Source organism: Pleurodeles waltl, chromosome 4_2 (genome assembly GCF_031143425.1).
Source record: "Pleurodeles waltl isolate 20211129_DDA chromosome 4_2, aPleWal1.hap1.20221129, whole genome shotgun sequence".
In the NCBI taxonomy this organism is placed as follows: domain Eukaryota; kingdom Metazoa; phylum Chordata; class Amphibia; order Caudata; family Salamandridae; genus Pleurodeles; species Pleurodeles waltl.
The window spans coordinates 732,931,846-733,003,934 of NC_090443.1; the positions used below are offsets into that span (position 1 = coordinate 732,931,846).

The 72,089-nt window shown below is 48.0% G+C and overlaps 1 protein-coding gene across 1 annotated transcript; it reads left to right on the top strand.

Moving 5' to 3' along the window:
* The first annotated feature begins 6,135 nt into the window (after positions 1-6,135).
* On the top strand, positions 6,136-47,789 carry LOC138293938 (t-SNARE domain-containing protein 1-like). Its single transcript, XM_069233213.1, has 3 exons — positions 6,136-6,553; positions 6,776-7,032; positions 47,622-47,789. The coding sequence occupies exons 1-3, from the start codon at positions 6,136-6,138 to the stop codon at positions 47,787-47,789; spliced, it is 843 nt and encodes a 280-aa protein (XP_069089314.1).
* Positions 47,790-72,089: the final 24,300 nt, after the last annotated feature.

Here is a 72,089-nt window from a genome sequence, read left to right on the forward strand (position 1 = left end):
ACCGGTGTGTTTAGAACCAGCCAATGAAGCGTGCAGGTAGCAGGCTTTGTAGTGCATAAGAGGGGTGCATGCAGCACCCCATACACTGCGACAACTAATGTTGAGGTGCTGCTGCCAGAGAAGAGGAGTCACTGCCTTCCTTGTCCTTCATTTTCAATGTTGAGGAACTGCTGCCAGAGAGAGGACTCACCACCTTCCTTGTCCTTCATTTTCACACTGGGAGCATTTTGGTACCCCTCCCACCCACTGGGGGTCTGCTGCAGACATCGCCTCTGTCCCCCTCTGGAATACAAAAGAGCTGCTGCTGCCCCATCTCGGGTGTCAGGGGTCTGGGAGAGTTGGCAGCCCCCCCCCCCCTCAAGCACAGAGAGTGTAGTGGCAGGAGCTTGCTTAAAAGGGCAATTATCTCTGTCCCCGCCAGTCCCCACAGCATTCGAAAGAGCACCAGCGCCTTAAAGGGGCTAGGCCACACCAGTGTAGCACCCTTAAAAGGGCAGCACCACTCAACCGAGGAACCTTCAGGAGCATCCTAATAAGACAACTGAGCCTGAGTGCTTACTGCTGCTGCTGTCTTGGTGCTGGCTGGTTTTGCAGGCAAAGGAGCACGGAGACCCTGGAATGGAGCAAGGAAGGTGAAAGTCAGCCACAGGGCATGAGGAAGCCCACTGCCCAGTGCAAAGAGGAGTATGAACAAATAATGAAGCCATGAGCGCAAAGCAGGGAAAAACCTGAACTGGGCGGCGCACTGAGCCTGAACTGAACGAAGACATTGAGGTGGTGCTCAACAAGGCAAGGAGCTGCTTGTCAAACAATGCCGGGATGGCACCAACAAGAGGAATGTGAGGCCTATGGACCAGGACCTGCCTAGGAAGTGGGGGATGGACCAAGGCAGCACAGGAAACACGCAGTCCGGCAGGGAGAGCAGTCCCCCACACATGGGCTCAACATACAGGGTGGCTGCAGACAGAACGGCGCCCCCATGAAGTGCACAGCTAACCAAGCCCACAAAAGGGGCCATTGCAGGAGGGCGGAAGCACCTCCCCATCAGGTACTTGGGAAGGACTCCGGTCAAGGGAGCCACCCACTCCTCAAGACAGAGACGGATTGAGTAACCAGGAAAGTGAGGACGACCAGGAAGGGGTGAAGAGCTGGGCGTCTAGTGCCAGTATGGTGGTGACCTCCGGACCGGCTCAGGACACTTGGAGAGCACAACAGGGTGAGCAACCTGCACAGCATGAGTGACTTACACAGGACAGCGTGGGGGTGGCCAGCGGAAGCAAAACTAATTTTAGCACGCAAGTTGGGGTAGTGAACAACACCCAGCAATGCCCACCTGGGTGCCAGGATAGCTTCAATCAGGGTTACCAGCTACTAGCAGTCCCTTGGCTGGTTAGCATAACCTCATGACCCCAACAACAGTATCTCATGTGACACCCCCCCTACCCCGGTAGCAAATAGTGGGCATAGCCGGCCCCTAGGCCGGCCATGCCACCTGACCTTCCACCCTTTTTCTGGCCAGGTATGGTTCCCTGGCAAGGGCAAGCTGCCGGGGGTGACACTGGCGAGCAACTCTCAGAGGTGAACTAATGCACCGAGGCAGAGTCAGGAGTGGCAGCTACTAAGGATATCCCGACCTGGGCCTTGGGGTACTAGCAGGGTACTGAGCAGCCTAATAGTGTGAAAGATGGTCAGCAGGTCACAGGGGATCATCCCCCAAGGGAACTGCCCCCATAAAGGCATGGCTATAGGCAGCGAGCCAGGGGCTAAGCACAGGGAAACCAGCAATAGAGTACATTCGGCCATCCTCAGGAAACCCACCTATAATGGCAAGGGAAACGGGCCTTGCTAGCCTGATCTCGATAGCAGTAAAAGAAAGGATTTGTAGGAGAGAATTTATTGATATTTTACCCCTCCTTCAGGTGTGGCAGGTGTGTTTGCACCTGACCACCCACAACAGAAAAGACGAGGAGACAAAAGAAGGGCATCAACTGAGGGTAGAGAGGTCTATTGAAAATTGTCTCGAGACCACTGTGGGGCTCTTCCTTCATGAACAAAAGGTGCATGCGGCTCAGTTAAAATACCAGGGTGGGGAAAGGCTGAGATACGACAAGGGGTTTTGGGAAAAGGTGCAAACCTGGCACAGCATTGTGTGGGATCAGCAGGATGCAGAAGGTTTCACTAATCACATGGTGGCAACCAGAGAAGGCATAGGCATAAGGGAGCATACTTTTCGCCCCTCCTTTGGGGGAAAGGGCAAGCATAATGGGTACACCTAGGGCTGCAGGACAAGACACCAGTCAGGGGTGGGGGGTAAACCAGGCAAGCCCTGCTCTACAACCTGCTGGAAATACGAGAAAAAGTAATGTAAATGGGGACAAGCCTGCAAGTTTACGCATAACTGAAGAATTTGCGGAGGGTTCCAACCAGTGGCCGAATATAGGAAAGGTAGAGAACCTGGAGTGGACCTGGAGAGCAGCAGCCGGTAGTAGGTCATGTGGAGGTGGGGTGGGAATGGCCCAAGAGGCCACTGAACCTCTTCCCACTCCCATACAGATATCTGGTTGCTGCACCTACTCAGTGACTACCCAGGAAGGAAAAAAATAGCAGCTGCTGGTGGAAGGGTTCACTTCTGGTTTTCCCATCCCTTACAAGGGCCCTCAGTGCCACTACATGTCCATAAACCTGAAATCAGTTGAGGAAAACCTGGAGGTAGCAAGGCAGAAGGTACCAAAGGAAGTATCCCTGGGAAGAATAGCAAGCCTGTTTACAGCTTTACAGCTTCACTTCACATTGAGTAAGAGGGCATAGTATGTGAAGCATACGTTGGGAGATCTTTATAGATTAGGAAGGAGTTGACAGATATGCCTGAGAAGACATGCCACAGGGTATTATCAAACCAAATGATTTATTGCTTTAGTTGTCTCTGATTGTTGAGGCGTGCAAAACAAAACAAGAATTGCATTTATACACTGATCTTTGCCTCCTCTGTAATGCAGTTTAGATAGATGGTCACTCCCTGCCAGAGACAGATGAACTGTCACAGTTAACTGGCATAATTAGATGTCTAAACTTGAAGTAGTGTTAGGATAACAGTAGAGACATCTTGCAGGGTTTGTCACCCCGTGTGGCATTTTTTAATTCAAAGGGATGCCATTCAGGGTCAACATCCACTTCTTCTCAGCATTTAATGCACTCCATGCTTAGAGGTTGTGGGCTAATTAGCCTTCCAAGGATGTGTTAGTCTTTCAGAGGGATTGGAAAGAGCATCATAAATCGAATGGGAAAGTGCTTGATATTCTGAAAGAAGGGTTGTCACTGCCAGTGGTATCAATCCAAGTCAAAGGTTGCTGCATAGGATTGAACAGGCACCCATGCCTGGTAAAAAGGAACAGCCTCTTTCTTTTCTCAGTTTGTTCATGTTTTACATAAAACTTGTTCCAAGGCTTTCAACTATAGCTGAACTACTGACACACCAATTAAAAACAAGGTAATTGAGTGGGGAGAGGATCAGAGTTAATCTGCTGAAAAAATGAAGTTAATGTTGAATGAGATGTTGCTACAACCATCAGACCCATAATCGGCCCGTCAGTATATTGATGAATGTCAGTTGATATGGGATAGTGACTGTTCTTGTACTTAAGAACAAACAAGAAGAAAGGGATGTTGCTTTGCCATTTTGCATCATCGGGCAAGCAGAAAAGTCTTACTCAGCTAATAAGGAAATGTTTAAATGTACAAGTGGGCTGTGCAAAAGATTAAGATTTACAATCATGTTAATATATATTCACTTTGATGTTAGATAATAAACCATTATTTTACATCTTTAGTGGATAATATGTATACCAGTGAGGTCTTCAATAAGTTTAGCTCGATGGGAGAACACTGATAGAATATGATTTTCTTTATTTAAGTTTTAAAAGCTTTATTGAGGCCTATAATAAGTATAAGATAGTAATTTAAATAAACAATTGGAACCATCAACAATTGTAGAAATAAGTATGGACTATGCAGTTATCCACACAAGGTTATAAATGCATGGATTCATAAGAAAAAGATGCAAACAATGTGGAATAGAAGATAGAGGAAAATCTAATTTTGATTATCTTTTCTTTTGGGGTAGGGTGGGGGGATAATTATGAATAGGTGATAGAAAATGTGATATATCTGGTCAGCCAAAATTACACTAAAAGGAGAATGCAAAAAGGAGTACAAACAATAAAGTATGAATAAGTCAAGGAAAGAAAAAATAATGTAGTGATGGGTGCTAGGTAGGATATGTGGAAATTTAAGTAGGTTTAAAAGTAGCAGGATTGGAAGTAGGATTGATAGCAGACAAGGCGCTAACTGTGTTTAAATATGTAGTGAGAGAGTGCCAAACAAGGTCTCTATTGTGAGTACCGAGGGTGGACATTTTGTATGCTTTATCTAGCCAATAGTGGTAGCAAACATTGTATCACCATGCTTTAGTAGCAATTTCAGATGTCTTTATTTGGAGGTAATTTGTTGTTATACGATAACAAGCAAAAGATCGAGCAATTTTTTTCCATACTGAGAAAGATGACAGGAATCATCTAAGAAACCTAGAAAAACTGATATGATGTTAAATGGGATTGAGGTATGGAAAATACAGTTGATTCATCTCCAACAATGAAGGGTGATAGGGCAGAAGAACAACATTTGTTTAATATCACTATGTAAGATGTAACATGACCAAAATGGGCATTGGGTTGGAAAAGAATCTGGAGTCAGAAAGTGGGGTGAAGTGAAGTCTATTATTAATTAAATATGTAATTTGAGTAAGAGTAGCAGTTCTAAATGTTTGCTGGAGCTTAAGCCATAATTTTTTCCAGATGGAGAGGGGCCATGAGTATCATAAATCAGCTTCCCATAGAAGTTCTCTACAGGATTTGGTTTGAGAGGTAGATAAAGCCATCAAGCTTTTATGAATAAGTAATAGTTTTGGTAAAGTAGAAACAAATCTTGAGTATTGGAGGATGTGTCAAAAACAGCAGAAGTGTTTTCAGGTAAAGTGATGAAAATATCTAACGAATTATTAACGAGAAGGGAGAATTTGAGATGGAAGGAGGTGACATTTTTGTTACAATTGAGGAAAAGAAAGTGGATTATTATGTATGAATAGATCACCAACCAAAATTATGCCTTTAATCCTCCATGCTCTACGATAGGTCTATTACGAAATGTAATATTATCATAGCAAAGGTACATATGAAAACATTACTACTACGAGTAAGTATAGGTGCAGAAAGAGGAGGAGGCAGTAAATGGGATAGATGTTTGAAAACTGGAGTGGATGGACATGGAGGTGTAGAGGAATGAGAAGGATATTCTTGAAATGAGAAAGGAGAAATACAATACTTCTCTAAATTTAACCAAAGAGGTTGTGATTTTAATACCCAAAAGGCAGCTTGTCAAAGACCAACAGCTTTATGATATTGTTGAAAATAAGGAAGATTAACACTCCCTTCAGTTTTGAAGCTTCTGAGATGGGATAAGGATATATAGGGTTTTGTCTTGTTCTACAAACATTTTGTTCAAAGGGCATCAATTCTCTTGAAGCAGAATTAGGGGTATACTAACAAGAATCATGGATAAAGTATAAAGAACTAAAAGAGAAATCACCTTCTTAATGGAATCTACATGACCCACCAAGAAAGAGAAAGAGGTGAACAACAAGTGAGTAATTATTCAATTTTGAGAAGATCTTTAAAATTGAGGGGAGCTGAGGTAGTAATAGAATTAGAGAACTATGGGCCACATGTACGAAGCTAAAAAATTGCGAGTCAGAAATAGCGACTCAAGGCGAATCGCTATTTCCGACTCGCAAAACGGGATGTAATAAAAAAATCGCACTACCATTTTGCAATTCGGTGCCGAGTGGCATTGCAATTTGCAAAATTGCAAATTGCGATTTCCTAAATTGCACATGGGTGTGTCACAGAATCGCAAATTGCGAATGTGTCGCAATTAGCGAATGGGTGCAAAAGAAAAGAGAAAACACACTTCCTGGTGCTGGATGATGACCTCAGAACCAGGAAGTACCCCCCATGGGAGTGAGAGGAGTCTAGCCAGCACATATAGCAGAGGCACACCCAGCTGAAAGGAGCAACTGCAGCCATGGCAAGTCGAACTAAGGAGGCAACCACTGCAGCGAAGAAGAGAAAGCTGAAATTCTCCGACAAAGAGTTAGAGGTCCTAACTGAGAAGTACTGCCTACACCATGAGGTCCTGTTTGGCAAGGCAGCAATGAGTGTCCCTGACACACACAAAAATAAGTTTTGGCTGGACATACAGACTAATGCCATAGGAGTCAGCCATCGCACCATTGAGGAGGTGCGCAAACAATGGTATGACCTCAGGTCCAGAACCAAGGAAAGGGTGGCAGAGCAGTTGAAGGAGGCACATGGAACAGGTGGAGGACCATCCACAGTACCACCACCCACTGCTATAGAGAGCATGGTGGAGACCACTCTGGAGCCAGAGGCTGTCGTAGGAATTGGGGGCCTGAGCAGTTCAGCACTACGAACCTCCAAAAGTAAGTAGCAAATCTCACTTATTTACACTATTCAAGGCACCATGCACACAACCACAGTCCACAAAAGCATGCATCATCCAAATTTGTCCCATGCCTATATGCCAACCTCAAGGACAGTGCATTATGGGTAATGTGGTACAGTAGTCCAACTGTTTAGGAATATTTATTTTGATATGCCACCCATCTGAGAGGCACTGACAGTGTATCTCCTGTCTTCCACAGGTCTCCCTCCAGTATTTACCGATTACCCTAGTGTGGAGAGAGACGACAATGCCACCATGACAGCAGACGAGGCAGTCAGCATTTCTGCAGGGGAGTGCAGTACCACACCGATTGTACACCATGCACGTGAGACCACAGAAGAGACAGATGTGGACAATGAGGCAGGAAACCTGACACCAGGGCCACAGATGGGTGGGAGTCAGCCTTGCGAACAGCTGGGTCTTGGCGCGGAAGGCATCGTCGAACACATGATGCAGGTGAGGAGGATGTCACAACAGAACAATTCCTTGGACTGGAGGCATCCCTAATGAGCAGTCACTGCCTGCAAAACAAACAAATGCGGATGATGAACCAGAACCTTCACAGAATGCAACAGACCCTCACACAGGGATTTGGAAATGTTGAGAACCAATTATCCACCGTGAACACCAACATGGTAAACCTCACCACTGCCATCAATGGCCTGTGTAGGGAAATGGTTGTGGATCGGGCCCATGCAAGACGCTGAGAGCGAAACACAGCTGCACGTTTGGACTGGCTCAGTCTGTCTATTGGCCGTTTAGCCACCACAACTACCTGCCTGTCAAGGCGCACTGTCACACTCCAGGTGGTACTAGGCCATTTTGCCGGAGATGTGGCAAGGGGACTAGGGCACATTACTGCTGCAGTTGACCTCATACATACCTCCCAGGCAGCAAGAGCTATTGGTGACACCCCTCAGGACAGTGAGGACATTTCAAGCGTGAGCAGCGTTTCTGCCTCAGATGCCCGCATCCTGCGTAGTAGCAGTGCCCACCAGACATCAGGGGACCAACCAGGCACAGGCCATGGTAGATGTAGCCGTAGGAAGGTGTGATGTTCTCTCCCTGGGTTTAGCCAGGGACTCATGATATTAATGTGTCAGACTTTGCAACATTTTACTTCTTTATTGCTAGGTAAATGCCAACATTTCCATTATACACTCCTGACATTAAAGGAAAGTTTTGTTTTGCACAACCTGGCTATGTGTGTCTTACATTTGTGAGTGCTGTAACGGTTGCCACATACCTGCCAAAGTAGTCAGTTGCTATGTGGTCCCGTCTCCATCTGCCCTCCATTGCGATGCTACCATCCCTAGGCAGTCATTGTGGTGGCTCCTGCTCCTCATCCTCCAAACCTGTGTCATCTAGGGTGAGACATAGCCCACGTCTGGTTGCTATGCTGTGTAGGATGGCAAATGTCACCACAATCTTGCATGCAGTCTCTGTGGCATACTGGAGTCCACCTCCACTTTTGTGCAGGCATCTAAAACGTGACTTTAACATGCCAAAGGTCCTCTCAATGACTGATGGTTCTGGTTCGCCAATGTCCAATGTTGCAGCGCCTCTCATTCTGATTGGCAGTTGTTAGTTATGGGGTGAGTATCCATTGCCTCAGAGCATATGCATAGTGACCTGAACAGAACAGCAGACATGAGCATGGCTGCACATGATTATACATTGAAATGTATTTCTGACATTGGTGTGTAGTACACAGTACCTAATAAATATCTGGCGCCCAGAGTGCTTCATCCTGTTAAGGATTGAGGTAGTGGATGCTGTTCTTCACTGGTTCTGGAGGGGGACTGGTGCCCAGAGTGCTTCATCCTGTTAAGGATTGAGGTAGTGGATGCAGTTCTCCACTGGTTCTGGAGGGGGACTGGTGCCCAGAGTGCATCACTCTCCCCGTGACGGTCCCAGTTCCGTCACTGCCCCTGCCGCACATGGGCTAGCGGTGCTTGAGTTGGCGGTGCTTGCCCTGTTCAGCGGTGCTTGCCCTGTTCAGCTTTGCTTGCCCTGGTCAGCAGTGCTTGCCATGGCAGTCTTTGCCCTGTTCAGCAGTGCTTGAGTGTGCAGTTTCTGACCTGTTCAGCAGTGCTTGGCCTGTTCAGCGGTGCTTGCCATGGCGGTCTTTGCCCTGTTCAGCGGTGCTTGAGTGTGCAGTTTCTGACCTGTTCAGCAGTGCTTGGCCTGTTCAGCGATGCTTGCCCTGTTCAGCGGTGCTTGCCATGGCGGTCTTTGCCCTGTTCAGCGGTGCTTGAGTGTGCAGTTTCTGACCTGTTCAGCAGTGCTTGGCCTGTTCAGAGGTGCTTGCCATGGCGGTCTTTGCCCTGTTCAGTGGTGCTTGCCCTGTTCAGCGGTGCTTGCCGTGGCGGTCTTTGCCCTGTTCAGCGGTGCTTGCCCTGTTCAGTGGTGCTTGCCATGGCGGTTTTTACCCTGTTTAGCGGTGCCTGCCATGTTCAGCGGTGCTTGACTTTGCTGTCTCTGACCTGTGCAGTGGTGTTTGCCATAGCGGTCCCTCATTGCCCAGCGGGGCTGTGGCTGCTGCGGCTCTCCTGGGCACTGACTCTGGCGGTGGTCTCCTGACCAGTGACGATGGGACTGCCCTCCTGGGCACTGACTCTGGCGGTGGTCTCCTGACCAGTGACGACAGGACTGCCCTCCTGGGCACTGACTCTGGCGGTGGTCTCCTGACCAGTGACGATCGGGCTGGCGGTGGCCTCCTGGGCAGCGGGGATGATGGCGGCCTTCTCCGCCATGCTGCTCTTCCCAGACTTTGGCACTTTCTTCTGCCCCTTCCCCACCTTCGGAGGAGTCACAGCTGACTCAACACTCCCCCCGGGACCCTTGTGAGCGGCTTTGCCGGCTGGAGTCTTCCCCCATCCCGTCGGGCACTGTCCAACTTCTGGTGCTTCACAGGGGGGGGACTGGCTCTGCTTTTACTCCGTATCACACTGGCTGCCCTGGTGCCCGGTGCACTCCACATACCTATAACAGGCACCACTGGTACCGGAGATTTTTTGGCTGAGGTGCTAGTACGGGACCTATGAATTGGAGGGGGGAGTGGTGGGAAAGAGGTCAACATTGCTCAGGAAAAGTTTCTGAAGAACACTGGGACGGGTAGCTGGAGGGGGTCTGGGAGTGGAGGAAGAGGAGGTGGTTGTAGGAGGTGTAACTTTTGATGATTTGGGTGCAGGTGCATGTTCTGGAGGCTGTCGTGAGGTGGATGGATGTTGGGTGTGTGTGTGCCCGCATTTGTGTACTTTGGGAGGGGGCGTCACAGACACACAGGGAGAGGACATAGGGGACGTGTAAATGGGAGTGGGGGTGGTGAGTGCAGGTGAGCGGGGTGTGCTGGTGGGTGTGCTGGTGCGGGTCCTAGTGGCTGTAGTGGAAATGCATGCAGGTGAGAGTGTAGACGACACTGGGAGGGAGGAGGGAGACGACGAGGAGGGGGACACAGTGGAGGCAGTGGATGTTGCTGTATCTGTATGTGGGTGATGCTTGTGTGAGTGCCTGTGGGATGTGTGGTGCCTATGTTTGCCTGAGCTTCCCTTGTGTGTTGAGGTGTGTGCAGGCTGGTCTGATGGTGTGCTTGGGATAGGCTAGGGTACATGGGATTGGGTCTGGGTGGAGGAAGTTGGAGGGGGGAGGCTAGACACAGGGACAATGGCTGCCATCAGTGCTGAGGCCAGAGATTGCAGAGTTCGATGATGGGCAGCCTGACCAGAATGAATGCCCTCCAGGAATGCATTAGTGTGTTGCAACTCCCTTTCTACACCCTGGATGGCATTCACAATGGTAGACTGCCCAACAGTGAGTGACCTGAGGAGGTCAATGGCCTCCTCACTGAGGGCAGCAGAGGTGACAGGGGCAGGGGCTGAGGTGCTTGGGGCGAAGGTGATGCCCACCCTCCTGGGTGAGCGGGCACGGGGCGAAGGCTGAGGGGCTGCTGGGAGGGTGTGCTGGTAGGGGGGGTGGCGGCTGTACCTGTAGAAGTGGGGGGCCAGATTTTGCCGCCACCACAAGGGAGCTCCCATCGGAGGACGAGTCCGTGTCGCTGTTTGCTGATCCGGTGACCGCCGTGAAGCTCCCCTCGCCCTCCGTCCCACTGGTGTATTCAGAGTCCGTGGTGTGGCCCTCCATGGCCATGTGAGATGCAGCTCCCTCGTGCTCCGGTGCCACTGTACCTCCGCCTGATGATGCTGATGCACAAAAGAACAGGGAGAGCAAAAAAAGGGGGGGAACGACAGAAGAAAGACAGGTTGAGTGCATGGCTTACCGCTACCGTTGGCGGACAATACAGACACAGCAGCCCCCTGCACTACGCCGCGCTGTTGGGCTCTACTGATGCAGTTCCTGGGATATGGCCTACATGGCTATGGTGGACATCAGCACACATAGATGACACAGGGGCATGTATACCTGTACTTGCCACTCTACAGAGGTGGGGTGGAGTGCTACATGGCCTGCATTACGGAGGGGCCTAGCCTACAGAGCTCGCCTTGGCCTAGGGAAACCCACAGCCCTCCTCCCCCACCCAGACACCTTCACTGCACGCAAAGTCCGCAGAATGATGTTGTACACACCCCTTGTGTCTGATGTGATGCCCTCAAGCGCCCATCCAACTCAGGGTAGGCCACCGCCAGGATCCGGAACATCAGGGGGGTCATGGTGCGACGGGCACCCCTCCCACGTTGGGAGGCCATCTCCAGCTGAGCCTCCGCCGTCTTCTTGCTCCAGCGGCGAATGTCCTCCCATCTTTTACGGCAGTGGGTGCTCCGTCTCTGGTGGACCCCCAGAGTCCGGACGTCCTTGGCGATGGCACGCCAAATAGCCTTCTTCTGGTGGGCGCTGACCTACATGACATGTACAGGGGAAGAATAGAAGTCATTACCAACTGCACCGTCGAAGTGAGTGGCCCACATCCCTGCCCTTGCCATGTGGCACATGCATTCACAGTCCTTCATGCTCGCAGAACTCTGCCCCCTTCCTTCTTACAACCAGCCCTCTCCACCCAGGCATAGCCCATACAACTTGCACCCTATGTACTCACCAGTTGGTCTGGAGGACCGTAGAGTAGCGTGTACTGGGGGACCCCGTCCACGAGCTTCTCCAACTCCTGTGCAGTGAAGGCAGGGGCCCTTTCCCCAGACGCACGAGCCATTGTCTCTTCCAGACCGAGGTCACAGCAGCACTTGCAGTATAGGTCCTCTCCTGTCGAAGATCAGGTATCGAGTGATTGAACAGAAAATGGCGGTGACGTCCGCGGCGGTGCGTATCATCACCGCCGGCGCACTTCGTCATTGGCTCCTGGGACCCATAGGGTCCAATGTTAACCAATGCAGCATCGCGCAGCGGTCTTCGACCGCCTACCGCGACGGTATACAACGCCAGCGCAGTTACCTCACATCCCATTGTCCCAGTTTAGAGGTCAGGGAGCCGCCATTCCAGGGGCCCACATGGCTTCATTTTCAACTGCGTCACACATACCTAGGCCTGGACTCAACACACATACAGACAACTTTTTGGATTATGTTTCGTGTTCTGTGTAGCTGTGGGTACATACCTCTGAGTAGCTTGACTCTGTGGTCGCTGTTGTCATTCCTAGGCACCGTCAGCTGGGACATGTGAGGAGATGGCAGAACCCTCCGGTGTACCGACCGCTGGTGGACCTGTTGACAATGGAGGAGCAACATTTAATCATCACCTACAGGTTTGACCCTGCCACAATCCAGGAACTGTGTACCCAGTTGGAGCCTGACCTGATGTCAGCAATCCGCCATCCCACAGTAATCCCCCCTCAAGTGCAGGTGCTGTCAGTGCTCCATTTCCTTGCAAGTGGGTCTTTTCAAACAACAGTGGCCATGGCATCAGGGATGTCCCAGCCTATGTTTTCCAACGTGTTGTCTGCCCTGCTGAAACACATGAGGAGCTACATTGTTTTCCCTCAGGTGGAGGATTTGGCTACTGTTAAAGGTGACTTCTATGCCCTTGGACATATCCCCAACATCATAGGTGCCATTGATGGGACCCATGTAGCTCTGGTCCCCCCCCCACAGAAGTAAACAGGTGTACAGGAACCAGAAGAGTTATCATTCTATGAATGTACAGATGGTATGTTTGGCAGACCATTACATCTCCCAGGTAAATGCTATGTTTCCTGGCTCAGTGCATGACGCCTACATCCTGTGGAATAGCAGCATCCCTTATGTGATGGGTCAACTCCAGAGGCACCGGGTGTGGCTATTAGGGGACCCTTGACCCAAGGGTAGGTCGCTCCCCCTGCCGCTGCAGCTCCTCCAAGTTCCCGAGTTCCTGTGTTCCTGAGACCCACCTAACTGTAAGTACCCCCCTCCTCCCAGCCCCTCGCCCTGCCCCGCGCCACTCACCTTCTCTCCTGCTCCTGCTTCTTTTCCTCCTCTCTGTCTCTTCCTCCTCGCTCCCCCTCTGCAATCTTCTTCTGTGTTCTTCTGTTCTTCTCTTCTGTTCTTCTGTTCTTCCCTTCTGTTCTTCTGTGTTCTTCCGGTCTTCTGTGTTCTTCTTCTCGGTGCTTCTGTGTTCTTCTTCTCGGTTCTTCTGTGTTCCTCTGTGTTCTTCTCTGTTCTTCTCTGTTCTTCTCTGTTCTTCTGCTCTTCCGATCTTCTGTGCTTCTGTCTTCTGTTCTTCTGTCTTCTGTTCTTCTGTTCTTCTGTCTTCTGTTCTTCTGTCTTCTGTTCTTCTGTCTTCTGTTCTCCTGTCTTCGGCTCTTCTACCTCCTCCGTCTTCTTCCCCCGAGCCTGCCCTCCTGCTCCTTCCTCATCCCCCTCCCTCACTCGCCTCCCCCTCTCTCACCCCTAGCTAACCCGTTCGCTATCTACCTCCCTCACTCCTCCTATCTTCCTATCTCTCTAGCTCCCTATCTCACTATCTAACTCCCCCACTCTCCACCTCCTCCTACCTACCTATCTGTCTATCTATCTATTTCCCTATCTATCGACTTCTCTATCTATTTTCTCTATCTATTTCTCTATCTCTCCCCCCCTCCCGCCACCCCCTCTACTACCTATCTCCCTATCCTCTCACTCTACCTCTCTCCCTCACCCACCTCTACAACCCCCCCTCCCCTATCTTCACAACCCTACTCCTATCTCTCTCCCTAATCTCCAAACCTCCTAACACTCACCCTCCTCCACCCTAAACCCCCTCCCCCAGCTCCTCTCACTCTACCTGTCCCCCCCCCTCCCTCGCGCTTTCCCGCCGCGACCTCCTGCACGCCCCCGCCCCCCAGCTCCCATTCGCCCCCAGCTGACCCCTCCCCCCCCTCCTACCTCTTATGGCGGCCGCTGCGCGACAGTGGTAGCGACCCTTGACCCAAGGGTAGGTCGCTCCCCCTGCCGCTGCAGCTCCTCCAAGTTCCCGAGTTCCTGTGTTCCTGAGACCCACCTAACTGTAAGTACCCCCCTCCTCCCAGCCCCTCGCCCTGCCCCGCGCCACTCACCTTCTCTCCTGCTCCTGCTTCTTTTCCTCCTCTCTGTCTCTTCCTCCTCGCTCCCCCTCTGCAATCTTCTTCTGTGTTCTTCTGTTCTTCTCTTCTGTTCTTCTGTTCTTCCCTTCTGTTCTTCTGTGTTCTTCCGGTCTTCTGTGTTCTTCTTCTCGGTGCTTCTGTGTTCTTCTTCTCGGTTCTTCTGTGTTCCTCTGTGTTCTTCTCTGTTCTTCTCTGTTCTTCTCTGTTCTTCTGCTCTTCCGATCTTCTGTGCTTCTGTCTTCTGTTCTTCTGTCTTCTGTTCTTCTGTTCTTCTGTCTTCTGTTCTTCTGTCTTCTGTTCTTCTGTCTTCTGTTCTCCTGTCTTCGGCTCTTCTACCTCCTCCGTCTTCTTCCCCCGAGCCTGCCCTCCTGCTCCTTCCTCATCCCCCTCCCTCACTCGCCTCCCCCTCTCTCACCCCTAGCTAACCCGTTCGCTATCTACCTCCCTCACTCCTCCTATCTTCCTATCTCTCTAGCTCCCTATCTCACTATCTAACTCCCCCACTCTCCACCTCCTCCTACCTACCTATCTGTCTATCTATCTATTTCCCTATCTATCGACTTCTCTATCTATTTTCTCTATCTATTTCTCTATCTCTCCCCCCCTCCCGCCACCCCCTCTACTACCTATCTCCCTATCCTCTCACTCTACCTCTCTCCCTCACCCACCTCTACAACCCCCCCTCCCCTATCTTCACAACCCTACTCCTATCTCTCTCCCTAATCTCCAAACCTCCTAACACTCACCCTCCTCCACCCTAAACCCCCTCCCCCAGCTCCTCTCACTCTACCTGTCCCCCCCCCTCCCTCGCGCTTTCCCGCCGCGACCTCCTGCACGCCCCCGCCCCCCAGCTCCCATTCGCCCCCAGCTGACCCCTCCCCCCCCTCCTACCTCTTATGGCGGCCGCTGCGCGACAGTGGTAGCGACCCTTGACCCAAGGGTAGGTCGCTCCCCCTGCCGCTGCAGCTCCTCCAAGTTCCCGAGTTCCTGTGTTCCTGAGACCCACCTAACTGTAAGTACCCCCCTCCTCCCAGCCCCTCGCCCTGCCCCGCGCCACTCACCTTCTCTCCTGCTCCTGCTTCTTTTCCTCCTCTCTGTCTCTTCCTCCTCGCTCCCCCTCTGCAATCTTCTTCTGTGTTCTTCTGTTCTTCTCTTCTGTTCTTCTGTTCTTCCCTTCTGTTCTTCTGTGTTCTTCCGGTCTTCTGTGTTCTTCTTCTCGGTGCTTCTGTGTTCTTCTTCTCGGTTCTTCTGTGTTCCTCTGTGTTCTTCTCTGTTCTTCTCTGTTCTTCTCTGTTCTTCTGCTCTTCCGATCTTCTGTGCTTCTGTCTTCTGTTCTTCTGTCTTCTGTTCTTCTGTTCTTCTGTCTTCTGTTCTTCTGTCTTCTGTTCTTCTGTCTTCTGTTCTCCTGTCTTCGGCTCTTCTACCTCCTCCGTCTTCTTCCCCCGAGCCTGCCCTCCTGCTCCTTCCTCATCCCCCTCCCTCACTCGCCTCCCCCTCTCTCACCCCTAGCTAACCCGTTCGCTATCTACCTCCCTCACTCCTCCTATCTTCCTATCTCTCTAGCTCCCTATCTCACTATCTAACTCCCCCACTCTCCACCTCCTCCTACCTACCTATCTGTCTATCTATCTATTTCCCTATCTATCGACTTCTCTATCTATTTTCTCTATCTATTTCTCTATCTCTCCCCCCCTCCCGCCACCCCCTCTACTACCTATCTCCCTATCCTCTCACTCTACCTCTCTCCCTCACCCACCTCTACAACCCCCCCTCCCCTATCTTCACAACCCTACTCCTATCTCTCTCCCTAATCTCCAAACCTCCTAACACTCACCCTCCTCCACCCTAAACCCCCTCCCCCAGCTCCTCTCACTCTACCTGTCCCCCCCCCTCCCTCGCGCTTTCCCGCCGCGACCTCCTGCACGCCCCCGCCCCCCAGCTCCCATTCGCCCCCAGCTGACCCCTCCCCCCCCTCCTACCTCTTATGGCGGCCGCTGCGCGACTGCGCAGCGGGCGCGCGCAGCGGGCACGCCGCTGGCGCGCCGGAGGCACGCCAGAGGCAAGCCCGTCTGCGCCCGTCCGCGCCTGGCCCGCGCCCAGCGCCACGACCCCTGGTCCCCAGCTCCCCCAAGCCCCGCTGATCCGCTACGACCCCACCACCCTCCACGCCCTCAACCCAGGGCGCTCCAAAACCTGCTTCCTAGCTCACCCCAAACGCACCCATGGACCCTTCGCCTGCAACTCCTGCAAACGCATCTTCCACCACGCAGCTACCACGACCACAAGCCCACGCGCCATCAACCACCTCAAGTGCATCCTGATCAACGCTCGTTCCGTCCACAAGCACGCCGTTGAACTTTGGGACCTCCTGGACTCCACAGCCCCGGACGTCGCCTTCATCACGGAGACATGGATGAACGCCTCCTCTGCTCCAGACATCGCTACCCGCCATCCCCGAAGGCTACAAGATCTCCAGAAAAGACCGCACCAACCAAGTAGGAGGAGGTGTCGCCATCATCTTCAAAGACTCCATCAGCGTCACCACCTCCACCGAAGACCCCCCCCTCGCCGCTGAACACCTGCATTTTCAGATTCGCACCGACCCAAGGACCACCCTCAGAGGATCCCTCGTCTACCGTCCTCCCGGACCTCGCGCCTCTTTCAGCGACGCCATCGCCGACTTCATCTCCCCGCACGCCCTCGCCTCACCGGACTACATCCTCCTAGGCGACCTCAACTTCCATCTGGAACAAAACAACGACCCCAACACCACCACCCTGCTCGACAACCTCGCCAACCTCGGCCTCAAACAACTGGTGAACACCGCCACCCACATCGCCGGACACACGCTCGACCCTATCTTCTCCGCCAGCAAACACGTCTTCTTCAGCCACACCTCTGCCCTACACTGGACCGACCACAGCTGCGTCCACTTCACATTCCGACGCGAGACCTCCCACCTCCGCACTCAACCCATCCCTCGTCGACAGTGGAACAAGATCCCTGAAGAGCAACTCTTCTCCGCTCTCGCCGCCAACCAACCCACCCTCACCACCGACCCCAACGACGCAGCTCTCAACCTCACAAACTGGATCTCCAACTGCGCTGACAACCTTGCTCCCCTCAAACGCACGCATCGACAGACCAACACCAAAAAACCTCTCTGGTTCTCTGACACCCTCAAAGAATCAAAGAAAACTTGTCGTGCCCTTGAGAAGGCCTGGCGCAAGGACCACACCGCTGACAACATGACCGCCCTCAAGAACGCTACACGCGAACACCACCACCTGATCCGCACTGCCAAAAGGAACTTTTTCACCGACAGACTAGACAAAAACAGCCACAACAGCAGAGAACTCTTTAGCATCGTCAAAGAGTTCTCCAACCCCAGCGCCAGCGCCAACGCCGTCACGCCCTCACAGGATTTGTGCGAATCCCTCGCCACTTTCTTCCATCGCAAGATCAGCGACCTCCACGACAGCTTCGGACACCAGACCCAACCATACACCACTGAACCCGCTTCCCCGGACATCACCCTCAACAACTGGACCCACATCAACACGGAAGAAACCAAATCCATCATGAACTCTATCCACTCCGGCGCCCCTTCGGACCCCTGCCCGCACTTCATCTTTAACAAAGCCGACGACATCATCGCCCCGCACCTCCAGACCGTCATCAACTCTTCTTTTTCTTCTGCTACCTTCCCCGAATGCTGGAAGCACGCTGAAGTCAACGCCCTACTAAAGAAACCTACGGCTGACCCAAGCGACCTGAAAAACTTCCGCCCCATCTCTCTTCTACCTTTCCCAGCCAAGGTAATAGAAAAGACCGTCAACAAACAGCTGACCACCTTCCTGGAAGACAACAACCTGCTCGACCCTTCACAAACCGGATTCCGAACCAACCACAGCACGGAAACCGCCCTCATCTCAGTCACAGACGACATCAGAACCCTGATGGACAACGGTGAAACAGTCGCCCTCATTCTCCTCGACCTCTCGGCTGCCTTTGACACCGTCTGTCACCGCACCCTAATCACCCGCCTACGCTCCACCGGGATCCAAGGCCAGGCCCTGGACTGGATCGCCTCCTTCCTCGCTAACCGCTCCCAAAGAGTTTACCTCCCTCCGTTTCGCTCAGAACCCACCAAGATCATCTGCGGCGTACCTCAAGGCTCATCGCTCAGCCCGACACTCTTCAATGTCTACATGAGCCCCCTCGCCGACATCGTATGCAAGCACAACATCATCATCACCTCCTACGCCGACGACACCCAACTTGTACTCTCCCTCACCAAGGACCCCGCCAGCGCCAAGACCAACCTACAAGAGGGTATGAAGGACGTCGCAGATTGGATGAGGCTCAGCCGCCTAAAGCTGAACTCTGAAAAAACGGAAGTCCTCATCCTCGGCAACACCCCGTCCGCCTGGGACGACTCCTGGTGGCCCACGGCCCTCGGCACCGCACCGACCCCCGCAGACCACGCCCGCAACCTCGGCTTCATCTTGGACCCTCTTCTCACCATGACCAAGCAAGTCAACGCCGTGTCCTCCGCCTGCTTCCTCACTCTCCGCATGCTCCGCAAGATCTTCCGCTGGATCCCCGCCGACACCAGAAAAACCGTGACCCACGCCCTTGTCACGAGTCGCCTGGACTACGGCAACACCCTCTACGCCGGGACCACCGCCAAACTCCAAAACCGCCTGCAACGCATCCAAAACGCCTCGGCCCGCCTCATCCTCGACGTACCCCGCAACAGCCACATCTCCGCACACCTGAGACACCTGCATTGGCTCCCAGTCAGCAAAAGGATCACCTTCCGTCTTCTCACCCACGCACACAAAGCCCTCCACAACAAGGGACCGGAATACCTCAACAGACGCCTCAGCTTCTACGTCCCCACCCGTCCCCTCCGCTCCGCTGGCCTCGCACTTGCTGCCGTCCCTCGCACCCGCCGCTCCACGACGGGTGGGAGATCTTTCTCCTTCCTGGCGGCCAAGACCTGGAACTCCCTCCCCACCAACCTCAGGACCACCCAGGACCACTCCGCTTTCCGGAGACTCCTAAAGACTTGGCTGTTCGAGCAGCGATAACCCCCCCTTTCCCCCCTAGCGCCTTGAGACCCGCACGGGTGAGTAGCGCGCTTTATAAATGTTAATGATTTGATTTGATTTGATTTGACTCTTGTTACCCCAACCTGTCATGGTTACTGACCCCAGTGAGGAATCCCAGGACCAGGGCAGAGGAACGCTACAATGAGGCCCATGGGCGGACTAGGAGGGTGATCGAACGCACCTTCGGCCTCCTGAAGGCCAGGTTCAGGTGCCTCCATATGACAGGTGGTTCCCTATTCTACTCACCAAGGAAGGTGTGCCAGATCATCATCGCCTGCTGTATGCTTCACAATCTTGCTTTGCGACACCAGATGCCTTTTCTGCAGGAGGATGGTCCAGATGACGGTGTTGTGGCAGCTGTGGAGCCTGTGGACAGTGATGAGTAGGAAGCAGAGGAAGAAGACATTGACAACAGGGACTCAGTCATCCAGCAATATTTCCAGTGACACACAGGTGAGAACACATTCTTGCCTACTACAAGTACTTTCACACTTCTACCTTTATCCTGTCTGTCTATTTCAAGCAGTATTTGGTAACTGAGTTGTACATATCCATTACGGTTTCACAGGTGTGGTTACCAACGTGTGTCATCTGCTTGCATCCTTCATGGGCTTGTGATGTGTGACATAGGTATGTTGACATTACATTTGAAAATGCATTTTGTCACTGTCATTGCTAATAAACATTTTCAAAATCACAGACTGACTCCAGATTGTTTTGTGATTCAAGGGTGTTTATTGAAGTGTTAATTATTGGAGGGAGTGGTAAAATGGTGATGGGTGATGGTGGAGGAATGTCCATGGCAGAGTCCAGTCTGTTAGTCTCACAGGTGCACTGCTCATATGGGCATAGGAAGTGAAGCTGGGGCAGTTCCAATATGGACAGGGTTACAAAGTGGGACAGTTGGATGACAATCAGGGTGGTCTCATTTCTTGGCGGGGGTCTTGGCATCGTGCTCTGTCCTGTTCCTGGATCTCAGGGACCGCTTGCGGGGTGGTTCTCCGTCTGCAGGGGGTGGGGTGCTGGTCCTGTGGTGGGGCGTCCTGTCCACTAGCGCTGGCGGAGGTGGTGGGCAGTTCTTTGTCCATGCTAGTGTCAGGGGCCCCTTGGAGTGCCACGTGTCCCTCATGGTGTTCTGTATGTCCTTCAGCACCCCTACGATGGTGCCCAGGTCGGAGCTGATGGTTCTGAGTTCCTCCCTGAACCCCAAATACTGTTCCTCCTGCAGGCACTGGGTCTCCTGAAACTTGGCCAGGACCGTAGCCATCGTCTCCTGGGAGTGGTGGTATGCTCCCATGATGGAGGAGAGGGCCTCGTGGAGAGTGGGTTCCCTTGGCCTGTCCGCCCCCTGTCACACAGCAGCCCTCCCAGTTCCCCTGTGTTCCTGGGCCTCCGTCCCCTGGACCGTGTGCCCACTACCACTGCCCCCAGGTCCCTGTTGTTGTTGGGGTGGTGGGTTATCCTGGGTTCCCTGTAGTGCTGGACACATAGCTGATTGACGTCTCCTGGGGACGGAGGTATGGGCCCGCTGGGTGGGTGCTGTGCTGGTGTTTCCAGAGGGTGGAAGGTCAGTGTTGGGCTGTGCGAGGGGAACTGACTGTCCCGAGGCCCACGATGGTCCAGGCTGGTCATCTGGATCCAGTTGGCTAGAGCTGCTGTCATCACTGTGGGCCTCTTCTGTGGGTGGGGTAGAGATGTCTGGACCCTCCTGTCTGGTGACGTTGGGTAGTGGTCCTACAGGGGTATAAAAGCATGATTATTGCATCTGTGTGTGTCATGGTGTGCAATGGGTGGGTAAGCGTGTACCCCAGTGCTAGCATTCCTGTGTGGGGGCTTGTGTGATGATGGTTTGGGGGGTGTTATGGGTATGTGCTGTGGGTATGCTTTAGTGAGGGGTGACCATGCTTGTGGTGTCATGCAGGGCTTGTTGTTGGGATGGGTGGTTTGTGTTATTAGTACATTAGTGAGGAGTTGGAGTGATAGGGGAGGGGGTGAGGGTGGGGGTCTGTGATAGCATGCAGGTAGGGTGGGGGATATGATAGTTAAGATTTGACTTACCAGTGTCCATTCCTCCACCGACTCCTCCGAGGCCCTCAGGCTGCATGATGGTCAAGACCTGCTCCTCCCATGTTGTTAATTGTGCGGGAGGAGGTGGAGGTCCACCGCCATTCCGCTGTACTGCGAGGTTGTGCCTGGAGACCACGGAACGCACCTTCCCCCGTAGGTCGTTCCACCTCTTCCTGATGTCCTCCCGATTTCTTGGGTGCTGTCCCACTGCGGTGACCCTGTCCACGATTCTTCGCCATAGCTCCATCTTCCTAGCTATGGAGGTGTGCTGCACCTGTGATCCAAATAGCTGTGGCTCTACCCGTACGATTTCCTCCACCATGACCCTGAGCTCCTCCTCGGAGAACCTGGGGTGTCTTTGCCGTGCCATGGGGTGGTGTAAGTGATGTGTGGGGTGGTGTATGTGGTGATGAGTGTGGTGATGTGTAGTGGTGTATGGTGTTTTGTGCGTGGATGTTATGTGGGTGATGGTGTTGTGTGCCTCTGTGTGGTGTGGTTGTCTCTGCTGTGCTGTCTCTCTGGCCTTCGTCTAAATTTTTGGTCGTAAGGGTTTGTGGGTGATGTGGGTGTGTGTTTTATATAGTATTGATTGTGTGGGAGTGGTGTGTGTATGTGTATCAGGTGTGTGTATTTCGAATTGTCCAATGTGGCGGTGTTTTGTAGATGTGTGTGTATTTTGAGCACGGCGGTGTGTACCGCCAATGGAATACCGCAGTTGAAAGACCGCTGCGTGGATTCATGGATCGTGATAGCATGGGCGTGTTTCTGTTGGCGTGACGGTGGAGGTTTTGTTTTCGCCAGTTTAACACTGACCTTTCGTGTGGCGGACTTGTGTGGGTGTCTGAATTTCGGCGGATTCCGAGATGTGGGTCATAATAGCTGTGGCGGATTTCCGCAGCCCCGGCGGTGTATTGGCAGTCCTCTGCATGGCGGTAAGTGGCTTTTACCGCCAATGTTGTAATGACCCCTAGATCAGTTATGACATTATGGGCATCCCATACCACCTGGATTTTGAGTGAGCGAGTTCATTTCCTATTGCGGAATACATATCCCAGATTTGCAGGTGGACATATGGGTATATGTGTCCCGTCCACACACCTTATTACATGGGGAAAGTTTGCAATTCTGTAGAAGTCCAATTTGGTGTTGTGTGTTTCCTCCTCATTCCTGGGTAGGTATATGCATCTGGACATGTGTGTGAGTATGGCATCTAAGAACTGTCTAAAAAATCGTGACAGAGCACTTTGGGACACACCACTAGCAACTGCAATCACCCGCTGGTAGCTACCCGAGGCCAAGAGGTGCAGTGAGCACAGCACTTGCACATGTGTGGGGATGGAGCAACTGTGCAAGGTTTGGCGTTCTAGCTGAGGTTTCAGCAGTTCAATAATCTCTAAAGTAACTGTGCTGCTCAGTCTGTATTTGTCACCTATTTCCTCCTCAGTTTGTTGAAATATGGTCTGCCTGGTTCTGCATATCCTTTCCGATCTCCGCCTCCTCCTCCTCCTCTGCCGGGCAGCCTGGACTCGCCTCCTCCATGCAATCACATAGAGTGCAGCCATTTTGAAAAACCCTGATGCCTTCTGGGTCTGCTTTTGTACTTTGGTTCTGGTTACCACCTATTTGTAATCAATGCTAATCTGGGTGTGCAAAACGTACTTTTTGCGACTATTTGCAATTTGCAACAGCCTTGTACATTCGGTTTGTGACTCGCAAATTGCGATTTCTTAATTGCAAGTCGCAAACTTGAGTCGCAAATTTTTGCGATTCGGTAATTGGTCCCATCACTATTTGGGACTCCGAAATGGCATTGGAACATACCATTTCGCGTTTTGCACGGTCGCAAATAGAGCTGCGAGTCGCAAAACTTTCGTACATGTAGGCCCTTATTATAAGTCCAAGTAGAACCAGAAGAAGAGAAGGCGTAATTAGTACAGATTTTATTAAACTGTAGGATTTCAGTCTTATCAAAGTTAATTTTATAACCAGAAATGTAGGAGAAAGTGAGACTCTCGTGAGAAAGGGCTGGTAATGAAGTTTCGGGGTTGGAGATAAAGAGAAGATTATCGTTAGCATAAGCCACAGTCTTTAATTGATTTGTATCATATGAGAAACTAGAGATTGATGTATTTAGTTTGATCTTAGTAAGAAAGGGCTCTAGAGGAAGAATTAATATTAATGGGGATAAAAGGTAACCTTGCAGTACACCCCTATGAAGAGAAAGATATTGTGAAGATTTACCATTTACCAATACCGAAGACATCAGGGAATTCTAAAGAAGAGAAATCAAAGATAGAATTGTTGGACTACAACCATGCCCTTGTAAGACTTTAAACAGAAAGGGCTAATTAAGTCTGTCAAACCCCTTTTCAGCATCAATAGTAATAGCTGCAAAAGGCTAATCTAAATTAGGTGCTTTACATAAAATATCAAAAAAATTATCTGGTATTGTCTGAGCCCATGCAACCTTTGATGAAGCGAACTTGTTCTGGCCCAGTTAACTGCGGTATGAAAGATTTAATATGTAAAGCAAGAAGTTTGGCGAAAATGTTATAATCAACATTGACCAACAGAATGGATTTGTAATTTTTGCAAAAGGTGTGATCTTGACCAGTTTTAGGAATAAGACAAAATATAGCTTCTAGGAAAGTGCCTTTGAATGAATGAGGAGAAGAGAGGGCTAAGAATACGATGAGCAATGTTGACACTAAAAGAGAGGAGAAATTAGAGTAAAATTTAATGAAAAAATCCATAAGGAACAGGTGTTTTGCCGTTTTTTAATGAGGATAAGGCTGTTTCAATTTCTAGAAACGAAATATCACTATCTAAAATAGCAAAGTCTAATGGCTTCATTACGAGTTTGGTGGTCGGACTGCAGGACTGCCATGTTGGCAATCCCAAAAAGACCGCCATTTTGGCAGTCTTTCAGACTGCCCTATTACGAGTTATACATTCAGGACTGCTGACCGACAAGCAAAAATGCCAGGCCGACAGCTCTGCGACCAACCACCAAGCTTATTACAAGCACACAGTTGCTGTGGCGGTCCCCCATGGAAGTCAGCAAATGGCGGTCTGAACCACAGCAATTATTGGTCAACGAAGCACGAGACAAGTGCAAACAACACAGCGGACGCACACTGCCACGGTGGACACACCTGCAAAGGACATTATAAAACACACTCCTTCACACACCAAAATCCTTTGCATTTCAACTTCAAGACACAGAAGCCACACTTTTTCCACAAACACTTCATTGATTAAAAACACCTTTTTAACCATCCCATAGAACACCATGCACACACTTTTGTCCATTCACAACCTTTTACGCTTACCCTGTTTAGTGAGTCACTGTCACCCGTAGATATTTTGCCCACCATTTCAAGTTCTAAAAGTCCACGTTTTTCAGAAGATGAGTAAAGAGTTTTGGTGGATGAAATGATAAGAGTAGAGACACAATTGTTTGGAGCACAAGTCCAGCATACATCTTTCAGTAGGAAAATGAAAATGTGCGACAGGATAGTCAACAGAGTCAACGGTGTAGGCACCACCCTGCGCACAAAGGGGGACATCAGAAAGAAGTGGAATGACCTCAGGGGCGAGGTGCGTTCCCTGGTCTCCAGGAACCAGATGCAGGTCAAGAAGACTGGCGGCGGACCTGCCAGTGCCCCATTACATCTCTTACCATGAGAGGAGAAGGTGATGTTCATCCTGCATCCTGAGGGCTTGAAAGGAATACCTGGGGGAGTGGAGTCTGGTAAGTCATAACACTAAAAATGTCACCTAAATGCGATGTCATGCATGGCCACAGCTCAGCTTTTGCCACTTTTGCTGTTACTCCACTCACCCAAAGACCACTATTTGGCAACTCTCAATTGAAGTGAACTCACCTAGGGAGATAACATTTGCATAGTGTGTGTAGTACAGGGAATGACATGACTCAACTCCCAGAAGGTACTGTTTCATAACTCCAAACACAAGACCAGTGTTCTCTTCTCCAAATATTCCTGTTTGTTATCTCTCAATTGTAGTGTGCTCACCTGGGATGATACCATGTGTATAGTGTGTTTAATACAGAGACCTTATTACAATTCCCAGGAGGCCCTGTTTCTGTAACTCCAAACATCATCCCAGTTGTCACATGCCCAAATATACCTGTTTAGTAACTCTCAAATGAAGGGAACTCACCTGGGGAGATAACATTTGTATAGTGTGTGTAGTATAGAAAGTGACATGACTGCTAAGGCCAGGAGGCTCTGTTACTCCACTCACCAGCCCTAGGTTCACGTCTCCAAATACCATAGTTTGGTAAACCACAAATGAAGTGTATGCTCCTGGGGGATAACGTGTATAGTGTGTGTAATGCAGGGACTGGCATGACTGCTAAGGCCAGGAGGACTTCTGTTTGTAACTCCAAACACCAGACCAGGGTTCACTTGCCCAAATCTATCTTTTATTGAACTCTCAAATTAGGTTTACTCACCTGGGAGGATAACATGTATCAAGTGGTTGGAATTAGAGGGAGTGACCTGAATGCAAAGCCCAATAGGCCCTGTAACACTAACTCCAAACACCAGCACAGTGTTAACTTGCCAAAATCCATCTTTTAGTGAACTCTCAAATTAATTTCACCCACCTGGGTAGATAACATTTGTCACATGGTGGGAAGTAGTGAGAGTGACATGACTGCAACTCCCAGGAGGCAGTGTTTCAGTAACCCCAACCACCAGCCCAGTGGTCACTTGCCCATATACCCCTGTTTAGCAACTCTCAAATAAAGAGTGCTCACCTGGGAGGATACTATTTGTTAAGTGGAGGAAAGTAGGGGGAGTGATCTGATTGCAACTCCCAGGAGGCCTTGTTTGTCTGACTCCAAACACCAGTCCAGTAGTCACTTGTCCATATACCCCTGTTTGTTTACTCTCAATTGAAGTGTACTCACCTGGGAGGATACCATTTGTCAAGTGTATGTAGTACAGAGAGTGACGTGACAGCAACTCCCAGGAGGCACTGTTTTAGTAACTCCAAACACCAGCACAGTAGTCACATGCTACAACACATCTGGTTGTCAACTCTCAAATGAAGTATACTCATCTGGGAGTGATCAAGCACTGATCATGCCCAAATCACATACATTTCTGTCAACATAGATTCATCCTGACTTGCTAACCCAAGATAAAATATTGGAGGACAGGAATGGTACCTTACCCAGTGTGAATAGCAAGTATTCATAAGGCCTCAAGATGCCTCACCAGATTGGTATTGGCAGCAGACACATTCACACTGCACTGTACACATGATGACTCCAGTCACATATACAGCACCTGGTCTGCCTGCATCACACTCAACTAGGCCTCCTAATGGGCAAAATCATATCTTGCCTAGCCACTGTTTTGCCTGCACTGGTAGCAAGATGGCATTCTCACACCATCCTCTTAAGTGCTAATGAAATGCAAATGTCAGCATCTGCTTGACTTATAATGGAATTGGCCTGCTTCAAAAAAGTCATGTCAGTACAACCAATACCATGGTTACTTGCCACAATTGGATTAACTGCAACTTAACTTTGTACAAGGTCTCTGATTACTATAACACTAAACTGTTGGAGGTAGATGTCACAATACAACCAGTAACATTGTATATTTCACATCAACAGGTCAGGCTGCTACTGGGCACACAGAGGCCACAGAAAAGACTATCCCTAACCCCCTGGATGAAGCCCTCAGTAAACAAGACATTCCTGGATGTCTGGACGTGGAGAACGGTTCTGGCCCATCTGGGCAACCTGGTCAGACACCAACAGTGAGTCTCACTGTGGCCACATCAACACCTGCCAGTCTGGTTGGCTCAACATCACAGACTACCAATCGCCCCCCACCTGTGTACCTAGCACAGTGTCTACCATCTGGTGCCCCCTAGTCCTGGATCCTGAGCTGCAGTGCAACACTTCTTTCAATGAGGGCCCAGGAACAAGTTGGGGAGGGCACCCTGTGGCAAGGGCAGGGTCCTGTGGGGGGAGGGTGCATCGGAAGGATACTGGGTGCCAGCAGGGTGAGGCCACTGGGGCTGCTCTTGGCCAGGACACCATCAGCCACATTTTAGGGGTCTATCAGGAGCCCCAAGGCATGATGAACCAGGTGCTAGCCGACCTCTGGGAAATCAAGCAGCTACAGAGGGACATTCACAGAGACAGATGGAGGCCCACAACACCAACATGGCCTCCCTATCAGGGATGCTGAGGGACATTCACACCACCCTGAGCAGGGTTTTTCAACAACTGTCTACTCCTTCCTTTGGCTCATCAAGTCCAAGCACATCTACATCAGTACCAGCCACTGGAAGGGAGGCCCTGCCTGATGGAGAACCAGCCCCAGGCTCCCTTGCCTCTGTACCAGTTGATCCCCCCACCACACAAGTGGGGAAGTCCAGCAAATAATCCAGGAGCTGCGGATGGCAAGACACCCAGAACTACCAGCAAGTGACCTCTTCTTAAAGGTCCTCCTTTGAGTGCCACACATTCACTCTGTTGGCTGATCCTCAACCACCTACCAGTTCCAATGGGAGGAGTACTCTTGCCTTTGGACTCCCAATGGTGTGGCATGTACTGAATTTCATTCATTATGACTGACCCCTTCACTTTCCTTTTTTGTTTCTTCATGTTTCAAATTTACATTCTGCATTAGCACTGTAATAAATTCAACCATCACAAACTCATTGCTCGCTTAATTTTCAACTTTTGGCGATGTTGAGATGTGAGACCATGTGAACCATCTGATATAGAGACAAGCTACTTGTGCATGCAGGGGTATGTTACGGGTACACAGTGTCCAGCTCAGGATTACAACCATTACACACAAACACATTAGCACAAGTGTCTGGTCAAACCAAAAATGTAATTCTAGTGTAAAGCACACAGGCTGTCAATATGCCGGGACTTTTAGAAACAGAAATGTGTGATTCATACTGAGTCAAGGTACATATTACAAGGTACAGACCCCAAGACCACAGTAGGAAGTGCTTTGTCAGACATTGTCCTGTGGAATAGGCAAACATTAAAGTGGTTTGTGTCAGCAGCTTGAGCCTTATCACATACCAAACCAAAGTAATCCAACATCACATAATCCAAGATACAGACAGATGGCATTACAAGAGTCCCTGATCACAGGCCCATCATATTCCAGTTGCCATGCATAAGGTGGTATGACACAAACATGTGTCAGTGTTGTGGCACAGGCACTTTGCCCTGCATTGACGAAACACATCTACATCTATGTACAGGTGTAGGAAAGTACCCTCTTTTTGGCATGTTACCCCCAATATTTACCTGAAATCAGTGTGTTTGACTGTGTCACCAGAGTCCTGCTAACCAGGACCCCCGTGCTTATGCTCTCTCTCTTCTCAAATGTGTCACTACATACTGGTAACCCAGTATTTCATCTCAAATTGGCATAGTGGTGCCCTCTTATAAGTCCCTAATATAGGGTACCTAGGTACCCAGGGCATTGGGGTTCCAGGGGATCCCTATGGGCTGCAACATTACTTTTGCCACCCATAGGGAGCCCATGCAAAGTATTCTGCAGCACTGCCATTGCAGCCTGTGTGAAATGGTGCATGCACCCTTCCACAGCCATTTTTCACTCCACAAGGTCACTTATAAGTCATCTATATGTCAGGCCTTCCAACCCTGAAGGCTGGGTGCAAAGTACCTGTGTGTGAGGGCACCCCTGCACTAGCAGAGGTGCCGCCACTTCATCCAGGACCATTTCCCCAGACTTCGTGAGTGCGGGGACACCATTTTATGCGTGCACTGGACATAGGTGAATGTCCTATGTCCAGCTTCACAATGGTAACTCCCAATATGGCCATGTAAGGTGTCTGACACCTGGGAATTGTACCCTAATACTGATTTCAGTATTGGTTTTACAATTCCATGCACTCTGGGGGCTCCACAGTGGACCCTAGGTACTGTCATACCAGCCTTCTGAAGTTTTCCAGGCAGCCCCAGCTGCTGCCACCTCACAGAAAGATTTCTGCCCTTCTGTTGCTTGAGCAGCTCAAGCTCAGGAAGGCAGAACGAAGCATTTCCTTCGGGAGAGGTGTGTTACACCCTCTCCCTTTGGAAATAGGTGTTGAAGGGGTAGCATCCCAGAGCCTCTGGAAATGCTTTGAAGGGCACAGTTGGTGCACTCCTTGCATAATTCAGTCTACACCGGTTCAGGGACCCCCTGTCCTGCTCTGGCGCAAAACTGGACAAAGGAAAGGGGAGTGACCACTCCCCTGTCCATCACTACCCCAGGGGTGGTGCCCAGAGCTCCTCCTGAGTGTCCCTGGGTTTTGCCATCTTGGATTTCAAGGCGGTGGGGCACTCTGGGAGCATCTGAGTGGCCAGTGTCAGCAGGTGATGTCAGAGCCCTAGCCCCTGATAGGTGCTTACCTCTGTAGCTAGCCAATCCCCCTTTTAGGGCTAATTAGGGTCCTAGGTGTTTCCTCCGATTCGGATTGCAGGACTCCAGCAGGAATCCCCTGCATCCTTTACTTCATCTTCTACTGATGGAACTGCATCTGGACCCTCCAGGAGCGCTATAAACAGCAACAAAGAAGCCAAGATGATTTCTGTAACATTGTATCTTCAGCTCCTGCCAGCAACTGCAACTGTTTCCAGGTCGTGCATCCTCTGAGGATTGCCTGTCTTCAGCCTGCACCAGAAGAACTGAAGGAATCTCCTGTGAAGTGAAGGAATCACTTCCCTGCTTCAGCAGGCACCTCTCTGCAGCGACGTCCAGTGGCGTGGGTCCCCTCTCCACATGATGAGCATAGATCCAGCAACACAGGTGGTGGACTAAAGTGACCCCAACAGTCCCAAGGTCCGTCTGTCCAACTTTGGTGGAGGTAAGAGCTTGTCTTCCCACACAAGTCATTATCCCTGTACACCGCGTGGCTTGCAGTTGTCAAGGCTTGTGTGTGACCTTCCAAGAAGTTCTTCGTGTACAGCACAGCTTAGGCCCCCAGCACTCCATCCTGCGACGCACAGCTTCCTGAGTGGTTCTCCGGCGGCGTGGGATCCCTTTGTGTCGTGCTGCATGGGCCTCCATCTGCATCTTCTTTGTCCCCATGCTGTGGGACTCCTGGGCACACTGCCCGGTCTTCTGAGGGCTCACAGAGTTGCTGAGAACCTCCTCTGTCTCCCCCGCCTGGGTAGAGGCCACCAGGTCCCTCCTGGTCCCGGGTAGCGCCATTTTCCTCTAACCACGAGTTTTGCATGTGCCAAGGCTTGTTGGCTAAATCCAGCGACGCAAACCAGACTGCAATAATCCATCCGGCATGGGACATCTTCTGCACCAGCCAGCACCCCGCATCTGTCTTCTTGGGTGCATTACTGACTTTGTCTTCTCACTGGTGGATCTCCTTTTGCACCTTCATCTGGGTTAGCAGGGGCTCCTGTTCTCCCTGGACTTTTCAGTGCTTCTTGGACTTGGTCCCTTTCTTCCACAGGTCTTCAGGTCGAGGAATCCATTGTTGGTGTCTTGCAGTCTCTTCTGGTTCTTGCATACTCTTCTATCACAACTTCTTGTGTGTTCTAGGAAACTTACTGTGATTTACTCCTGTTTTCCTGGGCTCTGGGGTGGGTTCTATTACTTGCCTTTGGTGTTTTCTTACACTCCCAGGGCCCCTCTACACACTACACTTGCCTATGTGGGAAACCAACTTTTGCATTCCACTATTTTAGTAAATGGTTTGTGTTCCCCCTAGGGCCATTGCAACCTATTGTGATTTTCACTATTTGCACTGTTTTCTAACTGTTTTTACAGCTATTTCTGCATTCTAGTGTGTGTACTGTGTATATTACTTACCTCCTAAGGGAGTATAGTCTCTAAGATATTTTTGGCATTGTGTCACTAAAAATAAAGTGCCTTTATTTTTCTAACAATTAGTATTTTCTTTCATGTATGTGAGTGATGTGTGGCTACAGTGGTATTGCAAGAGCTATGCATGTCTCCTAGATAAGCCTTGGCTGATCAGCTGCAGCTATCTCTTGACAGCCTGGCTTCTAGATGCTGACTACATTTCACTAATAAAGGATAACTGCACCTGGTATAAGGTGTAAGTGCCTTTGTTACCCACTACAAACCAGGCCAGCTTCCTACAACAGTTCAGGAAAAAAGAGTGTTTAGCCAATGTGAAGGTAAAATGACTTAGTCAAAAGCTAGGACTCCATTTTTATGACCACATGATGACACAAATGATGCATCAGGCCCTCCACAACACACAAAACAAGTCTAATATGCACTTCTGTACCTCTACGCGAAAGCTGTGCAAACTTTCTTGGCACAGGTCTCATACATCTCAAGTGTGCAACTTACATTACCTGGAACAGTCCATACCCACTTTGTATGTTGGAACATCAGATAACTTTGAATGTCACAACTCTGAAATGCCCACACGAAGATGACATGGTGAAGGTACCTGTACAAAGAACAAAACAAGGAGTATAGGCTTGAAACCTTACTTATGACATAAGTCACATATTAAGCAACTGGAAAACAAAGTACATTACAGGGAAACTGACACAAAGAACATCATCATCAAAGTGGGAATGTGTCAAAAACGATCTCATCAAGCAGCCTTTGGTTGATTATTGCAGAGTATCAGCTCCATAGCTGTTTCCAAAACACCTAACTCCATACATTGTCACAACTACAGTTCATCGTACAGTCACAGTCATTACATTACATGACATACTTACACTTATGAAAAGTAGCTGTTGATGACATCTTCCCGCAGGTCAGCGCCTTCCTCTTGACCACTGTCATCCTCACTTGGCTTTTCAGGAGTCCCACCCGGTGGCACTGCAGGCTCCCCCACATCTGGGATGTACAGAATATTCCTACGCAGGGCGATGTTGTGGAGCATGCAGCATGCCACAGTGATCTGACACACTTTCCCAGGTGAGTAGAGAAGGGCTCACCCAGTCCGGTCTAGACAGCGGAATCTGGCCTTCAGGAGCCCCAAAACCCACTCCACTGGCCTCTGTGTTCTTCCAAGGGCCTTATTGAAGGGCACTTTCCCTGGCATAGTTGGATTCCTCAGTGGCCTCAACAACCAAGGACAGTTTGGATATGCTGAGTCTCCTGTCAAGGAATGGAACTTAAGTACAACGAGTCACTGACTTCATGACTGTAGCACCTAACATTACTCACACATAATCAGGACAGATGTGACTTACCAACAAGCCAGGCCCTATCTGGGTGCAGTTGTGACATCAGTTGGGGAATGGTGCTGTTTTCCATTGTGAAGGAATCATGGGCTGAACCTGGATAATGGGCACACGTGATATGTAGAGATAAGCCAAATAGACAACTTGCACCTTGATGGAATGGAAGTTCTTTCGGTTGCAACAGACTTGTTCAGTGGCCTGCAGTGGAACCAAGCAAACATGTGTGCCATCAATGGCCCCCACCACATGGGGCATGCTGCCAAAACCACAGAAGTCAGCTTTCACATTGCCTAAATCCTCACGTCGGGGGAACCTGATATAGCTGTCAATGTGTTTCAACATTGGTGAGAGGAAATCCTTCAACATCAGACTGAACATAGGTTGGGACATATCAGCATATAGGGTCACTGTATGTTGGAAGGACCCTGTGGCCAGGAAGTGCAAAACTGACATGACTTGTACAATTGGTGGTATGCTGGTGTAATGCTATTAAATGTGTTTGACCAATGACTTTGTGTTTCACCACTGTGCATATTAGTTGCTCAATGTTCACCAGTAGCACATTACATGTTGTGTTCAGTTTAGCTGCCTATTGGCTTTGACATGGCATTAGGCATTACATTTTGTATTCAGTTTAGCTGCCTATTGGCTTTGACATGGCATTAGCCATTACATTCTGCATTCAGTTTAGTTGCCTATTGGCTTTGACATGACATTAGACATTACATTTGATATTTAGGTTAGCTGCCTATTGGCTTTAACGTGGGGTTGGACATTGCAGTTGAGACATTGCAGATGAGCTGTGTTTTACCAAGCTGTGTTTTTCCACATGGTAGACCAAGCAGGGTTGTTCACACCAGACCTTAGCTGATAAGAGCACGTAGATTTTGTGTTTACCTCGCAATCCAGTCTGAGAGCGAGGGAGCTCGGGAGAATTGGCCACTCTCCAGGGTCCTCCGGTTCTCACACTGAGTTTGCTTTTAAGGATGACTCTGGGCTACAGAGAGGTAGATTGAATCTGCTTTGACTTCAGACAGGAGCTAGACGTCGGTTGCCTATCTCCCGTTTGGGTAGAAAATCTCTTTCGCGCAGTTGACCGGAGTCATCAACTTGCAGACCCCAGAAAGATGAAGCTGAGCTATAGGCCCTATGGTGATGAATTTTGACTTTTATGCTTTGCTTTGAAGTTATGCTATAATATAATCACATATATTTGCTGTGTACATTGCAACTGAGAAGAACTTCGATATATTTTGCTTTCATTGCTGCAACTACTTTTGAACGTGTGCTTCCAATCTACTAATTTCGTCTCTCAGGATCCTTGCGGTGGAGAATTAATAACAATAAATGTCTTCTTTAAATTCAGAAGTGCATTCCAGAGAGGTTCTGTAAGCTCGGTTATGAGATAAGAGGGAAAGCAGAACAGCTGGTTGGATAACTATTAGCTGGCATCAGATCTGCCTCCAATTGACGGCATAAGTCCACTATGGTTTGCCTATTCGGACGGTAGTACATGATGATATGACATTCTGCCAAGGTCTGAAGGTCTGGCAGAAGGTTATTGCATCCCCCCTCTCCCAGGGTACCTATATGTGACAAGACATGATTTGTAACATTAGTCAGTGTGTCCACAGCAACATACATGATGCATGACAATGAGATCATGTGACAAAGCATTTCTGACTGGATAGACATGACACCCAGTGCACATCCCAGCCGGCAACTACACAAGGATCACATGTGACCCCCATGGTTTTCAACACGTGTCCTAAACATGGATTTGGACATTCCTCTTAGATGTGCAACACAATCGCCCCTCGAAATCTGACTGTATATTCCGGTCACCAAAATGACCGTCGGGCCTGCAACACACTACAATGGTGGGGTAGAAGGACCTACACGACAAGGCAGGGTAAAGATGTTTGTGATACAACACAACATGTGTTATAGGTGTGACGCAATTTAAAAAGCCCAGTACAGCTTTTCAGGCCACCGAAATGGTGGATGCCTGACCTACTCCTCTGGACATTAGAAACCACCCGCAACCACTGGGGATAGGCAGTTGCAACCGCAGCAGACAAAGCCATTGGCTATTGTTTGTTGCCAGTTGAGGCCCAATGGCTGCGTCTGCCGGTGGTGACGACTGTATACATGGCAGACAGAACTGCCATGTTGTGAAGATTCCCTCACTTGCCTCTTGACACGGCTGCCAGCAACAGCTCCACAACTTGAGCTGCTATGGGCTACCTCTGGCAGCAATTATGTCCCGTCCAGCAGGTGATAGGGCCCCAGCATTCCCTCCAGAGGAGAGGGAGAGGCTTGTTGATGAGGTCCTATCCCTGATAGCTCTGTGGCTCATGAGAGGAGCAGGTAAGTACCTCATGTACACAATGGTCTCTCTACTTCACCATCCTTTCCCTCCTCACAAGCTACTGGGTGCTCCTGTGTGCATCAATGGCCCCCACAACATGTGGGATGCCTGTTGCTGCAATTGCAGTCTGTGTGGCATCAATGAGATGTACATTGTGCAGGTATTGGTGGCCAATATTATATGTTAAGTTCAGTCACAGTGTATTGTGTGAGGTTTTTGGGGTTCTAGATCCTCCTGGTGTTGGATGCGGATTACTAGGCAAGGGGACTTTACTGTCATCCAATTACACTTCTTTCTTTCTGATGGTTGTAAACAATGGACAACATGTATGTGCATGACAGAATGAGCTGTGTATGCATCTTGCACGAGACATTTGAGGATCTAGTAAGCAATGGGTAGAGTGCCATAAGTTTTTCAACCCACATCTGGCCTTATCAAACTGTTGTCTGGAATCCATATCCTGACTCACTCTGCCCTTCAGGTTGCCACACATGCCAAATTGCTGATGACCACATGATGTACTATCATCCATGGAAGTGATGGAAATGGAGCGTCATATAGGTTCTGTATGCTCAGGTTGCAGAGACCAGGGCCTGTTAAATGTTTCTTCCAGTATGGGACCTAGTCTAGGCTGTAGGAGAGTCTCTGCGGCTATGCAGTTGTGGCACTGTGCCTGCTGCCTGTACACCAGCAGGTCCTGTCATGTGGACAATATGGTGCTCTAGTGGGAAAATGTGCCATGAATGCCTCATTCTATTGTCTATATTAGGAATGGGTACTGAGGTAAATCATTAAACTAGTCCATGTATGCATTTTGCATCATAGTTAAAGTGTGTTTTTGACTCATGAAAGGTCACTTACTCCCACAGCTTTGTTGTCACCTTCACACAGGTCATATTTGTCCTGTACAGCCATATTGCACACATGACAAACCCACAGTGCAGACAGTGTGTTGATTCCTGGGAGGCCATGATATGTGATTCAGTAGTTTGGTCACATAGCAGAATTTCTACAATGCATGCCTTTGTATGTTGGATGCCATCTATGTAGGATGGACAAATATGTCCAAAGGAGTATTCTGTGGTACTGGTACATACCACAGAACCCACCCCTGAAGTGCTATCAGTCTACATTTGGTAGGCCACATGTCCACAAATGGTCAAGGAAGACACCTTCTGTACCCACCATGCCAGCCCCTTCATTGTCCCTCAAGTGTGATGGTGACATCTGTACTATGTAAGTTGCCTGTGGGACTGTATGCAGTGAGTCAATCTCACAGAGTGTGAATGTGTTGGTCCATTCAGGCCTAAAGAGTTTACCCTTCAGAAGCCATGTAGGTATGCAATGTTTCACTGTGGCTCACATTACAGTACATGTTGCTGGAACATGGGCTACCTGATGTCAGTAAGCTTGCTAAGTCATTGAAGGCCATGAGCAGGTGAGTGGGTTAATCTGCTGATGCACATATATACCTCTGTAGTCATGTCCGTGTACTTATTGGCTTGAGTGTTTCACACTTGTGGAGTGTTAACATATTGAAACATTTTAGCTTGGTATTTCTGACATGTATGTGACTCAACCATTTGGAGAAAAACTTGATTGTAATCTCTTGATTTGACTTTTGCATCCATGCAGGTTAACGCCCTTCAGAAGAAGAGAATATGGAGAGCCATCGCCCAGAAGTGCAGACCCTGGGTATCCACAGCCAGCAGAGCGCCCACTGTCGGAAGAGTTGGGAGGACCTGAACCATTGGGCCCGGAAGATCACAGAGGTCCAGCTTGGGATGTCCTCCCAACATGGACGGGGCTTACGTCAGACCATAACCCCCCTAATGGCCAGAATTCTGGTGAGGTCCTACCCAGAACGTGATGGACATTTGAGGACAGCAAAGCAGCCACAGGGGGGTGAGTACAGGGCATATTCCTGCCTGTCATGTTGCCAAGTTAATGTGTCAGGTTCTGACATCTCCCACTGATGATTAGGGATGAACTATATGTAACAGTAGATGAGTGGCTATTTGTCATGTGGTGCATACTGATGTGTCTTGCCTATTGGCCCAGGGACCTAGGATACAACTGTGTACAATCCACAAACATTTTGCTTTCCAGGGACAACATATGTCTGTGTACATTGATCAATCAAGTAATGTTTTTTGTTGTAGTGGGTGTAAATTCTATACAACAGACCAGTGCTTCTCAGTGTTACAGGCCAAAAGGAAGGATCACTATCCGCAGCCATGTGTCTTGTCAAATGAGTATACTGGCATTTGCCACCCAGAGGCTACTTGTCTTCAGTGTGTGTCTGTCTGTAATGTGAAGATAGCCATCATACATGTGACAGACTATACATTGTTCTTTGAGTGCAACTATAGATCAATACTTTTAATAGGGAATGTCCATTGACATGATTTATGTGTCATCACAGTTGCCAACATTCCTTGTGCCTACATGTCATCATGTGTCCCTTTCTCTTTTGGAAACCATTTGTAAGCTGCTGTTTCATGCATGGTCTACCTGTGCTAATGGGATGATTCCTGTATACCCTCACATATATATGCATGCCAACCTGTGTGCGGAATAGGATATTTACAATGGGGCTACATTTCATGTGGTGCCACATACAGGATTGTGTCACCATTGATTATTGGCTCACACATACCCTCACCCGCGATAGTATGTCATTTGGCATGTACAACTGCGGAAGCAATGAGGGACTAGATAATGTAGCCACACTGTGCATTTCCATACCATTGATGTGACTAGATGTAGCAAAGTGCACTGTGCATGTGTAATGGGGAAGGTTTGTCACCTGACTGTTGGCATGAATCATGGAGTGACTTGAAGGTTATGTTGAACTCACATTTGGTTGGGTACAGCCATTCATCCACAGACAGCTGGGTTTGCATGACCAAAATGGAGAAAGTGATGTAGCTTCCCATTGGGAACATGTTGAGGGCCTTTAACAAGTACTTGAAAATCTCTGGGCCTCTCAAACATTCAACGGACTAATGGCATCTACTGATGAAATCAGGGTATGTTATTGTAAGCGGTGCCTGATATTAGTGGTGATTTCCCTGGACTTGCTGGTTCATTGTGTTGTGAATTTTAGGGACATATCTCACCTGACATTTTGCACATTATGTCTACAGTGTACATCTACATGCCAAGTGTGTGGCCAATCTGCGCAACATTGGTACTACCTCCATGACTCTCAAAGGACACATGGTGAAGTGTGCATTGGTATGTTTCCAATGTGACATGAGTATTTCCATCTCACCTTCTCCAAGCTTCTTTATTATGTCAGCAGCATGGCATGCTCTGGGAACATCATTTCTTATTGATGTGTGATTGTGTATGTGACAAATGTATGTCAGCATGACCTTGTGTGGGATCTGTGGGGATGGAGTTGACTTTGGCCTACTAGTGTATGACAACAGATAACTGAGGTATGCTCCATGAGGCAAAACACTTCAGATCATATGGTCTCCTACTTGTTAAACGGTTACTGTAGTTGCACAACTTCAGCCATGCAACAGTAGTTGTATGAGAGCCTGATTTTTCTGTTGGCAACTGTTAACAGTTCAAATAGCATGCATACATATGGTATGGTACATGTATGGGCAACTTTGGTGGAGTTTGTTGCTGGGGCCTTTTTGACATCATGGTAATATTTGCTAATCATAGCTGTTGTTCAAGTGTAATCATGGATATGTGATGACCCTATTTCTCTTTGTATTTGCAGCATCAGCCGAGGGAAGCGAAGAGACAGGGCACAGCCAAGTAGAGAAGCATCTGGCCATGGGATGTCTGGTCAAGACACCACTGACACAGAGTGGCCCTGAGGGTGAGGAGAGTGCCACAGAGGAGTCGGGATCTACATCCTCATCATCAGATTCTTCCACCAGTGGCCACTCCCTAGTGTGGCGGTCCCATCAGGACATACTCCAGTACCATCCTTGTCCACCATCCCCAGTTCTATCGCCACCTTCCCTGTTGCCCGCCACCCACTTGGCCATGTCCGCTCACACAAGAGTGTGGGCATCTTCTTTGCTGCAGGCACCTCCGCCCCAGCCCATTATACCTGCTGCCCTGAGTGAGGAGGCTATTGACCTCCTGAGGAATATCTCTGTGGGTCAGACTGCCATTGTGAATGCCATCCAGGGGTTGGCAAGCCAACTTCAGCAGACCAATGCTTTCCTGGAAGGCATTCATAGTGCCATGTCTGGTCTACAGAGGTCTTTTCAGGCTCTGGCCTCCTCACTGATGGCAGCCAGTCACCCTCCACCTTCCGTTCCCACTTCCCAATCAATATCCCCCATTCCCCTCCCTATTCCAAGCACACAGACAGATCCGCATGTACGCACCTCAACACACAAAAGCAGCACACATAAGTATAAACACCACAAGACACACAGGCACGCAAGCACTCAACTACTACCCACACACTACACATCAGGCACCACTTCCCCAGACACCCCCGACGGCCCACACACCACATCCACCACAACCACAGGCACCACCACAGCAGGCAGTGATATACCCACCACACACACACCATACCCGCAGACACCACCCCAACAGACACACAGACATCCACCACATCCGCCATACCCGCAGACACCACCCAAACAGATACACACACATCCACCACTCCCACATCACCCAGCACCTCCACCTCCCTGCCCCCTAAGACACACAAAGACCCGCATTCACATACGCAACAGACACCACCCAAACAGAAACATGCCTCACACACACACACACATACACCCAAGACATCCACAAGGACACACAGACAACTACTCCTTCAACCTCCGAATCCCCACAGCCTTCTGATGACCCTTCCCGTGTTCCTAAGGAAAGTATTTTGTTTGACCTTGCCCTTTCCACTGTCCCTCTAGCCTGTCCCAAACCCAAGAGGCCCTGACCCACATCCCAACCCATCCCTCCTACCTCCAAGTCCTCCCTGTGACTCCTGCACCCCCTGCAAGCACACATGCCTCTCCCCTCCTTCCCCCCAATAAGCCCTCCTAAGAAAGAGTCCACCCCTTCCAAACCCAAACATACCCATCCCAAATCCGAACTTCTGCCCAAGGATGATCCCTGAGATGCCTACCTGCCCACTTCATGCCCCCTCCTGTGGAGGTTCCATGGCAGTAAAAGAAGTCAAGTGTTGGCACAGTACTGTGCACTTTAAAGACTGATGGTCTGGCCAATGGCCTTGGACATTACCAATCTGCTATAATATAAAAACCAAATAGTCTAGTTTTTTTTGTTACACATTTGTCATGCGATTCCTTTTCTATCTTCAATGTTGCTCCTGAGGAACGCATGTACTATGCCTACAGTTGTGTGTGTCTCAGCCTGTTTGCTGCTCCATTTGCTGTTGTTTGCAATATCTGACCCAGGGCAAGGGTATATGTTGACTGTATGGATATGTGGATGTAAATGCAATTGTGGTGTCATTGCATTGTGTTCTGTTTGGTATGGTAAGTATTTCATATTGACTTGTCCTCGATATGGATTTTACATTTGTCTAATCTGTGAGAGCTCGACTTTTGCTTGTGAAGACATGGAGGGTGTTCAATTGTGCTAGTTTCCATAACATTTGACTAAGCATGTGTCCATTTTGCTGTGTGTACCTTGCAGCTAAGTGATCTAGATGTCTGACCCATGCAGTTGCTTTTGTATGTGCTTTCTTTACTTGCACTCCCACATTGTGCAGATAGGCATGTCAATGGCTCTAGTACTGTTTGTTCCTGAGATACCAGTTTGTGTGCAAATGTTGTTTTAGGGGCATGTGCAAAGTGTAATGTGTCCCAGGGCAGCATCCTTCTCTGAGTGCCCTGATGCTCCTATCTCTATTGTGCAGGCAATGTTTGCATAGTGAGCTTTGTATATATCTCTCTGTCTATTGTGCTTCACATTGTCCTTCCATTGTGTCGCAATGTGAGTGATGTGTGTGTCCATTGCAGGGCTGTTTAATGGGATGGTTTTTGTGTTTCATGACACATCCAAATATGTGTGTTGAATGTGAAAGCTGTCCAGGGCATGTGTGCAAAATGAGGGTGACAGTTGTATTTGTAGATGTGATGTTGTTGTGTTGTTGGTGTTGTGTGACACAATGTTGTGTACATTTCACTGTCCCTGTGCCTAAAATGAGCAGGCGTGTGTTTTTGTGTAGTGTTGTGGTGCAGTGACCTGTCCAAAGGAGGCATTTAATGGCTGTGCAATGTGTCCTTCTGTGTGAATGACTCCGACTGTGTTCACAATGACTTGTATTTGGTGCCCAAAGCGTAACCCCACATCATGTGGATGATTGCATGACAATCTGTTGTTGAGCATAATGACATAGGTAGGTGTGTGCATTTACCGTCAGTTGCATTCACGGCGGCGTGGATTTTCGGGCTCCTTCGATGACCAGCGGCAGGACATGTATGATGGGCTCCATGGCAGCACTGGACTTGTAAGGCTGCCTGCAGATGAGTTGCTACCCTTTATACTCTCAATTTACGCCTGCTGATCTGTGGTGGATGGATCGCCACAGTCATATTGGAAGTGTGCAACCTCGTAATGTGTCCGGCAGAAACACAGGCTCCACTGGCCTGTTTGTGCTGCCTCGTGAAAGCGACGGTCTGTGCTGCCTGACAGTGCTGGCAGAACCAAGGCGGTCTTTGTTCCATAGGCCCGCATGACTCATAATACAGTGGCCCGACCGCCAAGATGGAACTCGTACTACGGCTCTAAGTTAGTGTTAGGGTGTCTTGGAAGGGAAAAAAAATATCAATTGCAGTTATATCGGAGTCAACCTCAGGACTATAAAGGGATTGATAAAATTTTACAAATCCTTCAAGAATATCTGAATCTTGTTAGAGTGAAGTACCTGTGGAGGACTGTAGACAATACATTTTGTGCGGATCCTTCCTGACCTTGAGACAGTTTGACAAAAACTTGCCCCTTTCATTGCAACCCACATAGTATCTGGCGCTTCTTTTTAGTAAATATTTAGAGGCGTTATCAAAATAAATCTTATTAAAATGCATTTCGAACCATCTTTAGAATTTGAAGAGTAGTACTGATGTTTTATTTTCTTAATATCGGATAACAGTGTGGTGTTTTGGGAGAGGAGGGTTTTCTTTTTCTTAGCAAAATAATCAATTAAAAGCAGTGTGCTGTGGCTTTAAAGGAATCCAAAAGTAGTTGTGGGTGTACCAGAGGATTTTGATGTCTGGAGAAGAAGGCATTGATAAAGGTAATAAATGAGGAATTAAAATTAGCATTGGAGAGTAAAGAATTGTTAAACTGCCATTGATTGGATGATGGCTGTGAGGGAAACAAATCAAAGTCTGCTATAATGGGAGCATGATCCCACAGTAATATGAGTTCAATCTCTGCTTTATTGAGGGTTTGAGAGAAATTTAGTCACAAACATATGGTCTAATCCGTTGAAGGAGTTATGTGAAGGGAAGAAAAAATGTGTATTCTCTTGCTGAAAGGTGGGCTAATCGCCACAAATCGACGAGAGCTCGATAAAAAATGAAAGAACAAAACTGCATTTTGTGTGGGGTAAATTTAACAGTAGGTTGCTTTTCAAGAAATGGGTTACACATTTGGTTGCATGGGACTTAGGACGAAACAAGATGAAAACTACCTGAAACAAGAAAAGAAAATATAAAATGTGTCAAAAGAGAGAAGAAAGCAGTATGAATGAAAAATATGACAACAATTCAGGTAGAAGATCCAAAAATCTCCATGAAAGAGGAAGAATTTGCCCTGAGAAACTGCCTCAATTGTGAAGGTTCTTCAAAAAAGTACACTTGTTCTTTGCAAATAATTTTAAAAGTACATGAGTGAAGTAAATCGAAGCATGCACCCACTTCTTCCTTCTATCTGCCGTGGGTTTAGCAACATCTTGTGTGAAGAAGAGTTTGGAACCAGACAAGAGTATTTTGTTTTTTGGATTCAGCTTCTTGTAGTACCTTGAGGAGATACATATATTCCTGGATTAAGATAATGATGCCTCTGGGTTTAAGTGAAGGAGTGTTTAAAGGAGGTCCATGAACTAGACTATGGGTCCTTTGAATGTTGAGATTATTTTCCATCTTAAGTTTGTATTCTGGTATTGGTTTCCCCTACAAAAGGACATTATACATGAATTTCCTCTAACAAGACCTCCATCGAGATGAGCGAGGAACTTTTGTCTGGAGATGGCGGATCCTGTTTAAGATGTTTCAGTGAGCCAGCCAATTGAGGTTTGAATGTAGTATTTAATTTGGAGATAGCCAAAGGCATGACATCATCTGACGAGTGAGCAGAGGAGAATTTGTAGTTTAATCTTATCGTGCACAGTTTCCCCATAAAAGTATACTGGTTTGGGAACGGAACAGTTTAGAGTAAGTATTCTTTGCCTCCAGTGCAAAGTCACCAGATGAAATAATGAGGAGGCAATAAACAAACAGCAGGATAACTAAAGGCAAAAAAGCAGGAGTGGTGAGTAAAAAGAAAAAAACTTTGGAAGATTTTTAATCCACACAGCAGAAGCGAAAAGCCATTACTTAATGGCAAATGCACAGTATGTGTGCCTGAGAGGGTTAAAATGGGATGTGAGACACCGATCGATGCTGGAAAATGGCCACTCTGTCTGTGAGGGAGAGTCAAAGCAGCAATAAACAAATGTGCGTCATGGTCGAGAGACAGTTGGTAGTGCTTTAATATTGATGTAGCCGTTAGCGCAGTGATCTCTGTCACATTTCTCTCACTTCTGGTGAGAGGGAAGTGTGAAATTAAGGAGGGTCCAAAAAGGAAGCCTGCGTTGCCATGTACGGAGCTCCACTAGCCTGCCGCCATTGATACCGGCGCACAAGCCATGCCTCCAGAATATGATTTTCTGACAGAGCACAATGCAAATAGCAAGAATAAGAACGCCAATTATTTGCCCCATCTGGCTTGAAGGCAGAAGGGACAAGAGATGTATAGAGATGATGATAAAAAGTGTTTGCCTCGGTTTGCGGAATTAACGTGTTAGTGAACAGAAGTGGAGAGCAAGTATGAAAGAGAAGCAAATTATGCAAGTGGCTATTAGTTATGTTGATTCATAATAGCCCACGGACAGATGTCTAGTAAGGGTGTTTCAACTGAATGCTAAAGTTGCTTCAGGGTTGAGTTTAGAGAGAAAATGTTTGATGCAGCGCTGGCAAATGGGTTCTACGTGGATGTCAGAGTAAGCTGGTGCACATGGGGCACTTAGGTATGATACTGAGTACAAAAAGGTTGTGTGAGGCCTATTGGTGCTCTATGACAGAGTGGTTCACTTCAAAGTATAAAGATGTGACCTTTGCAAGTCGTCACATAAGAATCTGAAGTGCAATATGTCACTGCCAGCGAACTGCAAGAGGATCTGTTGATAAAGTTATGAATATGTTTCATAGGACCCTTACAAGTGAAAGCTAAAGATGCTCAGTATGCGCTGGCTTTGGTAGATTATTTTTTGAGATCGATCAAAGTCAAATGTGTTAATATTTCAGATACCTGAAAGGTATTGAGCTTTTAATACATATCTTCTTTAGACAAGGGATTTCCAAAATCATTGACTCTGCTGATAGTCTCAAATTTGTGTCTGAAAAATGGGTCATTTTTTCGAAACATTTTTTTTACTGTGCACTGGTAATTAAATTTATTTTTTATCATTCGTAATACAGTGCCTTGGTTGAAAGGGCTAACAGGATGGCTGAATATTGCATATATTTTTTTGTTACTAAAGGGTGACTGTTACTAGAAGCTTTGAGAGGAATTCAGTGGGCACACCAGTGTATGCCTCAATTTCTAATGGTTTAACTTCCTAATTGGTTACCTAAGAAAGAAACTGAGTGATCTCAGCCTCGTTGTTACTATTTTGTTAAGATCGTGGAAGCCTGGGCTTGACTGTGAGGTATTCTTCCCTGTGTCTACAACTTTCCATTAATTGGCATGCTCTTGACTCTGCAATTACCACCCAGTGGGGTGGCCCTTGCATGATCCATTTTTTCGTCTTCAAGTGTGGAGTGTCTTCTCCATTGGTTATTATGTACTAATGAGTAGCATGGTTATGGTTGCATTGTTCTTATTATTCTGACAAGCGCCATACCCTTGCACGTACATGCATAGATAGAATAACTCGTGCAGTAGCTGTGTACTGTTGGGTTACAAAATATTTGTCCTGTCTCCACTTCATTATAGCCACTGCCAAACCATTCAGGCACATGTTCCTTTCCCCTCCTGGCTTGAATTTAGTACTATTTGGAGCCATGAGGCTTATGATGACAGTACATTGATGTGGGTGTGCTTTGGATTTGATCTTGGGCCAATATGCTATCTACTAACTGTATGTTTATAGATCTGTATGCTAGATTATATAATTCAAATAGAGTGTTTCTATAGTGGATAATGCCCCACCCCCCCAAACCATGAGGATAGTTGCCTGATACAATTAGGGTAAGGCTATCACCTATGTGTCTTCTCGTTTCTTTCTCTCTTCTGATTTTTTGTGTGCGCATCTAATATATGTGCATGAAATTACACCACAGTGTTTTCAGGTTTGCAGTGCGTTTGGGTTGCAGTGTCACGTTTGCACATGTGAGTCTCTCATTTTTCCTTTTGGCGCAAAGTGAGTGGCGTATTGAGTTTCTAGTTGAGTAGTTAGCCTTGCTTCTTATAAGGCACTACTTTACTTTTGGTGCTGTAATTATTTTTTGATTTTTATATCCATATAGGTAGTGTACCTGCTGAATTAAGGTAGGAACTCACTTGCCTATGCCTTCTACAATTTAATGCTTTGGCTTATTTGTAGGGATTCTTTGTCCCTGAAGAATGCCTGGGACCTTTCTAGGCCATAAAAAGAAAAGAAACATGCTGACCTGAAGGGATGGCATTAGCCATTTCTCTTACACACCATCCCACTAAATTATTAATCATACCTGTGGTCCTACACTAATAAAGGTGACAGCCTGGGAACCATAAGATATTTTAGTTCTATCTGAATCCTCATCACTATCCAGCATAATTTATCTAAGACTCCCTCCCACGCATTACATCAAGGGAGTTCAAGTTCACCCGGGTGGCACTGTCCTACCTGGGTGGGAAGAGGCTGTCGATAATGAAGCATGACACTATGAGTGTGTGAGGCTTCTCTTTCCAAATAAAATAATTTGTTCTCATGTGACATCAACAGACCTTCTCCACCCACTTAGGGGGTTTTCAACACAATTTTGTGGGGAGAGCCAAATCAGTGCTCTCCTTTTAACCACGGCATCCTGTTGTGATTTGGTATTCTGAATGGAGAAGGTACGGTGGTAGTCTGGCCTACCCCCCTCTATACGTGTTTGTGCAGAATCATCTTATATCATGCCACCAGAACACTTTCTGGGGGAATATGTATGGAATTCTTGGATCTATAAGGCACAAAATGGCATGACACTAGGTGAGTTATGAACATATGACCACATATGATAGGCTATACGTATGGGGGTGGGGTAGGCTTCACTCTTTGATACCTTAGAACCACAATAGCAAGCATTACAATGATGTCACTCTTTCCCACTTGCTAGGCGCTTTGGGGAAGAAAAAAATAATTACACATTTTTGCAGGATTACTTCTAGTGGCTGTCAATGTCATAGAGCAACAAGATTCACATTTTGGCATTTGATGTACATGTACAGAGCTAATGTGCTTCCTTGCCACAACATTCCATTTCTCTAGATTTCATTGTAGACATATCCTCATAAAAGGCATTTTGGTGGTGTTAGACCATTTAATCAAAATGGCCTTTGTTATATCAACACAAATTAGGCAAATTCTTTCTACAGAACTAAGGGCTAGATGCACTGGCAATTGGAGACTAGTATTTTTGCAACCAGTGTGGTAATTTGTGTACCGACACATGTACTAAAAGGGCAGTGCTCAAATGACTGATTCCTGGTGGGTCGCAATTTGACCTACCTCATGAATATTAATGAGTGGGCAAATTGTGAACCACTAGGAATTACAGCCATCATAAGAGAGGACCACCATGTCTGTGATTGCTTCTAACTAAAGCAATTAAGTTTGTTTAAATGCAACCCATTTTCCTCAAAGGAAAACCAAATGCATTTAAAAATAAATAAAAGTTTAAGTAACAGTGAGACCACTACCTACTCTGGATTTTTTTTTCAGGATTCTCAAAGGGGAAGGGGTTCTGTGGGGACACCCTCCCTTTAGCGAATGCCTTACAACTGCCTTTCAGTAGTCAGTAGTCAGTAAAAGATTAATGTCTTGTAACTGGAATTCTGTCCCAAAACATTAAAACATACCAATCCAATTTGGTATTAGGAAGAAATGCCTAAACACATCCCTTTCAAAATACCATATTGGTACTTGGTTACAATTTAGTTTTGTATGCAAGAAAATTAGTTTTGCGGTTGCAAATGGCACCATTTTGGGATGTTTGCAAATGCAAGAACACTTGATACAGCTTGCCTATAATTCACCTATCCAACCTTTTAGTAGTACTGTATAACAATAGAGGTTCACAATGTATTTTCTACTTTTGGCAAGTCTTGTAACACTGATGAACATTGAGGAACCACTCTCCACTATCCACAATTCTCAAGTGAGTGTGCAGGTGGAGAAAACCAACTGAAAGCCTGAACAATATCTACAATGCCAGTTACTCCAAGATTGTGTCATTGGGCTACTTCAATGTGATTAGGAGAATTTACATACATTAACATGACTACATCTCCCCATACTTCTGCCATCAGGAGTACCGTCTACCCATGATTGGAGCTGATGTGATACACACTCGAAAGGTGCCAGTTGTGCAAGAACGCCAGGAACATCTTCATGGCCTGAAAAATCTCACAGAAGTTAAATCCAACTACAACTTGCATGAAGATTCTCCACATAGGCTAGCTACAAAGTTACTTTGAGAAGATCATGTATAGTTGTCTACTAAATAGTTCTGTTTCAAAGGCTAAACCAAATTTGAATCCCCTTGTTGAAAAGATGATTAATCCAGTAGCTGTGAAACTGATCTTCCCACCCAATGTTACTAAACATCCAGCCTTATGCATGATGAAACCATGCATGCCATTACCATACATGCCTTTACCACGTGTCCATTATCACACAATGCCTTTACCACGTATTGCTTTTACCAGGGAAATCATTTCCACTCATATGCCTTTACCACGCATGTCTTTACCTTGAATTAGTAAGTCTATCCCAGTTAAGTGAAACTCTTAATTCTTTTCCACCTTTGTATATTTGTGTGCGTGTAGATATGTATATATTCATATATTTACTGAAAAACCAAGGGTTACAGGGACATTATAATTTAAAAAAACCTTAGAAATTCACTGAAAAAAACTAAGGTTACATGGACGTTATAGTTAGGCTCAGATTTTACACATACAACACCATAGAAATTTAGCAGTTACACTTACCTGAGCTAAGTATAACTTATGCTCCTACACTGTACTGCTTACGACCTCACATATTGCATCACTCATGACATGGTCAGTGACATCAATGATAACATCACTCATGACATCTCAAATGACATCAACTCAAGGTAACGTAACTTATGTGGCCTTTCTGTAAATGCAATACACCACGTTTTTCTCTTTTTTAAATTAATTTGTTGGAGTACTCAGTGGTTACTAGGGCCTGTGATGAAATCACAGTGCATCCCCAGCTTTGATAAACATTAAAAAAATATAAAAATGATATACAGGCCACACAAATTTTAATATTTAAAACACGGACTCTATATACATAGATTAATATTTACACGCTTATCTGTGTTTCACAATATGCTAATTTATTTTATGAGTTTGGCGAATCAGCAGATGTGCCATAAAGCCACCGTGGATCTGCTGTGATTGCAGGAATACACCCAAATGTCTATTTCCCATTGGATACCGCAAGTCCACACCCACGCACATTGCAAACCACACCCTAAATAAGTTATTTGGGTTTCACATCTCTTTAGGGACAGACTGAAAACCACAGCTCCATCATTATTTTGGCTTTCCTTCAAAAGAGTTTCAAAGTCAAGTCTGTTGAAAATAGAACAGAGGGGGAAAAGTAGCATGAAGAAGGAGAAGACATACCACCACCAAAGACGACCGCCACCATTTGGAAACATTTCTCCATCCCTTCAGTAGAAAAGAAAGTTGTTGCAAAAATTGTCCAATGCAATACTTGCAACAAAAAACTGTCTAGAGGTACATCACACATGACACATCATCCTGCGGAAGCACCGGAAAAAACAAAAAAAAACAAGGGCGAATGACAGGATAACCAGAGGGATGGAGGGTGGTGAAACATCATCAGGAGTGTGGGACCCTTAGCACCCGCCCAGATGGTTACCATCTCTGCTGGTGGTCATTGTGGCAAAAGCCATATGTCAGTTGCATTAAAAATGTCATCTGTTGCTCACTTTATGGATGCTGTCAACAAGTATAATTGTTAATATTGTTTCACCTCATCATTCCACCTTCTATTCCTCTTAACCCCTTTGTTGCCAGGCCTTTGCCCCCTCAGATGCCAAGCCTTTTTTTGGCTATTTGGGGCAGTTTAGGCCCTCATAATTTTCTGTCCACATAAGCTACCCACACCAAATTTGCATCCTTTTTTCCAACATCCTAGGGATTCTAGAGATACCCAGAGTTTGTGGGTTCCCCTGGAGGAGACCAAGAAATTAGCCAAAGCACAGCAAAAACTTCATTAAAAAAAAAAAGGGAAAAAGGGCTGCAGAAGGCGGCTTGTGTTTTTCCCCTCAAAATGGCATCAACAAAGGGTTTGCGGTGCTAAAATCACAATCTTCCCAACATATCCCATTTTTACTATTTTTGTGCTTTTAGCCTCCTTCTTCAAGTTAGTGACAGACATGGGTGTGAAACCAGTGCTGGATCTCAGACAACTAAACATTTCTAAAAAGTAGAGAAAATTCTTAGTAATGCAAGGGGTCATTAGTGTAGATCCTGCAAGGTTGTCCTACAGAAAATAACAGCTGATATAAAACAAATATTGAAATTGAGGTAAAAAAACAGTTTTTTTCCCCTACGTTTTACTCTGTAACTTTTTCCTGCAATATCAGATTTTCAAAAGCAATATACCGTTTGGTCTGCTGGACTCTTCTGGTTGCGGGGATATATAGTGCTTGTAGGTTCATCAAGAACTAGAACTGCACCTTGCAATGGGTTTTCATTGTATACCAGGTGTACAGCAAATCATTTGGTGAAATATAAAGAGTGAAAATTAGGTATCAAGGAAACCTTTGTACTTCCAAAATGGGCACATAATAAGGTGTTAAGAAGCACTGGTTATTTGCACTTCTCTGAATTCTGTGGTCCCCATACTAGCATGTGATTTACTTAGCATTTCTCAAATAGTTGTGGTTTTTACACAATGTCTTACATTTGGAAGGAAAAAATTTAGAGAGAGACAAGGGACAAACGCACTTCTTCTTCTATTCTGTGTTCCCCCAAGCCTCCCAGGTAAAAATGGTACCTCATTTGCATGGGTAGGCCAAATACTCACGACAGGAAACGCAACATGGACACATCACATTTTTATATTGAAGTTTGATATGTTTTTTGTAAAGTGCCTAGCTGTGGATTTTGTCCTTTAGCTCAGTCGGCATATGGAGAAACCTAGCAAACCTATACATTTTTTAAAACTAGGCACCTAGAGGAATTCAGAATGGGGTGACTTGTGGGGCTCTCACCAGGTTCTGTAACCCAGAATCCTTTGAAACCCTCAAAATGTGGCAACAAAAACACTTTTTCCTCACATTTTGGTGACAGAAAGTTGTGGAATCTGGGAGGAGCCACAAATTCCCTTCCACCCAGCATTCCTCAAGGTGTCCCGATAAAAATGATACCTCAGTTGTGTGGGTAGGTCTAGTTCCAGCAACAGGAAAAACACTACGCGGACACATCAAAACAATCAAATACAAAACTACTTGTTTTTGCGGGGGCACCTGTATTTTTGGTCCTGGGCTCAGCAGCCATCTAGGGAAACCTATCAAACCCAGGCAATTGTGAAAAAGAGGACACTCAAGGGAGTCCAGGGAGGTGTGACTAGTGTGGATCCCCCAGTGTTTTCTTACCCAGAATCCTCAGCAAACCTTAAATGTAGCTAAACAAATCACATTTCTCCCACATTTCTGTGTGGGATCACTGACCGGCACAAATTTCCTACCATCCAACGTTCTCCTCAGTCTCCTGATAAAAATGATACCTCAATTGTGTAGGTGGGCCAAGTACCTGTGACAGGGAAGAGCCAAAAACAGGTTGAAAATGAATGGGGAACCAAGCGGGTCCAAAAGGGCAATTTGAAAAAAAACATTTTTAGGCTGATCCGTGGGGCAGAATTTTGGGTGGTAGGATTTTGGTGGATTCCTGCAGATTCTGGAAGGTTCCACCATAAAAATGTTGGAAAAATGTGTGATTTCAAGCAAAGTTGGAGATTTGCAGGGCATTGTGGGTAATTAAATTGTGCAGGGTGCATGACTCACTCAGATGTTTAGTTTTCAGATGTGTCTAGGTCTCGTAGATTTTTTTACATGGCAGAATCCCAAAGTCCAAAAAGTGCAGCCTTCACCATTCCAAGTGGGACGATTTTGAGAGTTAGACAATCTCTCATGGCTCAAATGTAAAATTAAAACCCAAAATGATCAAATGACCTCTTGCTTGCCATGGGATAAGATATTTTAGTGTGAGGGGCGAGAGCTGAAACACTGTTACCCCTTTCAGTTGGGGTGGCGGCATAACCATATGGTAGCCACCACCCCACTATTTTTTTAGTTTTTTAATTTCCTAGCATCTAGTAGACTTTCTCCACCCCGCCAGGGAGTCGATCGGGGTGTAATTGCCCCATCCGCCCACTGGTGGGCAGAACAACTGGCCATACCCCCACCTCTTTTTTTGAAAAAAAAATCTTCCCTGGTCTCTGGTGGGGTTTCTGCCCCCCTTGGGTGCAGATGGGCCTTACAAACATATGCCGATCTGCCCGCAAGGGGGGGCAGAAATGGCCTTAACAAATTTGCCCCCCAGGGGAATGACCCTTGCCTAAGGAGTCACTCCCCTTGCGTGAAATTTGCTCCAAAAAAATCCCTGGTGTCTAGTGGTTTCTGCCCCCCTTGTGGGCAGATTGCCCTAAGAAAAATAGTCCAATCTGTCCCCAAGGGGGGCAGAAATTGCCTAAAATAAAATTGCCCCCCAGGGGAGCAACCCTTGCCTTAAGGGTCGCTCCCCATCTGTAAAAAAATAAAAATCTCTGGTGCCTGGTGGTTTATCGGCCTAATTAATATAGGCGATCTTCCCCCCAGGGGGGCAGAAAAGACCTAATAAAAACATTGCCTCCTTGGGGAACGACCCTTGCCTAAGGGGTCACTCCCCTTATCAATATAAACAAAAATAAAAATAAATCCCTGGTGTCTAGTGGTCTCTGCCCCCCTGGGGGCAGATCGGCCTAATTAATATAGGCCGATCTGCCTCCAGGAGGGGCTTAAAAGGCCTAATATTAAAATTGCCCCCGGGGATCGACCCTTGCCTAAGGGGTTGCTCCCTTTATATACATTATAAAAAAAAAACTGCCTTGGTGTCTAATGGCTTCTGCCCCCCCCCCCGGGCAGATCAGCCTAATTTATATAGGCTGATCTGCCCCCGGGGGGGCATAAATAGCCTGAGATAAAATACCCGCTCTTGGGGAGCGACCCTTGCCCAAGGGGCTGCTCCCCTTATTTGTTAACACTAAATAAACAAAATCCCTGGTGTAGTGGGCATTCCTGCAGCAGGATTGCTATGCGATCGTGCTGCAGGAATGCTCATAGAAACATGAAGCCTTTCCTTCCCTTTTCATGCCTCTCTGCCTCCCCTGCCCTTGTACAGATTTGTTTCTCCTTGGATCACGCTGGAAGCATGCTTCCAGCACGATGGGAGGTGACCTCTGATGAGGTCAGCGCGCAATCGCGTGCTGCCGTCATCAGATGTCACTGGGCGCATGCGGGGTTGAAGGGGAAGCAATTCTCCTTCCAGCCCTGCCCTGGGGAGATGGGGGGGAAGGCCCTCGGGAGAGCGCTATCGCTTCCCCCGAGGGCCGGTCCCAGGAAATAATGGTTACTTCCGTGGTGCCTCAGCACCGCACCACCAGATGTAACCATTACGTCCGTGACAGCGAAGTGGTTAAAGACTGCAGCCAGTTGCTTTTTCCAAGTTGCATTCCCTTACTCCTTTAACTATCCTTGTTATTTTTGATCCATTAGGAAAAAGACAAAAAAAATAAAACTTTTTTTGAGAAAATCAACCCCACAAAAAACAGTTCTTTTTAGAACCACTTTATCCGGTCCAAGAAAGAGCTATCTACTTTTTTATGTTTCTGTACAGGTGTGTGTTTAACTGTTTGTGAGTTTTTTTATGTATACATGTATCATACGCCGCATATGTGAAATCAAAGTAGCACATCTGACTAGTTTAATATTCAACAAGAGGAATAAACCTATAAAGTATGAAAGAATACACTAGCAAATGTTTTGCAATGTCATCTAGAATACTAAATTGCAAGTTGATGTGTAAGTGGTTGTATGGGTGTCTCAGTGGATTTGTGAGTGGCAGTATGGGTGTATTAGTGCTTGTGTAAGTGGCTCTCTGAGTGTCTGAATAGGTGTGTGGGTGTGTAAGTGGATATGTGGGTATGTGAATGAGTGTGTGAGTATCTGTATGGGTATATTAGTCTATGTGAGTAGGTGTGTGGATGTGTAAATGGGTGTGTGAGATGGCGAATGAGTGGCTGTTTAGGTGTGTCAGTAGCTGTCTGAGTGACTGTATGGGTGTGTTAGTGGGTATGTAAATGTCTGTGTGGGTGTGTAATTGGGTGAGCGAGTGTGTGCATGGGTGTTTGAGTGGCTTTGTAGGTCTGTGAGTGGGTGTGTGTGTGTTGGTGTGTGAGCCAGTGTGAGAGTATGGACCTGTGAGTCGGTGTCTGAGTAGCTGAGTGAGTTGGGCTGTGAGTACCTCTATGGGTATGTTAGTGGGTGTGTAAACGAGAGTGTGGGTGTGTGAGTACCTGTGTACGTGTCTGTATGGATATGCAAGTGGGTCGCTGAATGATTGTGTGGGTATGTGAGAAGTGAGTATCTGTACAGATGTGTGAGTGGGTGAATGAGTGTCTGTATGGGACTTCAAGTGGGTGTTTGACTATGTAAGTGGGTGTATGTTTTTTAATTGTTGATCGGAACACCCTCACAATGAATTCTAATACTGGAAGAACTCATTTGTAAACCACGTTACTTCAATAGATGGGACCATTAAGCTGTATAAAAATAAAAAAATGAATTAGTATTACAATTTATAAAATTATAATTTAAGCTTAGAAATGTTAGCAAAGCATAACTTTATAATAGCAACAAACACTACACAATTACCATGCTCTAATGCTATGTTATTATATAAATTAACTTTTCATTTTCCCATTGTTTACAGTTCTAAGGCTTTATACTTATACAACAAAAATGATTTACTGCATAAAGAATCATCCTTGAACATTGGGAATAATCAATCATATAGACTGCATAAAAACCCACAACTGCACAGTATGCCACTGCAAATAAGCAACACAGCACATTTCACACACTACAAGTTTTTAAATGATCATTTTATCTATATTTGCAGTACTTATCCAACGAAACATATGCTGAAAAAAATAACTTCATCATTAAAAGTGTTACAGTAGCATTACTAAAAATATAAGGAATACCAGCATAGGCAAAGCCTTATAAAGACAACAACGTTGCAAGGCTGCATAATGTCATAAATCCTGATAATGTATCTACAATAACTAGACTATTTACAACTGTCACCCCTCTTAGAACCTTGTTTCCAAAAACAAAAGATAGGCACTCGAAGGCAATCCTTGTCTGAATGTAAGGTTCTTATCATCACATTCTGTCAATTCACTTCTATTTTTTAGATAGACAGTATAATGACGAGATCTAATACTAACTCATTCATGAAAAATGATGGCAATAGTAGTGTATGTTTTACCATAAATAAATATCTGTCCTGATTTAAAGTTAGTAATCTCAGTATCTAATCTACTGCCATCTGCTCTGCATCATTGTAGCATTAAAGTTACATACTTCCCATTTCTTGCTACACATAAAGTCGACAGAACATCTGTTTGACAATTTGGACATATGTTATTTTCTGTAGCTTTTCTCACTAATTTCTCAAAAGTCACACTTTTAGAATTTAGTAACATTAAATAAAAATACTTGCATCCTTTTTGTGTAATTGATGTGTATGAGCAATCCTTACATTTATGGTGCCATGAGTAACTAAGTGCAAATAACTCATTTACAGCTGTCTCCTCTTCTTCTAAAATAGCAAACATCACCATTAAAAACTCCTGTGCATCCTCGTGAGTATTTTGAGTAAACTGTGCAGATCCACTACATATATCTACTGTGTCTTGAATTACTGATGCAGAATGTTTTTTCGTTCTCTCACTACAAAGATGGTTCAACAAAACACAGTGCGGAACACAATGCATCTACAACAAGACGTAATACAATCTGCTTACCACAACATTAGCATAGCAGCTCACTCCAGAGGGATTTTACAATTGGTAGCTAACAATACCTCCCTCATTTTCAATTTTATTTCTTAACAACTGTCCCTTTTCTTTCATTTCCTTCCTTGCAACTACATCACTACACTGCTTTGAAACATCTGCTTTAGACAGATGGAACATTCCTTATGAACTGGATTCTGTCCTAAATGAGAAGCATACAGACTTCATAATCAGTAGTATTCCTTAACACAACTTGCGTCTGCATTTACTCTGCTCTAGTCAAATGCAACGAGACACAAGCCAGACAGTGTCCTAATGCAAAACAAAGCTACATATGACATACCTTCCTTAAACATTGTACTACCAATGTTAATAAATGCTGCATCTAAACGTAACCTTTGTGATTTATTAATCAATCAATCAATCAATCAATAATTTATAAAGCACGCTATGTACCCGTTAGGGTTTCGAGGCGCTGGGGGGGGGGGGGTGCTGCTATCGTTCGAAGAGCCATGTCTTGAGGAGTCTCCTGAAGGTGAGGAGGTCCTGGGTCTGGTGTAGTGAGGTTGGGAGTGCGTTCCAGGTCTTGGTGGCGAGGTAGGAGAAGGATCTGCCGCCAGAGGTCTTGCGCTGGATTCGGGGGACGATGGCGAGGGCAAGGTTGGCAGAGCGTAGTTGATGTGAGGGAGCGTAGAAGTTGAGTCTGGTGTTCAGGTAGGTGGGTCCGGTGTCGTGTAGAGCCTTGTGTGCGTGGGTGAGGAGTTTAAAGGTGATCCTCTTGTACACGGGGAGCCAGTGGAGGTCTCTCATGTGAGGGGAGATGTGACATCGGCGGGGTATGTTGAGGATCAGGAGGGCGGATGCGTTCTGGATGTGTTGGAGTCGTTTGATGTCTTTTGTTGGGATGCCTGTGTAGAGTGCGTTGCCGTAGTCGAGTCTGCTACTGACGAGGGATTGGGTTACCATCTTTCTGGTTCCTGTTGGAATCCACTTGAAGATCCTGCGGAGCATACGGAGGGTGTTAAAACAGGAGGATGAGACTGCGTTGACCTGTTTGGACATGGTGAGGGCGGAGTCGAGGATGAAGTCGAGATTTCGTGCGTGGTTGGCTGGGGTGGGTGGAGGGCCCAGGGCGATGGGCCACCACGAGTCGTTCCAGGCCGAGGGGGATGCGCCCAAGGATGAGGACTTCCGTCTTGTCGGAGTTAAGTTTTAGGCGGCTGTTGCTCATCCATTCGGCGATGGATTTCAGTCCCTCGTGAAGGTTGGCTTTGGCGGTGTGAGGATCTTTGGTCAGGGAGAGGACGAGCTGGGTGTCGTCGGCGTAGGAGAGGATGCTGAGGTTGTGCTGGCGGGCCAGTTGTGCGAGGGGGGCCATGTAGACGTTGAATAGCGTTGGGCTTAGTGAGGAGCCTTGGGGGACGCCGCAGATGAGGTTGGTGGCTTTGGAGTGGAAAGGTGAGAGTCGGACCCTCTGGGTTCTGCCGGAGAGAAAGGAGGAGATCCAGTTGAGGGCTTTGTCTTGGATGCCGGCTTCGTGTAGACGGGTTAGTAGGGTGCAGTGGCAGACTGTATCGAAGGCGGCTGATAGGTCTAAGAGGATCAGGGCTGAGGTTTCGCCGTTGTCCATTTGTAGTCTGATGTCATCTGTGGCGGCGAGGAGTGCAGTCTCTGTGCTGTGGTTTCGTCTGAACCCGGATTGGGAGGGGTCTAGGATGGAGTTGTCTTCAAGGTAGTGGGCAAGCTGTGTGTTGACGATCTTCTCGATGACTTTCGCTGGGAAAGGGAGGAGGGAGATTGGTCGGAAGTTTTTGAGATCGTTGAGGTCAGCCTTAGGTTTCTTGAGGAGAGGTTGGATTTCTGCGTGCTTCCAGCTGTCCGGGAAGGTAGCGGTGTTGAAGGAAAGGTTGATGATCTTGCGGAGTATGGGGGCGATGGCGACGTCGGCTTTGTTGAAAACGTGATGTGGGCAGGGGTCAGAGGGAGATCCTGAGTGGATGGAGTTCATGGTTTTTAGGGTTTTGGCGTCGTCTACTTGGGTCCAGGTGGTGATGTGGTCGGCGTGGGAGGACTTGTTGGTGGTGGGGTCTGGCGGAGGTGAGGTGTTGAAGCTGTCGTGGATGGCTGCGATTTTCTGGTAGAAGAAGGTGGAGAGATCGTCGCAGAGTTTCTGGGATGGAGGGATGTCGTTGACATTGGCGTTGGGGTTGGTGAGTTCCTTCACGATGCTGAGGAGTTCCTTGCAGTCGTGAGCGTTGTTGTTAAGGCGTTCTGTGAAGTGGGAGCGCTTGGCGAGTCGGATCAGTTGGTGGTGTTTACGGTTAGCTTCCTTGAGGGTAGCAAGGTTCTCGGGTGTGCGCTCGAGGATCCATTTTTTCTTGAGTTTCTGGCAGGTGCGTTTGGAGGTGGTTAGTTCGTCTGTGAACCAGGCTGTTTTTTTCTTTTCTTGGTTGGCGGTGGGTCTCTTGAGTGGGGCTAGGATGTTGGCGCAGTTGAGGATCCATTGTTGGAGGTTGATGGCGGCGGAGTCCGGGTCGGTGGGGTCGGGTGGTGGGTGTTTGGCGAGGGTGTTGGTGAGTTGGTCTTCGGTGACTTTTCCCCAGCGGCGGTGAGGCGGCAGAGGGGTGCGGTGGTGTTCGGTGTTTTTCTTGAAGGAGAAATGGACGCAGTGATGGTCGGTCCAGTGGAGTTTGGAGGTGTGGCTGAAAGAGATGTGGTTGCTTGAAGTGAAGAGTGGGTCAAGGGTGTGGCTGGCGATGTGGGTGGGAGTGTTGACCAGTTGACGGAGTCCGAGGTTGGAGAGGTTGGTGGTCAGTGATGCGGTGTTGACGTCATTGTTGTTCTCCAGGTGGAAGTTTAGGTCTCCCAGGAGGATGTAGTCTGAAGAGGCGAGGGCGTGGGTGCTTGCGAGGTCGGAGATGGTGTCGCTGAAGAGGGCTCTTGGTCCTGGAGGACGGTATATGAGGGTTCCTCTGAGGGTAGTGTTGGGGTCTGTGTGAATCTGGAAGTGGAGGTGTTCGGCTGTTTTGAGGGTGTCGTCTGTGTGGGTATGGATCTTGAGGGTAGCTTTGTGGGCAATGGCTATTCCTCCGCCGATTCCATTGGTGCGATCTCTTCTGGTGATCTTGTAGCCCTCAGGGATGGCGATGGCGATGTCTGGGGCCGAGGAGTCGTTCCACCAGGTTTCGGTCAGGAAGGCTACGTCTGGGGCGGTGCTGTCGAGCAGGTCCCAGAGTTCGATGGCGTGCTTTCGTGCGGAGCGTGTGTTGAGGAGGATGCAGTGCAGGTGGTTTGTGTTGGTTGTTGCTGGCTTCGTTGTTCTGTTGCAGGTGAAGTAGCAGGTGCGGCAGGAAAAAGGTCCTTTGGTGTGCTTCGGGCTGGCCTGGAAGCACTCTGTGGAGGGGCCAGGGTTGAAGGCGAGGAGTTCGCTGGCCGAGTAACGAAGGCATGGGGCGCGGGGGCGCGAGGACTAGGGGGGGTGGCGCTGGGCGCGGTCCAGGCGCAGACGGGCTTGCCTCTGGCGCGCCTCCGGCGCTCCAGCGGCACGGACGCGTAGCGCCAGCCATTAAGAAGGGAGGGGTGGAGGGAGGAGCAGCTGGGAGGTGGGAGGCGGGAGGGAGCGGCGAATGGGGGCGCGAGGGGGGCGGGGCCGCAGGGAGGCAGCGGCAGGGAGAGAACTGCAAGGGGGAGCGCCCAAGGGGCAAAAACAAGAAAACAAGGCACAAAAAAGTCGGGCACAATTTGAAAAACAGTCACAAAAATACACTAATGGCACAAAATACAATCGGGGTACAGCAATCAGAGGGGCACAACGGGGGCAGATGCGCAGGAGGCAAGGCGCTTGAAAAAACAATAGAAAAGCACTTACAGGACGGCGAAAAGTGGCACAATCAGAAGGGGCACGACGGGGGCAGAAGTGCAAGGAGGCAAGGCGCTGAAAATATAGAAAAACACTTACAGGACGGCGGAAAGCGGCACACGGGTCAAGTGAAGCTTACTAGAGCCCACTAGACACCAGGGATGAGGCGCAGGAGGATGCCTGCGGGTGGAGGAGGGCCTCGAACACGCTAGCAGTAGCGTGGGCGGGGGTCAGAGGCAGGAGACAGCAGGTTGGTGCTGCGGACGTGGGGGGCGAGCTCTAGACCTAAGGCAGGTCAGAGGTCGCTCACTCGCGACGCGCAGCGGCAGCCATTAAGAAGGGAGGGGGGAGGGAGGAGCAGCTGGGACGCGGGAGGGAGCGGCGAATGGGGGCGCGAGGGGGGCGGGCCGCAGGGAGGCAGCGGCAGGGAGAGAACTGCAAGGGGGAGCGCCCAAGGGCCGAAAACAAGAAAAACAAGGCACAAAAAAGTCGGGCACAATTTGAAAAACAGTCACAAAAATACACTAATGGCACAAAATACAATCGGGGTACAGCAATCAGAGGGGCACAACGGGGCAGATGCGCAGGAGGCAAGGCGCTTGAAAAAACAATAGAAAAGCACTTACAGGATGGCGAAAAGTGGCACAATCAGAAGGGGCACGACGGGGGCAGAAGCGCAAGGAGGCAAGCTGCTGAAAATATAGAAAAACACTTACAGGACGGCGGAAAGCGGCACACGGGTCAAGTGAAGCTTACTAGAGCCCACTAGACACCAGGGATGAGGCGCAGGAGGATGCCTGCGGGTGGAGGCGGGCCTCGAAACACGCTAGCAGCAGCGTGGGCGGGGGTCAGAGGCAGGAGACAGCAGGTTGGTGCTGCGGACGTGGGGGGCGAGCTCTAGACCTAAGGCAGGTCAGAGGTCGCTCACTCGCGACGCGCAGCGCCAGCCATTAAGAAGGGAGGGGGGAGGGAGGAGCAGCTGGGAGGCGGGAGGCGGGAGGGAGCGGCGAATGGGGGCGCGAGGGGGGCGGGCCGCAGGGAGGCAGCGGCAGGGAGAGAACTGCAAGGGGGAGCGCCCAAGGGGCGAAAACAAGAAAAACAAGGCACAAAAAAGTCGGGCACAATTTGAAAAACAGTCACAAAAATACACTAATGGCACAAAATACAATCGGGGTACAGCAATCAGAGGGGCACAACGGGGGCAGATGCGCAGGAGGCAAGGCGCTTGAAAAAACAATAGAAAAGTACTTACAGGACGGCGAAAAGTGGCACAATCAGAAGGGGCACGACGGGGGCAGAAGGGCAAGGAGGCAAGGCGCTGAAAATATAGAAAAACACTTACAGGATGGCAGAAAGCGGCACACGGGTCAAGTGAAGCTTACTAGAGCCCACTAGACACCAGGGATGAGGCGCAGGAGGATGCCTGCGGGTGGAGGAGGACCTCGAACACGCTAGCAGCAGCGTGGGCGGGGGTCAGAGGCAGGAGACAGCAGGTTGGTGCTGCGGACGTGGGGGGCGAGCTCTAGACCTAAGGCAGGTCAGAGGTCGCTCTATTATTAATAGTAATAGCCATATGCTAGAAAAGCTGGAAATTGTTTCCACTGAACATATAAATCTTTCACAAGCAAAAAAGTGCAGTACATTGTCCAATTTGCTTTGCATTGTAAATCTGACCAAATTAAACCACAAGGTACTCCACCTCATTCCTATTAGGAAAATTATTAAAATCAACAACTTTACCTATAGCACCATTAACCAAGCCTTGTTCAATATTTGCAATGCAACACAAAATCATCCTACAGTTTTTGCATAGACGAAAACGTTTCTCCAATCCTGCAGTTCATGAAACAGATTTTTCTAATGAATCCAGTTTTGCTTCTAACTTCCCATTTATTAATACAGTGACAACCTAGTGTGCCATTTTATCTATTGTCTTCAGGTCAAAATGTCTTCTTTCTCCAAATCCAGTGATTCATTGTTGAAACATGCACACTTGTCCAGTGTAGGCATTAGGCACACAATACGAACATTAGTTCTGCTGTTCTCTTTGTTATTAGAAGACAACTTTACAAAATACACCACCCCTTTTTTTAAAGAACACAGACTCTGGTGGTCATTCCGAGTTTGGCGGTAACTGAACCGCCACGCCGGTGGTGGTCTTGTGACCACCGGCATGGTGGCAATGCGGACCGCCATATAACGAGTAAGGCGGTGAACCCAATGTAACACAAACAACTCACCGCCAGCACTGCCACCGCCGACGAGCAGCATCTGGCAGCGGAAGTCAACTTTATGCAGGCGGAAGCCAATGTCCTGCCCTCGATATTCTGAGTAACCACTCTGCCACAATATCCTGTGCGGCATTGCCGCCATGAAAAACCTGGTGGAAACAGAAAGTATAAAAGGAAACACCCACCTCCAGGCACAGAGACACTTCCGCGGCCACCATGGAAAACGAACTGCTAGTCTTCCCAGTGTTGTATCTCGCCATACACCTTCAGGACCACCGACAACGACGAAGACAACAAGTGTGAGTATACCTAGCACAGAGGGGAGGAAATGGCTGTGATACACTCCCACACAGAACACACATACTTCACACAGACAGCGAAGGCCACACACAGGTACACACAATATACATCAATGCCAAGTACTCAATACACACACAAAGCCAAGCAGATACGTGCCAAACATACAGCACAACACACACCAACAACACCAACACACAATGGCAACTAGACCACAAACACCTCAACGCTGGTATAGACAGGCACGTTGTGCAACACCACACATACGCACACACCATGCAGCATTGACACACAATCAATAACTGTGAACACACATCCAAACAATGATACAGGTGACACAACATGTACAACCAACATACAAGGAAATCCACACATGCAGCACTATACACACAGACACACACAACACCCCATACAATCACACAAGCAAGCAGTCACACACATCACAACATCCCCAGGGCCCAAATCATCTACCCAGCACATGCAACAACACAGACACAATCCACACACAGACCTCACATATCTATGCACACAGATGTCACACCACCATGTAGAAGCAAACCAGGACAAGCATCTCATCTTGCCAACCACAGCAATGTGGGCAGTTGTATTCAACAACAAAAGAAGATGCCAATGACAAGTCCAATGTCCACAACTGCAGGACACATTGTCCATCAAACATGGGCCCAACTTGACTCCTGACCACAAATAGGCCTCCACGTCATAGGAGCAGCAATGGGACAGGCAGGCACCTCAGGGGTGTGGGAGTGGTGGGGGAGGCTTGGATGTCGAAAAGGCACATTTCAATTTGGGCTTGGGAGTGGTGACTTTGGCACTGGGAGCACTGGAATCCTTGCTGGGTGGAGGAGCAGTGGAAACACCAGAGGGGGCACCCAAGGTGGTAAGGGCCTGAGAGGGGCAGAGGGGCACGCTGTTCATGGGGAAGACGGCTGGGAGAGGAGTGGGGAAGAGGTCAAGGGCAGCAAGGAAAATGTTCTTAGGTACATGGGGCGGTCACATGATTGAGGGTTGGGAGTGGAGATAGAGGGAGTGCTTGTCTGACGTCTCTGTGTGCTGTACGTAAATGCTGGTATGTGCAATGTCTGAATGTGTGTGGTGGCTGAATGTTGGGTGGGTGAGTGGGTACGTATGCATTTTGTGGGAGGAGGGAGGACAGAGATGCAGGGAGAGGGTATGGGAGATGTGTGAGTGAATGTTGTGGTGGTGTGCAAGTGAGGTGGATGTGCTGCAGGTAGCAGAGATCGTAGTTGTGGTTAGTGCGGATGTAGTGTGTGGGGTGTGTGTCTGTGAGTCTGCTGTTGTGGTGATTGAGGGTATGACAGGAATGGTAGTAGGACCAGTGTGTGATGACGCAGTGCTGGCAGGTGTGAGTGGAGATGTGACTGCAAGGGAGGAGGTGGTGGGGGGAAGTGTCTGTTGTTGTGTCTGCAGATGTGTGTATGTGTGCATGCCTGTATGAACTTTTGAGATGTCTATGACTGTGTATGCTGGTCTGTAGATGTGTTTTGGATGGGTGGAGGGAGAGGGGTTGTGGATCGGAAACAGATAGCTGGAGGAGGCGCAGAAGATGAAGGGACACTGGCTACCATCAACGAGGAGGCCAGAGCATGAAACAATCTGGAGGACAGAAAAGGCACACGGGGTGCCAGTCCCTGGATGGCATTCACAATCGTTTTCTGCCCAACTCAGGGGGTCAATAGCCTCCTCATTGAGGGCAATAGGGCTAACTGGGGCAGGAGCAGAGGTGCCTGCGGTGAAGGAGAAGCCCACCGTCCTGGGTAAGCGGGCACGGGCAACTGGGTAGGGTGCTACAGGGATGGCGGTGCTGGTAAGGGGGGTGGCGGACAAGGATGGTGTTGGTGTGATCCCAGAAGGGTCTGCCACTGCCAGGGAGCCACTATCAGAGGAGGAATCTGAATCAGATGTGTTGGTAACTCCAGTCTTCCCCGTGGTGCTCCCCTCACCCTCTGTCCCACTGGTCCCCTCGGCTTCACTGGTGTCCGCCTCCTGGGTCCCGTGGGCTGCTGCAACCCCACTCGCTGGTGCCCTTCCTCTTTTGCCAGATGATGCTAACGCACACATAGACAGGGGAGGAGAAAGTAAAGGAGGCTAGGAGAAACAGAAAGGGAGGAAATGATGAGAACCCACACATCTACTTCACATACAAACAATGCAGATAACAGTCCCTGCCTGCAAAACAAGAGACCATTTAGTAATCATTTCCAAATAAAGTCATGCAAGCGATGTCCAAACTCATCTCAACCCTGCAGCCTAAACACCTGAATGAAGACAACTCCATGCAGTAGTCACCTGACAGTCAACACTTACCCACCGCCAGTATGTGGGCCATTAGGGGGTCAGGGTCCGATGTGCACCTCTCCCAAGCTGGGAGGCCGTCCCCAGCTGGGCCTCTGCGGTCTTCCAGGCCCAGCATCCCAGGACCCCCAGGGTCCGCACTTCCCTGGCGATGGCTCACCATAGCCCTTTCTTCTGGTGGGCGCTGACCGTCATGGGAAACATTGAGAAGAGGGGGGACTTGATGTAAATAATACCAATACAGCAGTAAGCTTTGGCGACACACAACAAACAGGGACCATGCACACTGCCAATATTCCACACATATCATGTGCATGCTACACACCTGATCAGTCATGACATGTCAATGTGCACACACATACATCATTATACACCACCCAACATGTCTGACAGAGGACGTTGTACTGACCTGTTGCCCTGGAGCACTGTACAACAGCCCATACAGGGGTAGGACCCTTTCCACCAGTTTCTCTAGTTCCTCCGTTGAGAAGGCTGGGTCTCTTTCCCCTGCAGTGCGTACCATCGTTGCTCCAAGAGGCAGGACACAGAAGCACACAAATTGGAGGTCTGTCTTGCCCGAATGATAGGAGTCAAGTGAGCTGGCCCACAAAAAATGGCAGTTATGGCTGCATCAGTCATGACTGTCACCACCGGCGGTGATCGTCATTGGTCCCAGTCTCCCTTAGACATCAATGTTAACCAATGAAAAGTTGCACGGCGGTTCAGACCACCCTCCGCCATGACTACTTCTGCCGGTGGAACAAAGACACTTCTAGCTGTCCAATGCATGGCGGACACACGGATGCCATATTAGTCTGTGACATTACTGTCCTGAGTTCACACAGCGTAACTACCTGCATGTCGTCACAAATACATACTTTAGGTCACACATTGTGGATATTGACATATGTAGTGCGTGTCTGGTGACACTACCACAATTGTCACAACATTTGTCAGCATATATAATCAGTATAGTGGAACACATGGAAGGTGTACGTGTACATGTCCTGTATACATCCATTACCACAGGAATTATGTATCATTGTATGGTTAGGAATGGAGGGTGGAGTAATGTGTATTCCCAGAACATGACAGGCAACTTGCATCACTAAAACCTCATGCCTGTCGTGTGTCATACTTGGTAGCCTACATTTTGGGAGGTTCAGAGTGTTGTTTGTGTCCCCGCACAGATATAGCCACAATGGAGTGATGAGGAATGCACCAATTTACCAGCCACTCATATATCTTGAAACCATGGAAGAGTGCCACATCATCATGACCTATCGACTAAACCATTTGTGCATAAAGAAACTGGTCGCCCAGTGGAAGCCAGACCTCCTGCTGTGTTTGAGGAATCCCCATGCCATTCCTCCAACAGTCCAGGTGTTGTAGGTCCTGCATTTCCGGTTGAGTGGATCTTTTCAGGTCACAGTGGGACTGGCTGCAGGGTTTTCACAGCCCCAGTTCTGTAAGGTGCTGCAGGATGTGCTGAATGCCCTACTCAAGTATGTACACAGGTACATTAGGTTCCCACTACCTCCAGAATTTCCCACTGTAAAAGCAGCCTTCTACAACATATCAAATGTTCCACATGTAATTGGGGCCATTGATGGGACTCACATTGCCTTGGTACCTCTGAGGATCAATGAACAGGTCTACAGAAACCGGAAGAGTACATATTTGCTCGATGTACAAGTGGTGTATCTTGCAGATGAATACATTACATATGTGAATGCTAAATTCCATGGATCAGTACATGAGTCCTACATCCTGAGGAACAGCTGTGTCCCTGCAATGACGTCACAGCTATAGGGAGAAAGGGCCTGGCTCATAGGTATGTGTACTGCTCTCCATGTCAGACTTTTTTACCCCTCATAACACAGTCAGCACCCTGACTAGCATTGTTACCTATGGTCATGTTCCCTTTTCCACAGGTGACTCCGGATACCCCAACCTGCCCTGGCTTCTGACACCTGTGAGACATCCAACTACATTAGGGGAGAACAGGTACAATGAGACACTAGCCCGGACGAGGCGTGTGATTGAGCGGACCTTCGGTCTCTTGAAAGCTAGATTTCATTGTATTCATGTGTCTGGTGGTGCCCTACAGTACAAACCATGGAAAGTTTGCAAGATCATTGCTGCATGCTCCATAATCTGGCCCTCAGAAGGCACATCCCACTGTTGGAGGAGGGGGACATTAATGCTGGAGCAGTGTTTGGGGCCGGTGACTCTGATGCTGAGGGGGAGGCTGACAAGGATGAGGCACATGACAATAGGACTGACATGATTCATCACTACTTTCATTGATGTACAGGTATGTCTGCATTACATTTTATCTGCACATAGGAGATGTATTGCTGAAGCCAATCTGTAGCCAGTATTTGTATGCATCAAGGTATGTGTGGGGACTAGAGCCTTACATGTTAACAACCTTGAAAGGTAGGTGACTTACTATGAGAGTAAGTACATGTGTGGAATGCTAGTGCCTTTGCAGTACAGACTCATGGTTGTACTAAAGGTTTGGGGTCCTAAGTCTGCCTGTGTGGGGATATGTTAGGGGGACTTATCAGTCTTGTCCTGCTGCGTAGGCATGTCATGCTGCAATGTCATCTGCTGTGTGGCAAGTACATGTTCCTGACTAGTAAGGGAGGTGTACAATAGAGGATGTTACCTATGTTACATCTTTCCTGTCCCACACGTGTGTGAATGTCTATGTAGGCCCTTACTTATGGTGTATCATAACTGCTGGGGCACTCATCCTGTGTTTGTGTACAACTGCTATTGATCTATGACTGTGGATTACATTCCTTACAACATTGCACCTCATTCCATTTATTTTCCCCTCTTCAGGTGACATCTCTGTTTGCAATCTGTTTGCTGAGTTGTCAGTTGGCATAGTTGACAGTGGATGTTACAATATGGATGTACTTACACACCTGCTGGAGTATCCCACTACATCTGTAACTTTGACTTTATTGTTGTGTAGACATGTGTATTATTTTGTGTTCTGTAACAAAATTTCCAATACAAACAATGAAGAGACATGCACTATGACTTGTGATAATTGGTGTTTATTAAGTGTTGACTATCACAGTCCTGAGGAGTGGAGTAATGCTCTAGGTGAGGATCAGAGTGGGTGGTACAGCTGTTTGGTTCACAGGTTCTTTATCCATTTGCCTCAGAAAAATGTGACCTTGGTATTGGACAGCCAACAGGGTATAACAGTGGCACACAAGGATGACAGTTCAGAAGGGGGATCAGTTCCTGGTGGGGGGATTGGTCTTGGCCTGAGGTCCTGTAGGATGTCTGGATTAGTGACCTCTTTTGCAGGGGATTCCTCAGCTGCAGGGGTAGGGGTACTGGTGGCCTGTGGGCCCTCCTGCTGGGCCTTCATTCCAGTAGCAGGTGCTGATGTTGAAGGCAGTGGTGTTGACTGATAACCGAATGGAGCCTGCTGTCTGGTGGAGAATGTCTGCAGGGTGTTATTGAGTTCCTTGAACTCCCCTAATATAGAGGCCATGGTGGCATTGTGTGGCTGCCACAGCTACCTGGCCTCCTGGTGGTATTCCCCCTGCAGCCTTTGGGTGTCCTACAAGGTTGTGAGTATCTGGCCCATCTTGTCCTGGGTTTGCTGGTAGGCTCCCAGGACTCTGGAGACGGTCTCCTGGATAGTCGTGTCCTGTACCTACCTTGTCCCTGGGCCCACAATTGCATCCCACTGGCTCTTGCCCCCTGTGCCTGTGCCTCTGCTGCAGGGTACCCCTTCCGACTGACACCAGGACCGTAATTGTGTTGGGTTTGTACCGTTGACTCCTGCCCATGTCCTGTGGGGCACACTAATAATTGATGTGTCCTTGGGGACAGGTGTGGGAAGGTGGGCTCTGCTGTGCATTGGCTGCCACAGGGGAGGTAGTTTGAGTTGTGGGCAGGGTGAGGCTGGCGGTGGTGGACTGACCACTCATGCCTGAAGGGCCAGGTTCATCATCCGAATCCAGACTTCCCTGGGAGTCCTCCCCTATTGGACCTGCTTCCAGGCCTGGACTTTCTGTCACTGGGCTCCTCTGCTGTGTGTCAGTACTTGGGAAACCTGTGTAATGAGAGGTATTGTGTCAGATGATGGTATAGTAGCAGTGAGTCACATCGTAGTATGCTGTCATTAACTGTATTTGCAGGGCAGTAATGGCATTGACAGTTACAAGTCCACAGCTTGTGTTACCATCAGTGGAAAGTTGCAATGGGCCTATTTTGGACTACATTTAATATTTGTCTTGCTCCTCACATTGCCATGTACTGATGTGCATTCCTACTACTTTTTGGTGATGAGGAATTACATGGTTTAACCTGCAGTTGCAGAGATGTGATCTGGACGTAGCAGTCAGGCTAGGGAGTGTTGCATTGTGGTAGTTGTGGTTCTTGCTGCTGTGTGAGGCATACATGCACTAGGTGGGGCTGTGAGGCAATGGTGTCAGTTGGGAGCTGTGGCATGCAAGGGTGGGTATAGGGTCCATGGTAGATTTGTGCATGTTATGGTGGTGGGGGGGGGAGGGTAGTGGGGGTACATGCTGTACACAGGGACATGTTGGCCGGTGAGTACAGCAGACTTACCAGTGTCCAGTCCAGTAGCTATTCCCGTCAGCCCTTCTGGGTGTAGTATGGCCAGGACCATCTCCACCCATGGTGACATTTCTGGGGGAGGTGGTGGTGGTCTTCCACCAGTCCTCATGACGGCTACTTGATGCCTGGAAGCCATGGCCTATACCTTCCACCCAAGGTCGTCCCACTTCTCCCTTATGTCCTCCCTTGTGTGTGGATGGTTCCCTACTGCATTCACCCTGTTGACTATCCTCTGCTATAAGTCATTCTTCTGGGCTATGGATGTCTGCTGGACCTGTGCTCCAAACAGTCACGGCTCCACTTTGACAATTTCTTCCACCATTACCCTGTGCTCCTCTTCTGTGAATTTGGGTTTTTCTGTGGTGCTATGGTGGTTGTGTTGTGGGTGTATGGTGTGCAGGGTTTCTGGGTGTGCTGTTTGTAGTTGTGAATTTGTGTAGTGGTATGTGTGTGTGCTGTTTGGTGTTTGTGTGCAGTGGTGTGTTGTGTGATGCATGCTCAGTATGATTGTGCCTGTGGTATCTAGGTGCAGTGCCTCCTTTCAGTGTGCTCTTCTCTCGCTCTGTCACAGTTTCTAGTTGCAATGGGCTCTGGTATGTGTGGGGGGGTGTTTTGTAGTGCTGTGGACAGGTGTGTGTATGTGTCTCAAGTGTTGGGTATTGGTGTTGTTCAATCTGGGGCAGTGTTAATGTGGTGGTGCCTTTTTTTCCTGCAGTGGTGTGGGATGCTAATGGATTGCTGCCGTGTTGGGATCCGCGATGCTGATTTGTGACTCATTATTTGGCGGGCAGTATATTCTCAGCGTGGCAGTGGAGGTGGTGCAGCCGCCTCCTTCACACTGTCGTTTGGGCCGACGGTGTGTGTTTTTTTTGGTCTATTTTTGGCGGTGTTGCATGGTTTCAGTGGCCGTTTGCACGGCTGTCTTCAGTAATTACCGCCAAACTCGGAATGACCACCTCTGTCTTTCAAAATATTACCCTATTCAATGTCAGATGCTTGTCGCATGTTCCTGATTAATTCTTTGTACTAGAACTTTAACCAAATATTCATAATTCCAATGCTTCCCAAAGCATTCCTAGTTTCATCACGCATCAGTGTTTTAACATAGCCTGACCCTTCACAGGAGTAGAATATAGTATTTTTATAGTAAGGTCAACTAAAACCTTAACAATAGCGTAACCATACTAACTGATCAAAACAACATAAAACCAGAAAAAAACTGCATAAAAGTCAAGAGTACAATATAAAAACATAAATACGGAGCAGCTCATTTTTTTTTTAATAAACAAGACAAGTGTTTCGTATCGAAGTACTTTGGCACCTAAAAAAGAAAACAAAGTGCAGAGGAAAATAAGGGGATGTTCAGAAAGTGCTTCAGATGTTCTAACCTTGCCCTTGCAAATTGAATTCTCCATTTTCGAAAGGAATTAACTTTTAAATGGGTTCAGGTACTGATACAAAGTGCTAAGCAAAGAACGATTTGAGGGCAACAGCCATGCTTGAAGAGTCCTCATACAGGAAGTACATGCTAGTATAACATGCATTGTGAAGCATTACAAGGGACAAGTGCAATGTGCGAGGAACAATACAAGAATGACCCCTGGTTATATGCAGAGCAGAGTAACTGAAGCAATACAGCATTCATTTTAAGCACCTAAGAAAACAATTGCGTTGTGCAAGTAAGCAAGAAGGGAAATCACCAAAGATCCTTGAATGTGGTCCTCGGGCATTCTGCAATGTACAAGATACGAAAAGTGCCAATGAGAAAAGGGCCAGTGCAAGCAGCAAAGGCCCCAAGGTGAGGGGGCAGCAGCGCAGAAATACGCCGCTCAAGGAATAGCTTGGGGTCGAGTGAATGAGAGCGGTGTCGCCATTAACTGACTAAAGCTAGGAAGTTGGGGTGAGCAGATGATAAAGCTCATGATTTTGCAGAGCGAATGGACTTTGAAGAGCCCAGTTAGGCTGCAGCCATCAGGAGGAACTTGACAGCTTTAACGTTCAATGTAGTATTGTCCGGATTCAGACAAGCGATTACCACCTGTCCACAAGTTCGAACTTCAGCACAATGAGATCACAAGAAGGATTTTTCTTTGCTGCAGGAGGGATGGGCAGATGCATAGAATATGAATGATGTTTTATTTTCCCATTCCACAGAGTCGGCACATTTTGTTGTAAGGGTCTGAGCAGCGCCATGTAGGAAGGCGTGCCCAGAAGTTCCATTCGTCCCGTCTGCAACTTGCCTGGCCTTTATCCACAGCAGGTGTGTGCAAGTAATGTAGTTCTGCTGTTTGCTGGGGTATAAGAATTGGTAACTGACCAGGCAAGAGAGCACTTGCTCAGTGTTGACATGTCCTCTATCCTAGACAGCTTTTTTGCTGTTGTGAGCTTTTTAAGAACCTGCTGCAAGAGATGCATGCCCCAAGCATCCAAGAGTGAAAAGTCCCTTAATTTATCATCAAGGAAGCGCTTGTAGGACGAAGTTGAACCAGCACCAACTAATTCGAGCTAGATTAGGCCGTCCATAGAGCCTTACGGGGCAGATCTCAACCTATGACAAAAAGTTTCAAATCATCCACTTCTGGCCCAATGCTGTTTTACTATGTTAAACTCAAGTCTTATCCGCGCTGGAGAAGCTCTCTTTGGAAGGCGAAGAACAGCTCTATAAATTCGAGTAATGCAGTTGTCCAGAATAGTGGCCTCCCAGAATAGAATCTTTAGCTCCCACTTGGTAAAGAGGATTGAAGCTCAGACCTAGCAGATTCTGTGAAACGGACAAGAGGGCAAACATGAGGCTAGTGCATTTAGTTTTCATATCACACAAATGGAATTTGAATGATCTTTTGCTGTCCAAATAAAAGCTTGAGTATTTGTACTCAGGGCTATGATGGAACTAGTCAACATTAAAATGCTATCTGCCTTTATGTACGGTTTTTGCTCCGAATGTAACCGTCATGGTTTTCTGCCTCACGGTATACACATGTAGGATGGATAGTTGACACTGGAGACCAATCCTGGTCTGACTAATGAGCACAAAGTCATCTGCATATAGGAGGTGGGTCATGCAGTGACCTCTCAGTTTAGGTGGGTGGCAATTTGCTTTGTCAAGGGACTCCAACAGCTCAATGATATATAAATTGAAAAGCAGAGGAACAAGTGCACAACCTTGCTTCAAACCTGCTTTAGTGGGTACCTTCACTGAAATGCAACTTCCATCCCCTAGATTAACCCGCACCCGGGTGTTAGTGTACAGCTGCTCAAGTGGTCTCAATAAGTCAGCTAGCAGTCCCCAATCCTGCAATTTGCACCACAAC

Coding starts and splice junctions, on each gene's coding strand:
- LOC138293938 (XM_069233213.1), top strand. CDS start 6,136: ATGGCAAGTCGAACTAAGGAGGCAACCACTGCAGCGAAGAAGAGAAAG. Junction 6,554..6,775: donor AGCACTACGAACCTCCAAAA/GTAAGTAGCAAA, acceptor TGTCTTCCACAG/GTCTCCCTCCAGTATTTACC. Junction 7,033..47,621: donor TCGTCGAACACATGATGCAG/GTGAGGAGGATG, acceptor TTCTGCCATCAG/GAGTACCGTCTACCCATGAT.